Genomic DNA, 72,089 nt, shown 5'->3' on the forward strand with positions numbered 1-72,089 from the left:
GCTGTTTACTATAATCACTATCGCTGTCTCGTGTTACTCTCGCTGTTATTTCACTACTGCTATTGCTATAAAACTGTTACTACTGATAAACTCTTGCGAGCAAGTCTGTTTCCAGGTGCAGCTGAATTGACAACTCCGCTGTTAAGGCTTCCAAGTGTTCTTTGTCTCCCCTTGTGTCGAATCAATAAATTGGGTTTTACTTCCCTCGAAGACTGTTGCGATCCCCTATACTTGTGGGTCATCAAGACTATTTTCTGGCGCCGTTGCCGGGGAGCATAGCTTTATTTGGAAGTTCACTTGGAATAATATTGTTCGCTGCAAATTCTCCATCATGGGTAAACCTCGCGATACTAAGATCGCCATATTGCCATCCACTACAAGAAAAGGTACAATTCTGAATACCTCTGCTGCTCTTGATTCACCATCTATGATTGATAAACTTGTTTCACCGCCGCATGCTTCACATGCGGGTACTTCTGCTGAATCTGAAAACTCTCATAATATTGATAATATTTCTGTTGTGCTTGATGATAGTGGTTCATTGGGATCTTTTCTAGATGCTACAATTGCTAGGTCTAGACAAATTGAAAATACTGAAACTCCTAATGCTACTACACCTGTTAGTTCACCTGAACTTGATTATTTTAGTGATGATCCTGATGAAGATTATGTGGAGCTTAATGATGATTTTATTGAAAAATGCAATGCTACTACTGATGCAAGAAAAATTAAAAAGTTGCTTGCAGAACATGCTGTTAGATATAAACTGTCTCCTGATCCTAAGTTTGCCACATCTCCCATAAACATTAAGGATAAAGATTATGATTTTTCTCTTGATCTATCTCATATAGCTATTGTTGAGAAAACCCCCTTTTGTGGTACTGAAAAAGAAAGTGCTGTTGAACACATGACTGAGTTATCTACTCTAAGTAGCTTGGTTTCTGATGATGTCAAGATGCGTACTTACTTTGTTGCTAAAATCTTTCCATTCTCATTAAAGGATGACGCTAAAACTTGGTATAATAATTTGCCACCTAATTCTATTAAAAGTCCGAAAGAATTGCTTGATGTTTTCTTCCGCAAATACTTTCCTGCTAGTGCTCAACATATTGCTTTGCAGAGAATTTATAATTTTGACCAGGGAGATGAAGAGAAATTGCCTGAGGCTTGGGCGAGATTTTGCTCTCTTATTAGAGCTCGGCCTGACCATGATTTGGAAAAGCATGATTTACTTGATATATTTTATAGTGGACTAACCATTGAGTCTAGGGCATACCTGGATAGTTGTGCTGGTTGTGTTTTCAGGAAAAGAACTCCAGACGACGCTGAAGAATTATTGGCTAAAATAAGCCGGAATCATGATGATTGGACTACGCCTGAACCAACTCCAACGCCAATATTGAAGAAAAGGGGTTTAATTAAATTGAATGATGAAGATATGAGGGAAGCCAAGAAGTCTCTCAAGGAGAAAGGTATTAAATCTGAAGATGTGAAGAATCTACCTCCTATAGAAGATATATGTGAGATAATTCCCCCTTCATCCATGATTGAGGTAAACTCCCTTCAACGCTTTACTAGGGAAGATATTCCGTATTCGAAACCTCCTGCACAATGCTTAGATGAGTTTGATAATTATATTGTTAAGCAAGAAAATTTTAATATGAGAGTAGAGAATCATTTAATGGAAAATTCTCGAGCTATTAGTGAATTGCATGATATTGTGGAGAGAACCTCCAATGATGTTAAGATGCTTGTTAAACATTTTCATATGATTCAAACTCAAATTGATCAACTCACTAAAGTGCAAAATGACTTGTTAGGGAATAATTCTAAAGAGAAACATGCTTATGAAGTAACAACTAGAGGTGGTGTCTCTACCCAGGATCCTCTATATCCTGAAGGGCATCCCAAAAGAATTGAACAAGATTCTCAACACATTGAACCTAGTGCTCCTTCTAAGAAGAAAAAGAAGAAGAAACATAAAAATGTTGTAGAATCCTCTGAACCTGCTAATGATCCTAATAGTATTTCTATTTCTGATGCTGAAACTGAAAGTGGTAATGAACATGATAATAATAATAATAATGATAAGAATGATACTCCTGATAAAGAAGAGGTTGAAGAAGAACACGAAAAGCATGCTAAAAATAAAAAGTATACTAAAGAAGACTTTATTGCTGAGAAACATGGTAATGAAAGAGAACCTTGGGTGCAAAAGCAAATGCCTTTTCCTGCTAAAAAACTAAAATCAAAGGAAGAAGAACACTATAATAAATTTTGCGATTGAATGAAACCTTTATTCTTGCAAATCCCTTTGACTGATGCTATTAAATTGCCTCCTTATTCAAAGTATATGAAAGATATTGTTACTAACAAAAGGAAAATCCCCAATGAGGAAATTTCCACTATGCTTGCTAATTACTCTTTCAATGGCAAAGTTCCAAAGAAGTTGGGCGACCTGTATACCTACTATTCCTTGTTCTATTAAGAATAATTATGTTAAAACTGCTCTATGTGATTTGGGAGCCGGTGTTAGTGTTATGCATTTTTCTCTTTATAAGAGACTTTACCTAGATAAGTTGATACCTACTGATATATCTTTGCAAATGGCTGATAAATCTACTGCTATTCCTGTTGGTATATGTGAGAATGTTCCTGTTCAAGTTACTACTAACTGCTTGATATTAACTGATTTTGTTGTGTTGGAAATGCCGGAAGATGATAATATGTCTATTATTCTTGGGAGACCTTTTCTTAACACCGCAGGGGCTGTTATTGATTGCAATAAAGGAAAGGTTACTTTCAATGTTGATGATAGGGAGCATACCGTTTATTTTCCCAAGAGGATTGAGAAAGCGTGTGGAGTTAATACTATTTCTAATGTGCGAACTATCAAAGTGGGAACTATTGATTGTCCTATATATGAGCCTAAAGAAGAATATCAAACTCTCGTGATTGGATCCATACCAATACAATTCAAGGTAACATGATTGATTTGAGGTTTATTTCTTCTTATGCTATGTAAAATTTATTTGGTGGCAAGACCTGATCAACCTTGTTAACAAATACTTTTTATATGCATAGAGGAGGTAAACAACATCTCTTTCTTCCTCCACTTGCTCTAGTTGCTGTAGCACTTTTAATTTGCAAAGTTCCTTAGTTAATTGGAGATTTCAAAATTTTTCCTGGCCAGTAATAATAAACTAAATACCCAGAAATGTGCATTTTCAAAGTTTTCAAAAATTCACAAAAATTATACCGTTGGTCCTATTTTTCGACGAGGCACCTGGGAGCACCAGAGGATGACCTGTGGGGCACCACAGGGTGCCACACCACAGGCCGGCGTGGCCAAGGAGGGGGGCGCGCCACCCTGTGGTGTGGGCCCCTCCTTGCCCCACCATCTCATCTCTTTCTCCCAGCATCTTCTCTCTCCCGAAAAAACTCGCACCAGGTTCCTCTCACTCGCATTTTTGCTCAAGAGCTCCAGATTTCTCGATCTCTTTGCTCAGCCCAGATTTCTGTCTGAAATTTGGCACATTTGCTCTTCGGTATGTGACTCCTCCGCCTATCCAAGTAGAATTTTGTTTGGTTGAGTATATCTTGAATATTTTGCTGCTGTAGGTAACATGTTTAGTGAGCTTGCATGCTTGTTCTAAGTTGTATAAACTAGTTTTGATGCATGATTAGTACTCTAGCAAGTTCCTATGGTAGTTTCCCTCAATTATATGTCACCAAATCAAATTTTGTATCACTTGTTGAAAATTTCAGAGAAGAGATGAAGAAGTTCAACTTTGGAGAGTTGTTCAAGAAAGGAACAACCAGCACCGGGAGGCCTTCTAGGGCCGCCACCCGGCTTAGGCGATCGTACAATGAGGATATCATCGCGCCTAGCTTCGCGCCCGAAGAGGACAACGGGGCTCCTAATGCTTCGTCTTTTCCATGCTATGATTTTCTGAGGAATGCAGGGATATTAGAGGATTTCTTCACCCTTGTCAACAGGGCGGGCTTAGCCACCTATGTGGGAGATGAAAGGGAGCAATACTACATGCTCACCAAAATCTTCGTCGAGAGCTTCAAGTTCCACAACAAGCAATATGAGCCGACAGTTGCATTCAAGATCTATGGTAATCCTGTTACTATGGGATTGGAAGATTTTTGTCGTGCATTGGATATTGCCCCTGTAGGTACAGCAAGTAGGATTGATGACAACCCCCGGGACTTGTTGGAGCTCTATCGAGGGATTACCGATGATGATTGCCGCACCATTCAGCGTGGCAAGATAAGGAACATTCAACTCCCCGCCATTAAGTATTTTGCATATTACATTGCTACTAGCATTCTTGGTAGGGAGAACACTAGCAATATTTCTAGTTACCATCTTGCTTTCTTGAACATTGCACTTACTGGTCGGACATCTTATCACCTTGGTTCTCTTATTGCTCGCCGCCTGTCTAATAGAGGGCCTATTTTTGGAGGAACTATTGCACTGCGCGTTTTAACATATCTAAGGCTTCCTCTTGATCCTAATGATGTGCCATTGGCCCCTAGGAGACTCGATATTGATGCTATGAAGAGTCATCATTTTGTTACCACTAATTCTACTTTAGATAATATGGTCTATAGAATGTTGTTTGCTAACGGGGATGAGAAGGAAATCCCTCTTCCCCAACCAGGTTTGTTCAGTATTGACAGGCAATCATGGTCGTGCACTAAGGAGGAGGTGGATGAACATATGAAGATACAAGACTTCCACCAGCAGCATGACTCCGAGGACGCCGAGGCCTCCCACGACTACACCGTCACGTATCCGGGTGCTTCTTCTAGCACATGCCCGGAATATGATCCATCTTCGTCGTACTACGGAGATACTACCTCATGGTCTCGTTGGGGTTGAACTCCACTTAGGCCAAAAGCCTAAACTTGGGGGGAGGTATACCGGCATCACTCATTCTTTGCATATTATGATTGCTGGATACTTGTACATATTTGTTTTGTTCGTTTGAGTGGTTTTCTAATGAGAGGGAGATGATATTTGGGGAAGTGCTGCCTGAAAACAGATTCTGGACTGTTACTAGAAAAATTCGTGCGCACAGCCAGAACGTTATTTTGAGCTGCCAATTTTTGTGCAGGTTCCTCAGGTTGTTATCTAACTTTCATTAGTTGAACACTTTTCGAGCTGAGCAACATAAGATTTTTGTAAAAATCGATTTCTGTACTGCTGTCAGGATTTGGCAGATTTCTGCCATCTCGCTTTTCTGTGTTTCTTTTAGTTTGCTATTTCTTGTTTCCGCTTTGTTTCCTTCCCAAAACACAAAAAGACCAAAAATATTTCTTTTGTTTCTCTTCACCATTTGTTTGCTTTGGTTTCTTGCATTTGTTTCGCTTTATTTGCTGTTGCTAGTTTGCTATAAGAAAACCCAAAAAGATTTTGCTTTGTTTGCTTGTTTCCTTTTGTTCTTGTTTGCAATTCGAAAACACCAAAAATATTTGCTGTTCTTCTTTGGTTTGTAAAGTTCTTTATGAGTTCAATGGTCTTCGGTGGCTGGAGCGTGGTTTTCATTTCATATTATCCAAGCTACACAAGTGAAAAGGCAATAATGACGATCTACGACAATCTGATTGTGGTGAGAGGCTGGTATGAACTTTATTTGTTTTCATTTTTGTACATATACTCATCCATGTGAGCATGCTTAGTTGGTTCATGTGAGGTATATGTTATTTGAGAAAGTCTAGTAGTTTATGATCTCTCATGTTTAGCTCCAATTTATTAATATGAGTAGCATGTCATGGATGTTTGCTTGCATTGTTTTATTCATAAGTAGGTATGACATTGTGGTATCCTCCTCTGAATAATTCATTTATATCGACTTGGCACATGCTCACGCATGCATATGACTGAACCAAAGTCAATTAAGCCTCGATGATTTATATTGCTTCAGAGTTCTTGTATCACTTTTATGCCTCCGTTAATTTATTTTGCCGCAAGCATGATTATGACGATTCTGCTCTCTTGATTTGTCGCTCCCTAGTCTATTGCTAGCCTTCACTTGTACTGAGCGGGAATGCTGCTCGTGCTTCCAAACACCTGAAAACCAAGTTGTTCCAAAGTGTCCACCATAAATACCTATGCATGGCATTTCAAACCATTCCAAGTAAATTCTCATGCGTTACCTTTAAAACTTTCAAAATGCTTCTCAATTTGTTTTTATGTTTCATAGCTCATGAGGAAGTATGTGGTGTTTAGCTTTCAACCTTGTCATTTACTTTTGACGGACTCTCATATGGACTAGTGGCACATCCGCTTATCCAATAATTTTGCAAAAAGAGCTGGCAACGGGATTCCCAGTCCCGAATTAATTAACTTAATAGACACTCCTCCATGGTTTGTGATTGTTGGACGGCACCCGAAGGATTCGGTTAGCCATGGCTTGTGTAAGCAAAGGTTGGGGGGAGTGTCATCATCATAATAAAACTAAAATAAAAAAGGGCACTCCTTCATGGTATGAGATTGTTGGCAGGCACCCGAGGATTCGGTTAGCCATGGTTTGTGTAAGAAAGGTTGGAAGGAGTGCCAAATAAATATGCAATAATTCATGGGAGCCACTCCTGGGAGTCCGGTTGGCGAGGTAGTTGGTGTACCCATTACCATTCGTTGACAACAACAAACACCTCTCAAAATAATTTTACTCCTGATTTCAAAAATGAAAAGCTCTAGCGCATGTTAATCCCTGCTTCCCTCTGCGAAGGGTCAATCTTTTACTTTTATGTTGTGTCTCCATTATTTCTTTGAGCACTATCTTGAGAGCACAACTGTCATTCTTAGTATAACATGCTTGTCTCAAAATATGATTGATTGTGGTATAACTTTGATGCTTTTATCTTTGACAATCACTACTTCTAGTCTTTCTATGAACTCCAGAGGTGACTGGGCATTTATGTTTTGCCAATCAAATACAGGCAAGCGAGATACCACTTTATCATACTCTCTTATGAACATTGCAATCCTGCTTATATACATGATTCATGATGCTTATTATTAATTGTTGGTACCTCTCCATGATTGACATAGCTGTTAGATGATCCTATTTGCATATATCTCATTATGAACTGCTTAAGTATTAGCCATAGCATGAGAATATATACATCATATGAGAAAATGTGTACTTGAAAGTTCTTTTATCGTTCAGTTGTTAACTGAATTGCTTGAGGACAAGCAATAAGCTAAGCTTGGGGGGAGTTGATACGTCCAAAACGTATCTACTTTCCCGAACACTTTTGCTATTGTTTTGCCTCTAATTTGTGTATTTTGGATACAACTAACACGGACTAACGCTGTTTTCAGCAGAACTGTTCTGGTGCCTCGTTTTTGTGCAGAAATCCAACTTTCAGGAAAATCCTCGGAATTTATGCAGAAGGCCCTATTTTCCCGTAAAATCGACGGAGCCGTAAGGACAAGTCAGGTGGAGGCCCGAGGGCCCCACACCATAGGGCGGCGCGGCCCAGGGGGGCCCGCGCGGCCATGTGGTGTGGCCCCCTCGGCCGGCCTCCGACGCCCTCCTTCGGACTATTTATCGGCCTCGACCTAAAAACGCACGGAGAGAAGTCGAAGTCGCCAGAAACCCTCCAGAACGCCGCCACATCGCGAAACTCCGTCGCGGGAGCCAGAAGTCTCCGTTCTGGCACTCCGCCGGGATGGGGAATTGGAGGAGATCATCGCCATCATCACCGCCAACGCCTCTACATCAACCAGCCATGTTTCCCCCATCCATGTGTGAGTAATTCCCCTGCTGTAGGCCGAAGGGGATGGTAGGGATTGGATGAGATTGGTCATGTAATAGCATAAGATTGTTAGGGCATAGTGCCTAGTGTCCGTAATTGGTACTTTGATGATATTGTTGCAACTTGTTATGCTTAATGCTTGTCACTAGGGCCCGAGTGCCATGATCTCAGATCTGAACATGTTATTGTTTCATCATGATATTCATTGTTTTATGATCTTACCTGCAAGTTGTATACACATGTCACTGTCCGGAACCGATGGCCCCGAAGTGACAGAAATCGGGACAACCGGAGGGGATGGTAGTGATGTGAGGATCACATGTGTTCACGGAGTGTTAATGCTTTGCTCCGGTACTCTATTAAAAGGAGTACCTTAATATCCAGTAGTTTCCCTTGAGGCCCAGCGGCCACCGGCTGGTAGGACAAAAGATGTTGTGCAAGTTTCTCATTGCGAGCACGTACGACTATAATTGGAACACATGCCTATTGATTGCTTTGTACTTGGACACCGTTTTATTATTATCTGCAAATGCCCTGCTATGATTGTTACATGAGTTTCTCTCATCCATGCAACGCCCGTTCATCCGTCCCCGTGCCTACAGTATTTTAATCCTGCTGTTTACTATAATCACTACTGCTGTCTGTGTTACTCTGCTGCTGTTATTTCACTACTGCTACTGCTATAAAACTGTTACTACTGATAAACTCTTGCGAGCAAGTCTGTTTCCAGGTGCAGCTGAATTGACAACTCCGCTGTTAAGGCTTCCAAGTGTTCTTTGTCTCCCCTTGTGTCGAATCAATAAATTGGGTTTTACTTCCCTCGAAGACTGTTGCGATCCCCTATACTTGTGGGTCATCAGGGGTACACAATCATCATACCAAACTTACATACTAAACTAAGCACACACAAGATTTACACAACTTAAACTAGCATCACACACTACTATTAAGTGGGTGGATGTGTTCCTTTCTTATTTTAAGAAAAATAATTTCCTCTCATACTAACTTAGGTGTTACTTTCAATTACTTAGAGAAATAATTTCCTCTCATTATCTTATTAAGATTTAATTTCTCTCATGAACAATATATGACCTAGGTTGACCAAAATCAACCTCTTCATACTTATCATTTGAGAAAATGATTTAAATGAGGTTCCATACCTCATGCAATTTAATACTAACATGGTAGTGATTTAATGCCACCAAATAACTCAACATGGGATTATATAGACCATGGTTACTACCTCATGTTGAATTACTTGAGAACAAGGTTTAAATGAGAGGAATACCTCTCATATGATTTAACACATAGTTGTAACTAAGTTAAAAATTATTATTAAGGTGACTTAATATTCTCAAGAAGAATCCTATAGGGTCATGAAGACTAATGTCATCACCTCACATTGAATCACTTGGAATACAAATTTAAATGAGATGCTATACCTCATACAATTTAAAAACTATTTTTGAAAAGGTTTAAATGGGCTAGTTATTGACTACATAGCCAATATTTTGCTTCTAGCCCATAATCATACACAGTACCTATATCATATTTTTACATAAACAATTAGAGTTTGTGAAATGTGAATTATGAGAGGTGGAATCACCTCAAAATTCAAAAGGGTTAATTTTTAATAATTTTTCTAAGGCAGAAAAGTCTCTGTCTTGTTTATTTTCCCACTTTAATTCTATAACAGATCTAGGTTTAAATCCAGTGTCATTTGATAGAGAAAACTCTAAGATTTCCAAAAATATAAAGTTTGTAAAATTTGGCCAAGTAGATTGGTCCCTATTGATTTTTGAAGTTGACATCAGATTGCAAAATTTATCTATTCTGGAATTTTTGAATTTAAACTGTGGGCTGGCGGGAAGGCTAAGTGGGCTGCACAGCGAGGGGAAGAGGTGGGCCGGCCCAGCATCTCAGCGGGCTGCCTGACAGTGGCCCCCGCTTGTCAGCGGGTGCTCACAGGCGAATCGGTACGCTGCGCGGAGACTGTAGGATTAAAACATGGATCGACGGCTGACGGCCATCCTCATCCTCGACGAGGCTCGCTAGAGAAGGAACCCTACCGGCGGCCAGACTAGGGGGTCGGGGAGCTACCTGGTGGCGGAAGAGCGTTGGCGAGGTGGGCGGAGGTCGTGGAAGACGGTGGTGAAGCTCCTGGCACCAACAGCGGCTCCAATGGGGGCTCCAGTTGCCGGCGAGGTAGCAGGGGTGCTGGCGGAGCTCCGGCAAGCGATTCGAGGGCTACGGCCTAAATTGGTGGGCGGCGTTGCTCGAGGGGAGGTAGTGAGATGAGGGAGGAAGGTTGGCGTGCTCAATTTGATCAGAGGGCGTCTCTATTTATAGGACGAGGGGGTGCTGCGGCGCTCGGGGCAGGTCGTCGATGGCGTCGGCGTTCCAGGGCGGCGAAGGGGCAAGTGATGGGCTCTGAGCGCGGGCGACGTCAAGGCGAAGCTGACGAGCGTCGTGGCGAGGCAGGGGAAGGAAGGGTCGCGTCGTTCTCTTCCTCGCAGCATGGCAGTACGGTGGTGGGAGTTCGTCGTCCGTGACGATGGCTACAGGGCGAGCGCGTCCACATGGCGTTGTCTGGGAGGTAGACGGGACCGTGGCGACGCGATTGGTGCCTGGGGAGAGCGAGGGGGAGGTCAGGGTCGATGGGGCATGGCGGTGCTCTGACGCGTCCAGAGGCATCCTGGCGCGCGTCCATGCCGATCCTGGCAGGTGCTGGGCGCGTCTGGGCGCGCGTGGCCTGGGCAGTGTGGTGCGTGTCTATGGCGTTGGCGTGTATCAGCGGTTTCAGGGTGACGTAGGGAGCCTCCAGGACAGGGTGTGGCATAGCTGAGGTGAAAGGAGGAGGTGATGGCATGGTGGGTGACAAGGTGGCCGGCATGGTCTTGACATGGTTCATTTCCTGGCTTTGTCTATGGTGCAAGTGGGTGGTGAGGTAGAGGAGAGGTGCAGGGAGGCAGAGGTGGTCAGGTTGGACTTGGTCCAAGTCAAAAAATCCAGCATGGGCTCTAGTTTAGATGCTGCCCACAAGGTGTTTGATGATATGGCCGAAAGAAAAATGTTTTCAAAAATTTGAATGATTTTTGGTGGGTTGCATTCATATATTGTTTGAAGTAGAAAGGTGGTGGTGGTGGTCAATTTGGTGTTGATTTGCAAAGTTTCAAAATGGGGTGAATCTTCTCTCTATTTCAAAGTCTCAACTTGCCTCATTTATTCTGGTCAACCTGGTCAAAGTCAGCACTAGTGGTCAACAGCAAAAAGGTTCACCTTGACATGGTCTTGGATGACATGGCAAGAGTTGGTCAAGGTTAGTTTGGGAAAAGTCAAAACCAGGGGTGCAAAGTGGTGAAGATGTTATAAATGGGCAAAGTGACCATTATCTTATGTGAGTTGAATTTGAATTTCTTTTTGATTTGAATTGAGTTTCTTTGATTCAAATGGGTGTGTTATTGATATATAAGTGTTTTACAAACAATGGCACAAGCCAAAGTGGCCTTGGTTGAAGATTTGCAAAAATGGCTAAATGTGTATGTGAGTGAAAAATGGGATTTTCTCTCTATTTGATTTCTCTCTTTTTGATTTGATTTTTCTTGACTCCAAAGTGATTCTTATTAGTTTAGAAACATTTCCCAACCATTGAAACCAATTCAAATGGTCTTGCTCAAAGATTTGCAAAAATGGCCATAACACATAAGAAGTGATGTGTCATATTTCATTAAACTTGTAGATTGTTGATCTTGCTTTACTTGGACTTGGGTTGAGGTCAATTTAGTGTTATATTAGGTTGAGAGATGGTTTCACATCATGTGGTCAAGGTTTAAAGCCATAGGTCAAAGTTTGGTGAAATGGCTATGTGCCACATATGCTTCTATGCATATGTTGCATTGGAGTTTTAGTTTGACTTGGCTTGACCCAATTGGTGTTGTTGAGTGTTGAAATGGTATATAGGAGTGATCCAACCATTCTCAACATGTCTTAGGGTCAAGCTTCTCAAATTTACAAATTTGCTAAATTACTCTCATATGCCTCTATGGCATTTTTAGTTTCTTTTTATTTTCTTTGGTTTCAACTTTGAAATGATTTGAGAAGTACTATATAAGGTTTATGAAGCTTTTCCAATTCTCTAAATAAAGTGGAAAGGTTTAGGGTAAAGATTTATAAAAATAGCCATAGGCACATATACCTTTTTCTTATTTAATTTCCTTTTATTTTATTTTCACTAGGGTGATGAAAAAGAGGGGTGAGGTTTAGGGTTTAAGATCATTTCCAATACTAATAACAAGCAATCATGGCAATAGCACAAGAATTAAGAAAGATTATTATGGATCAAACTTAATTGAATAAAAGTTTTTGTTGGTTCCAAAATTTGGAACTAGGGAAATTCATTTGTTTTGTTTTGAATTTTTGGGATGTTACACAAGCCCTGGCTGCGCCGGCCTGTAGTGTGGGCCCCTCGTGCCGCCTCCTGACCTGCCCTTCCGCCTACTTAAAGCCTCCGTCGCGAAACCCCCAGTACCGAGAGCCACGATACGGAAAACCTTCCAGAGACGCCGCCGCCAATCCCATCTCGGGGCATTCAGGAGATCGCCTCCGGCACCCTGCCGGAGAGGGTAATCATCTCCCGGAGGACTCTACACCTCCATGGTCGCCTCCGGAGTGATGTGTGAGTAGTCTACCCCTGGACTATGGGTCCATAGCAGTAGCTAGATGGTTGTCTTCTCCCCATTGTGCTTAATTGTCGGGTCTTGTGAGCTGCCTAACATGATCAAGATCATCTATCTGTAATTCTATATGTTGCGTTTGTTGGGATCCGATGAATAGAGAATACTTGTTATGTTGATTATCAAAGTTATGTCTATGTGTTGTTTATGATCTTGCATGCTCTCCGTTACTAGTAGATGCTCTGGCCAAGTAGATGCTTGTAACTCCAAGAGGGAGTATTTATGCTCGATAGTGGGTTCATGTCTCCGTGAATCTGGGGAAGTGACAGAAATCTCTAAGATTATGGATGTGTTGTTGCCACTAGGGATAAAACATTGGTGCTATGTTCAAGGATGTAGTTACTGATTACATTACGCGCAATACTTAATGCAATTGTCTGTTGTTAGCAACTTAATACTGGAGGGGGTTCGGATGATAACCTGAAGGTGGACTTTTTAGGCATAGATGCATGCTGGATAGCGGTCTATGTACTTTGTCGTAATGCCCAATTAAATCTCACTATACTCATCATAATATGTATGTGCATGGTCATGCCCTCTTTATTTGTCAATTGCCCAACTGTAATTTGTTCACCCAACATGCTGTTTATCTTATGGGAGAGACACCTCTAGTGAACTGTGGACCCCGGTCCAATTCTCTATACTGAAATACAATCTCCTGCAATACTTGTTCTACTGTTTTCTGCAAACAATCATCTTCCACACAATACGGTTAATCCTTTGTTACAGCAAGCCGGTGAGATTGACAACCTCACTGTTTCGTTGGGGCAAAGTACTTTGGTTGTGTTGTGCAGGTTCCACGTTGGCGCCGGAATCTCTGGTGTTGCGCCGCACTACATCCCGCCGCCATCAACCTTCAACGTGCTTCTTGACTCCTACTGGTTCGATTAAACCTTGGTTTCTTACTGAGGGAAACTTGCCACTGTGCACATCACACCTTCCTCTTGGGGTTCCCAACGGACGTGTCAACTACACGCATCACGTCGCACTGGTTCATCACCTGTTGAGCCACCAGTTGTGAATCACCGAAATTTTTTAATCGGGTTGCTCCACAAGTCTTCGCCATCTTCATCCCATGTATATGTGCTTCATACTCTGCCTCATTATTGGATGCATTGGGGAACGTCATCCTCATCACATATTTCATCTTTTCTCCTTGAGGTGATATTAGTATCACGCCTGCTCCAGCTCCTTCTAGCCTCTTGGACCCGTCGAAATTCATGGTCTAGGTTCTCGACAAATCTGGGGGTCCCGTATTTTGCAGCTCCATCCACTCTTCGACGAAGTTTGGTAATATCTGCGACATTATTGCTTTTCTTTTCTCGTATGTGATGTCCCGAGGGGAAAGCTCTATTCCCCAAAGGGAGACACGACCCGTAGCCTCTGAGTTGTTTAATATATTTGATAAAGGCGCCTCGTTGACCACTATTATCGGATGCACCGAAAAATACTGTCGCAATTTTCTTGCGGTTGTAAACACTCCATATGCTAACTTCTGATACTGCGGGTACCGCTATTTTGAAGGCGATAAAACTTCACTGATGAAGTATACCGGCCGCTGGACTCCATGAAGTTTTCCTTCTTCTTCTCTTTCAACCACAATTACTGTGATAACCACCTGAGGCGTGGCTGCGATATACAACAGGAGAGGTTCCTTTTCCTTGGGCGCCACCAGTATTGGTGGTGTCGAGATTGTACGCTTGAGGTCCTCAAAAGCTCTGTCTGCTTCGTCGTTCCACTCGAATTTTTCTCCTTGCTTGATCAAGGAGTAAAATGGCAATGCCTTTTCTCCCAGCATGGCGACGAATCTACTTAAAGCCGCGACTCGCCCAGTTAGCTGTTGTATTTCCTTTAGCTTGGTTGGCTTCCGCATTGTTATGATGGCTTTAATTTTCTCTGGATTATAGCCTCGATTCCTCTTGCTGACACCAAAAACCCGAGAAGTTCTCCTGCAGGGACGCCAAAAGAGCACTTCGTCGGGTTCAGCTTGAGGCAGAATTTTTCGAGGTTGTCGAAAGTTTCCTTCAGGTCCTCGATCAAGGTTGATCCCTGCTTTGTTTTTATAACAACATCATCGATATATACTTGAACGTTCTTGCCAATCTGTGTGGCAAGGCACTTCTGCATCATCCGCTGATATGTTGCTCCCGCGTTTTTTAGCCCAAAAGGCATTGTTCTGTAACAAAACACACCATATGGTGTTATGAAAGATGTTTTGACCTCATTCCTCTTCTTTTAGTCGGATCTGGTTGTAACCAGAGTATGCGTCCAGGAAGGAAAGACGTTCACAACCTGTCGTGGAGTCGATAATTTGATCGACCCCCGGGAGGGGGAAGTGATCCTTTGGACAGTGTTTATTGAGACACGTGAAGTCGACGCACATGCGAAGGACCTCTGTGTTTTTCTTCGGGACCAGCACTGGGTTTGCTACCCATGTGGCTTCTGTGTGTAATTCTTTGATGAATCCTGCTTCTCTGAGTCGATTAATTTCTGACAGCATAGCTTTGCGGTTTGGCTCCAAAAAACGCCGCAAGGGTTGCTTGATTGGTCTAGCCATTGGATCCAAGTTAAGGGGGTGCTCGGAAAGTTCCCTGGGTACTCCTGGCATGTCAGTTGGACACCATTCGAAGATTTCCTAGCGCTCACGGAGAAACTCGACGAGCGCGCTTTCCTATGTGAGATCCATATTTGTTGCGATGGCTGTCGTCTTCTTAGGATCTGTCGGGTGGATCTGTACTTCCTTTGAATTTTTGGTGGTATCAAAGGTTGGCTCCTTCAGTGGTCTTCCTCCGTCAGGCAACACATCGTAATCAGTTGTTAGCCTTGACGCCATATATTCTGCTTGCATCTCGAAGGTTTCGGACAGCCGATAAAAATCCTTGTCGCACTTATCAGCTAGCGCAAAACTGCCTTTCAATGTGATTGGGCCCTTGGGTCCAGGGAGTCTCCATAGCAGATACGTGTAGTGTGGTACTGCCATAAACCTGACATAGGCTGGTCGCCCTAACAAAGCATGATACTGAGCCGGGAAATCCACGACTTCAAACTCCAACTTCTCTCTTCTGTAGTTTTCTCGGGTTCCAAACTGAACGTCAAGATTGACCTTTCCTAATGGGTAACTCGGCTTGTCCGGTGTGATGCCATGGAAACACGTGTCAGTTGGTATTAGATTTGCCAAGGATATGTTCATCTTCCTCAATGTATCTGCATACATGAGGTTTAAACTGCTGCCTCCATCTATGAACACTCGCGAAACATCGAATCATGTGATTACCACTGGTAGGATCAAGGCAGACTGCCCTAGTCGTGGAACATGTTGCGGGTGGTCCGCTATGGTGAAGCCGATGTCTTGCCCCGACCAATTCAGGTACTCGATTGTTGGTGGAGGTATCTTTTCTGCCATGAAGACTTGTCGCGAGATTACTTTCTGAGCTCTATTGGAGGGCCTGCCCTTCTGAATCATCGACACCGCACCATTGGTATTGATATAAGGACCATTGCGTGGAGGTGGCGCCAGCAGCAACTGATGTCGTTTTTCGTCCGTTATTGCGGGTGGAAGGTGGAAGGTGAATCTCACTCCTTGGCCCCTGAGGAATCATGTTTGCTGCATGTGCGTTGGCATGCCCTGCGTACCTATGTAGTGCCTGGAAAGTTCGGCAATCCTTCTGCAGATGCCCTGACTGCCTCTTTCCGTTATTGTCGAGAATGAAGTGCATTTAGCCTTGTCCGTTCAAGAGATCTTCGGGTGACACATACGACCTTTGGAGCCTTGGTCCATTATTTTGCCTGTTGGGACGGGGACCATCCTTGTAGTTGTTGCGCTGCTCACCACTCTTTTGATAATCATCCCGACTATTACCTCCGCTATTTTCTCGGAAACCAGCCGATATTTGGCCGAGAGCGTCATAATCTGAGAACTGACGAGAGAATTGTTGTCTATTTTGAATGTTTCGATTGCGCTCATCCTCAGGTGACCTATGCCATTTGTTGTGAACAGAATCTTCTCCATCTTACCAGCGGTTTGCTATTTCCATGAGTGCTGCTATTTTTTTCGGGTTAGTTCTTCCCAAATCTTCGACGAAGTCTTTCCTTCGGATCCCAGCAATAAACGCGTCTATCGCTCTTTCGTCAGATATGTTCTCTGCAGAATTTTTGATAATGTTCCACCTCAGGATGTACGTCCTCATTGACTCATCATACTTCTGTCTGCAAGCCCTTAGCTGCTCTATTGATGCGGGTTTCTTGCATGTGGATAGGAAATTTTTCACAAACATGTCCTCGAAAGTTTCCCAACTGTCGATAGATCCGGGAGGTAACTTTTTAATCCATGATCGCGCTGCTCCACTTAGGTGACCTGGATGCTCTGCATGACGGTTGTTTTGGTTCCACCCGTCAATTTTACTATCTCCAGATAATCGACTAGCCAATCCTCGGGATCTTGCAGGCCATCGAACTTTTTATAGTTGTCAGGCAACTTGAAACCAGATGGGACCCGTGTTTTTCAAACTCTTCGGGTGAAGCAAGGGAGCCCGCACATATCCTCCTCATCGACCTCTGGTGAATGCCGACGTTCTCTCCTTTCTTGTCGCGCCCTGTCGACTCGTGCCTGCGTCGATGTGTCTCTTGCCGCGCTCCTTCTTGGCGGATCCTGTACTACCATTGTGGGTTGTGGACTGTTTTGCCTTGGGGCACCTTCAGGAGGTGTACTTGTGCTTGCGAACGTTGTTCCCATGGCTCCAACTCCTGCTATAGCCATGTTGTACAGTGGCGGAGCCAGAAATTGAACTGAGGGGGGTTGAAACTAAGCTCTAAATTTTTTTTGACAGAAAAGAGCAAATGTATTCAACAAATGAGGTTCAAACAGATTCAATTTGCATATTTCATCAAGTACAACAACAAAATGACTATAAAAACAAGAATACCAAAATAGAGCCACATTTTGATAAGATAGTATCATACCATTAAGTTGTATCTAAGCTTGGAAGAAGAAAGCCCCGCGGAAGATGACCTCTGCGGTTGTTGTAGGAATGGAAATGTAGCATAATCTTCTTGTCATCAATTTTGGCAAATATATCTTTCTCAACATAGCAAATCATCAAATCATTGAGCCAATCATCCCCTATCTTGTTCCGAAGAGATGATTTTATAATATTCATCGCTGAGAAAACCCTCTCAACTGATGCTGTTGCCACAGGCAATGTCAAAGCAAGTGTAATAAGGCGGTAGACCAATGGAAAGGTCTCATGGTATCTCTTCTGAACTAACTTGAGAGCAAGATCACTCAAACTGTCACAAGCTATGAAATCAGGACTTCTCTTCATCACATCAACATATATATCCAGTTCACCAACCAATAGAGAACAATCATGTTAAGAGAAATCAGCAGAGTACATGGTTGCAAGCTCAACTAGCATATCATTATCAAAGTTGTTGAATGAGTCTCTAGGATCAAGGCATGCAGTGCACAATAATAGGCGTGTAGAAGCTTCAGAAAATATATGATTCATCTCAACTATGTTTCTATCAAGCACCTCATTAAAGATTTCTACCTTGTAATGATGCAAGCAAGTAACCATCCTGCGTGAGCTCCTTGGGTAACCCCTAGCTGCAATGTTATCATCCATATTCGGTACTGTAATATTTCTTCCACCACAAAAGTTAGTAGCAGCAAGCAATAGAGGCTCCCATCCATCATCTCTCAATTTCTGCAATGCATTTTTCACTGAGACAATCATATTCATGGCGCTCACTATATTCTGATCTTTGGATTGCAATGCGTTGGACAAACCATTTGTTAAACCAAGCAATCAAATCATCAAATGCAAGATAATAACAAATTCAAAGGTTTCCATGTATATGATATAACCTGAAGCCACACCTTTCTCCTCGGCATCTGTCCCATCATGAGAAACAATGCATAGCGCTTCAATGACTAAATCCCACATTAGTTGAATACGAACTAGAGTTGTATGGTGTGACCCCCAACGAGTATCACCTGGTCTTGTTAAACTTTTCTCCTGATTTTGGCCTCTACCCGATGAGATCTCCCCACTCTCTAGCTGTGCTACCATACGATCATGATGCGCTTGCAACAATGCATCTTTCTTTCTACATGAGGCACTCACCTACAAAATATGTGCATTTAGAATTGATACATACACAAACATTTGAAGACAACTATTTGCAATTGTGTACAAGAACTAACCATAAGAACAATCTTGTTCAAGTGACCAAAGAACTGACCAACTGGCAGAACATTTTTCACAACCGCCACAACAACCAATTGAAGTTGGTGGGCAAAACAATGTACATAAAAAGCATGAGGGTTGTCAGCCAATATCAATGTTTTCAAACCATGTAGCTCACCCCGCATATTAGAGGCACCATCATATCCTTGACCTCTTAATCTCGACATAGACAAATTATGTTTAAGAAACATTGCATCTACATTGCTTTTCAAAGAAGCTGATCTAGTATCAAGAACATGATCAATACCAAGCAATCTTTCCATGATCTCTCCTTTTTGGTTCACAAACCTACAAGCAATAACATATAAGTTCAGTTTGTGAGAGTATGATAATTGAGTATGATAATTGAGTATGATAATTTAGAGAAAACATAATTTCTGAGCTCACCTCACCATCACAGCCATTTGCTCTTTAACCGATACATCACGAGACTCATCAACAAGTAGAGAGAAACTAGAATTTCCGAGCTCACTCATAATGACTTGTGTAATCTCTTCTGCACATGCTTGCACTATATCTTTTTGGATTTCAGGAGATGTCAATTGACAATTGCCAGGAGCATTCTCATTAATCACATCGGCTACATCCTTGCATCTTGCACCATACCAATCCAACAACTCACGGAAATTGCCCTTGTTGAAGGAAGTGCTAGACTCGTCATGCCCACGAAAAGCTAGACCTTGTTCAAGTAGAAATCTGACAACACCCACAACAGCCCTCAAACGAATCTCATACTCAATATGTGATTTTTCTTCATGACGAACAAGAGCATATGCAACACTTTGCTTTTTATTTCTGAAATCTTCACAACTATTTCGTGCATTGTTGTTAAAACTAGTTGGTCCACCCATATGACCTCTGAAATATTCCGATGCTTTCTTCCAATTTGTAAAACCTGACTTTGTGAAAACATCTGATCCATAGTGGTTACCATTGCTTGAAGACTTGAAAAGAAAACAATGAAAACAAAATGCAGCATTCTTCTCCACACTATACTCCAACCAATCAAACTTGTCATACCATGCACTTAGAAATGACCGCTTATCCGGACCTTTGAGAAAATTATGACCATCTAAACGAGTACGGCCTCTCGACAAATATGCCCATCTCATTTTGTCTCGGATTTCAGGGGTACCAAATGACTCAATTGGTCTCCAAATTCCGGGATCGGCAACCACATTTGCTAGATCAAAAATTTCAGCAACATTTGCCTACAACGTTGAAAAGGAACTAAAATTTCAGGAACATTTGCCAACCCTAACCCCTGATTTCTACCTTACTGGATGCAAGCAACTATCAAAATTCAAGAACAGGGGGAAAATCAACCTATAAGCGGACCCTTTTGCGTGATTCATCATCACCGTCCTCCATCCGTCCGTGCAAGCTAGAAGGGGAAAAGGGGGCGGGGCGGGACCTGGCGGGGAGAGGCAGCGGCGGGCCGGGCAAGCAGGGCGGAGCGGCGGGGAGATGCGGCGGTGAGGCGGGCGAGCTGCCGGAGCGGGGCGGGGCTAGGTCTTCCTCCGTCGGCCGTCGCTTCCTGCCTGCCTCCGTCGCTCGACCTGGCTCGGGTTCGCTCGATACCGTTTGGGTCGTGGCCTCCTGGGGGGTCTTTTTTTTTGCCAGATACTGAGGGGGGTCGGCCGACCCGGCTCGACCCGGTGGTGGCTCCGCCCGTGATGTTGTACAACGCTTCTCTTGGATCTCCGGGAGGTGGCCTATTTGCCAGTATAAAAGCCTGAGTCGCCATATATCCAGCTTCCGGTGTTTTGGGAATAATGTTTCCCCTTGTATCTATTGACATAAAGGACATGTCGAGATTTTAGATCAGATTTTCCCTCTAGCCTTCACGTATGTTCTGCAGCCTCGATCTTCCTCTATTACGGGCTGCTCCGTGATTGGATTCTGAAGTCCCTGAATGTCGGCTGAGCTTCGCCCTTCTTCGGCTTGACGCGGAAGCTGCGGCTCTCCTCCTATCAAGCTCGGCTTTCTGTTTTTCGAGTTCTCGTCCAGCACGGGGGAGCCTATATTGGGATGCTTGCAACTCTTCAGCTGTGGCAGTCGTAGTCATCGGCTTCGTGCCATCGATGGCTTTTGCAGCTCTGTCCCAAGCCGCTTGCGGAAGTTGCACCATCTGTCGCGTTGCAGGTCCGACATACTTGGTGCCTAAATCTCGCATAAGATCAGCGGGATCGTTGTATGGATTTCCCGCATCATCGAAAGCCTCTGATGTCTCCTCCTGTGGGCGACTTGTTTCTCCAATTACATAGACTTGATGATATTTTGGAGTTTGATTTTCGTCGGGGTTGGTGACACCGTCGCATAGATCGGCGAAGACCTCCCTAACAGAAGTAGACTTGTCGACGAAGTTGAAGCTGTCGATGTTGTCTGAGTCGCTGCTTATATTGGAGTCCGCAGATGACTCGAAGGACATGCTGCCAAAGATTTTGACGAGTTTTCCGCTTGTCGCAGTCTTGACGAAGCGTGGCGGCGAGATCTCCTCGGCGCCCGTCTCGAACGATGACGAAGATTTCGAAAGATCGGAGTCGGCCGCCGACGATCTCGACGAACCCGGAACCTCGAAACAATGTGATCCTTGTTTTCTGACGCGGAAGTGGAACCTCCCGAACGTCATCTCCATAGGCTCCTCCAGATATGCATATGCATCCATACGGGAGGACGGGTGAGGAACAAAATCGACTAGACCAGTTTCGATTTGTTTACCTCTGTCCAATGCGTTGCTTGCCACCGAAGATGTCGATGATGTTGAGCGTGCCATCGAGATCAGCTCCTTGTCACCTCTAATCCCCACGGTCGGCGCCAATTGACAAGGTATCGACTTGTCAATGCCTACGGATTGTAGAATAGGGTTTTCGTAGGTAGAGGGCAAGTAGATCTCGAGGGTTCAGCCGGAAAAGTACTCGACTACTAGAAAACTAGGGTTGTGTTGATAATGAAATCGATCCTCTCTTTCCCCTTCGACTCTCCCTTATATAGGAGGCGGAGCCGAAGGTTTCGTGATGTACAAGTCACAAAGACCGGGAGACTCTTTGAATTCGTCCCGTAATAGATACAAGTCGTTATTTCTAATATAACTCTATCTTTCCAAACTACCTGGACTTCTGGGCTTCATAAACTTTGGGTCATGGGCCTTCAGTAAACCCTGGATACCATTTTCGGCAGGCCCATTGGAGATGCCTATGTCACCGGGCCTCCAGGAGCTAGGGGCCCTGACCCAAGATTTGTTTGCAAATTTAATACACATATACATATACTCTTTGGGTTGTATAATTTAAAATAATTCTAGAATATATAGGTGTTTTATGATGTAGCATACCGCTTCTCTACTCTGATAATACCAGAAGAATCAACAATTACTCTTTAGGCCATACGGCTTAGAATAATTCTAGAAAATACAAAAGATCCAATCGTACCTCTACTCTGACTCCTTTTACAAAAATAATTTAATACTTCTAAATAATTTTTCCTGGTGACATGATTTCTCTCTAGCCTTTCCAAATATGAACCACAACACCGACTCTCATAAATTTTCTCCGATTAATTTTAGAGATATATATGTATATGTAGCTATGGTAAAAATAAGAATAATGATATATAATTTTCTCGAACAATAGAAATAAATAGTTTCAAAATCTTTACTGAGATTTCAAAGACCATGGATCTTTCAAATGTAAATATTATTTAGTTTGCTATTGCATTAACCGAATATTTCTCTTGTGGAATACTAATAATATTTTTTTAAATTATGCGTAACCAAATGGCGGAACATGACGGAGATTGTTAGGGGTGCCAAGAACACCAATTGTACTTAAAGTGTGAATAAAATGTAAAAAATAGCATAAATATATATATTTAAGGAATTCTCCATAGTAGGAGGCCATGACCCCCTGGCCTAAAAAGATTCGACACTGTAAAGAATGGGCCTTTGGTGCCGTGTTGCCCTAGGGCCCTTGAAATCTATTGACCGGCCCTGTCTTCTTGTTCGCGTCTTATCAGTTTGGCCCATTGTTCTTTCATCTGTGTGGTTTGCCTAGGTAAATCGTGCAAGTACTCAAATGATGGATTGTTCGGTGCCTCCATGTATTTTCTTATATTTCGCCTGTTAATTTGCTTTGAGTGAAGCACCAATGACGTGGTGAGGCTAGAAGAGCACAATCCGGTGGAGACATTGACACCCTTTTTTCCTGTAAATACGCGTAAAGCCACGTTTTGTGGCTTTTCCTGAACACTGTGGAGTTCAAGAGCCTCAGGAGGTCGAGCTTTATCAGAATTATGTGCGTGATATCCTTCGTGTACTCTTGATATTTGTTTGCTTTCAGTTTTACTACTTCGTCCATAAGTTTGTTTTGACATATTCTTACCTAAATATTCCTTGTGTCTCAAGATCAACTTCATCGATCGTGTTCCATACCATTAAACATGAATGAGCATTTGAAGGCAGCAACAATTTTTTAAGAGGAATAGTTAAGATGGCCTATTGATATGAAAATCAAAATGTTGATATAACTAAGCACAGCGTACAAAAATTAAGTTAACCCTGGAAAAGAAACGCTCGCGTAGCGCAGGCAACGCGCTAATATCGAAGGCTGGTGCGGGCAAAGCGCGGTGGGCTCATCTAGCCTCTAACTATATCCCAACTCCATACTCACACCGCCACCATCTCTTTCGGTGTCACCACTAACACCAATGTCGCAATGCAACAAGCTCAGCATCTTCACCACAACAGCGAGGTGCTCTATCATTCTATCAAGCTGTACCGCTGATACCAAGTCATAAGCTCCAACAAGGTCACATGCATGTTACTAGAAAAGAAGAAATAGGTCTACTAGAATTTAGCAAAATCCTCACAACTGTCAAACTAAATAACAATGTTCCCAAAAAGTACTCATCACAACAACAACAAAAGGAGATTTATGCTGAAGACCATTTTAACAGTTTAACTTGTTTAACTTCCCAGTTCCTCGACTTGGTTAAAGGAGCTTGGAAGCAGTAATTTAGTCCATGATAGCATAAGGTCATAACCAGCTTTATTTTCCAGTGTTAAATTTGTTCTTGGTAATATTCAACAACAGTAGAACAAGAAAAACTGTAAAAGGCAAATAGAAGAGAAAATAAACTAAGAGAATGTGTAAAGGAGCCAAAACAGCTACTGATTACGTGAGAAAATTGTCAGTGTACAACTACAATGTAATCTCCTCCTACAGTATGCTGCAATAATTCCAAAATGAATTAACTTGAAAGCCACTATAAATGGAAGCTGCATTTCATCTGCCTCTAGTGGCTTCTCTTTAGAGCTGAAAGGAAGCCGGACTTTGTTTTCTGGCGACCATCACCATCGGCTCTCACCTGTTTTGATTTTAAGTGAGATCATAATAAACAGTAAAGAACAATAGAACAAACTGTGTGATTCATTTTGATAGTATTTCCAGCAAGACGAAGATATACGAGGGCTGACCTCTTTGGAGAGTCTTTCGAGAATCTCCAGTATCTGGGAGAAGTCGGGCCTCTCGGCTGAATCTCTATGCCAACATTTTTGGAGCAGCTCGGTTAGCTTGGGGTGGGTATCTTTTGGAACTGTTGGCCTGATTCCCTGCAGAAATGCGCATGGGGATGATTAACATCTCTAGCAAATGAACATGCAAAATCTAGAATATTCTGCAACTTGATACAGTGGGTTCCATCAAGTTCTTGACAAGAAAAAAGAACAGTCCCATCACGTATACCCAGTTATCCAGTACAGTTTATCACATGTAACTGCAGATCCAAACAGAGGAGATGTAAATGCATGTTTACCTTCTGAACAACACCTATTGCTGCTTGGAGTGGTGTTAGGTAATCATAAGGGATCTGGGGAAATCAAAAGGGTATGACAATCAAATTAATTCTACAAACAAATATTAACTACTTAAAACAAGAATGAACAGAACAGAAGTCTATTCGTGTGCAAAACAATAATTATTGGAGTTACCTTGCCAGTCAGCAACTCCCACACAACAATACCAAAGCTGAAAATATCTGCTTTGTGATCATACGGTTTGTGCTCTATGACCTGAAATTACGATGATACTAGTGTTACAATAGACAAGAGAGAACAGTTTTGTTCTGACATGTATGAGACTATGAGTAAGATGACAAACCTCAGGTGCCATCCAACGGTAAGTTCCAGTCTCTGCAGTCATCACTCCAGATTGATCTTTCACACGTGCAACACCAAAATCAGCAACCTTGACAACCTGGAAAGGGTGTTCTTGTCCATTTTCAGAGTTTAACAACATATAAAGAAACACGATGCGAACTTTCTGATCAAATGAGTAACATCATTTTGGAGAAACAACAACCTTATTTTCATCCATGAGAAGATTTGCAGTCTTGAGATCTCGGTGAATTATGTTGTTCTGATGCAGGTAATTCATTCCTTTAGCAATGTCCGTTGCCATTTTGAGAATTTCTGGAAGCTTGAAAGAACTGTTCTTTTTGTGGAGGTAATCGTACACACTCCCTCCTGACATGAAATCTGAAACATGCACACATGCAAAATAAAGGGAAATGCTATTAGCAACCTACCTTATGATAATGATAAACACTATAAACATCAACCCCATTGAATATACCTGTTATAATATATAAGTTGGGCTGTCTTGTACATGCGCCAATAAACTGCACAACATTCTTGTGACGAACCTTTCTGCAAGGATGGATTTACCAATAAACTACTTGTGTATAGTTATTAAAATCTATATGCACATAAGTAATTTGAGGATTTGACATCTTGAATACTGGCGAATGTGCAACCCAATAGGAGTTGCAGTTTATAAATGGATGCTTAGAACTAACCTCATAATGTATACTTCCTGCGCAAAATCTCGGTACATATCTGCGCTGATGCGCTCTGGTCTCACTACTTTAATGGCAACATCCTGACTGCAGTATGATCCACGGTAGCTGAGAAAGCAAAGTATCAAATGACATCCGGTGAGATTTGAAAGGTTCTATGGTTTTCAATTTACTGTACCAACAAATAATGGAACTTACAGGTCGCCGTTAGATCCAGAAGCAACCTTGTTCCCAAACTTGAGCAGCTTCAGGTCTATTTCCCAAACATCTCCACCATCTGTTGGTATTTTCACACTAGTAGATGGCACATTCTCTCCAACTTGCAGACCTTCTAGTGATGGTGGTGATGAGCTTGAAACCGGCCAAGCTTGTGCCTGTACAACCAAATTTTATAATGCCAAACATATGTTAGTTATTTGAGAAAATCAGAACACAAGATTGTGCAATCACTAATATCAATTTTTAATGTTTACTTTTTTTTTGCATATCGCACTTCGCATTTCCAGGTAAAATATTAATGGTTTGTGTCTTATATTCTGGTAAATTGGCAATTGTCCTGAAACCAAGCGTGAGATTGCATTTCGTATAGTTGGAAGTTTCCAACTTCACAAGGTCAGAGAGAATCTTGTACCTCAATACTGCGAAATTTCTCCAGTAACTTTTCTTGCAGCTGCTTAGTACCCTGGAAATGACAGCATATCAGTATGAAAAATGAGAACCAAAATGCCTACTAAAACTAATAACTGATTGCAATAACATTAAGGAAAGAAAAACTATCTCTGATATGCTGGAAAGATAGCTATTGCATACCCCAAGACGCCAACCAGTGACAACGAACACATCCAATGAGTATCCATCAATAGTCGAAAATGCGTGTGCTTCTTGGATGTCAAGACCGAGCTCACCAAGCAAACAAGTCAGCTGTAAATGCACAAATGGAAGTGTAAGTAATCACTGAGCAGAAGTGCTGGTCTGAAAGTGGTTTACTGTACAGTTCAAGTGATTTTGTTACAGCCTGCTGATTTCTTATTTCAATACATCTTTTTTTTTTTGAAACTTTTCAATACATCTTGTTAGTTTTCAACTGAGTTTCTATATATAAAACTATTCTTCCATTCATTTATGACTGCGTCTCTGTTCTTAGTGGCTACTTGCCTCTTCTGCATTTACTGAATTACTGCATGTTGGTTGACTCTGTAAGTGCAATTACAATGCATTGGAAGCACAATTCCATTTAGATAGGGTTTATGCTTTTCTCGACAAGTACATTTACCTGACTTAGGAGCTTTGGCTTATCAGTTGTTGCAAAGGCTATCTCATGCATTGGCCTGAAAGATTCAGAACATAGGGATAACTAATTAACTACACAGAAAATATAAAGGCATCCATTCATCCCTCCAACAAAATCCAAAGTCATTTGAAGAAATAACTAAACTGATCATGTTAAAGAAAGTTTAATTTCCTAGTTTCCTATTATCTTAAACAATTCTAGGAGCAGATATGCAACTAACTACCAGTGTTTTTACTTTTTTTTAATCATAGATCATATAAATCCTTTCACCAGAAGAGGAAATTCTGGCACAATGCGATCATATCTCAACTTGTATAACTATAACGATATCACCAAATATCATTTTCATACCGTTTGGCAGGGGAAAGCTAGATTTATTTTCAAGACCTATGTTCTTTAAGAATTTAAGATATAAATAGTACACCGCCAAAAAAAGGCACATCCCAAGAGTTCTACATTACCAAAAGAAATGTGCTCCCTCCGTCCCACCAAAAGTGTCTCAACTTTGTCAAATTTTGGATGTATCTAGACACTATCTAGTAGAGATACATCCAAATTTTAACAAAGTTGAGACACTTTTGCTGGGATGGAGGAGTAATTTTATTAAGTTATTTTAATGGAATATGAAGTTTGCATACAGCAACTATTATTGCACATATGTGTAAAAATCTCAAAACCCAAAGCCCAAATGAGCGTGAACAGAAAAAGGGAAACTATGTACCTGACAACAAGATGAACACTGTTATCATCGTTGACATTGGTGCTGCAAGCATCAGACTCGTTTGCGTCAAGCACTAGCGCCTCTAGATTGGAGGAAGAACCGAATGCCGGAGGTGGATGGACCCTGAAGAATAGACATGCATCCACGCCAAAATTAGCATACATGCAAGACGGAGAAACAAAGCAGAGACCAGTCATAGGACCCCGAAACAGATTCAGAGATTGCACTCACATTTGGCTAGCCAAGCGGTCGGATGCAGCCATCTCCACCTTGGGATCGAAGGAATCATCCACATCACCGTCGATAATCCTAGACACCTGAAGAATAAGAATCAAACCCAGACTCTTGCTTGGGAAACCATGGAGAATCGCATGCAGAGATACCATATTTGGAGAACAAGAATCCCTTATATGGGCTTAAAGCCAAACAGGTTCAGTGCAACTTCACGGGATCTGCTCTGCCGGAATATGTTTGTTACCTGAACGACGCGCACCGCAAGGGCGGGCCGGCGCTGCGGGTCGCGCGCCTCCTCGAGCAGCCGCTGGTGCGTCACCACGTCCTCCGCCCTCTCCGCGTTCACGTCCAGCGCGTACCTGCACGGGCGACGAACATGCATGAGCGGCGGCGGCGGCGCCGGCAACTGGTGGGTAGTGCCGACCAGTTTGGGGTGGGCGCGCGGAGGAACTCACCTGGCGGGGAGACGGTGAAAGTGCGCCCAGAGCGCGTCCTGGAAGGCGGGGGATATCTCATCCGCGCCGGCGGCGTCGGCGCGAAGGCGGGCGAGCACCTCGTTGTACACCTCAAGGCGGCGGCCCTGCTTGTCCGTACGCCGCCCCCCAGCGCCGATTTCCGGCTGCAGCGGCGGCGACGGCGATTCATCCACGGCCATATCAAGGACCGATCGATCGATCCAGCAAGAAATCTGGGGGCGGGCGGCGCTCACGGGACGGCAGTGCTACTCCTACCGAGCTGCTTGCATGGGGCGCGCGGTGGCGACTGCTCGCACGTGAAGAGGCGCGCGGCGAGAAGAAAAAGGCGAGAGCTTTATAGCGGTAGCCGATCGAGACGGACGGCCAACTCAGATCAGAGAAAGAAGAAACTAAGACGGGAAGCAAATTAGCAATGTACTACTGCCTGCTATATTAGATTAGCAAATTAGCAATACTTCTTTTGGGATCCAATTGATTTGATTTGTGTTAGGAAAGGAAAGAAATTGAGAGATTTGGTTTGTGTTCGGAAGGAAAGCAAAGATAGTAGTGGGATGTGATTTGATTTTGCGTGCCCCTGATTTGCGCCGTGTTTATTATATTGATTGATTTAACAGGATTTGGTGACATGGAGGATGGGTGATGGTAAAAGAATGGGGAGGGGAAGTCAGATGTGTGCACACTATAAAGTTATTTCTTGACCGAGAATTCTCAAAAACAAATATTTCTTGGCTAACAATTTACAAAGTTTCTATAAAAAACAATTTACAAAGTTAAAAAAAATCAATATTATGAAAACTTGATCTTCATACTACAAAATTATTAATGTGCAAATAAATCGACTTACTCGACAAAATTACAACTCTATGAGCTTCTCAGCATCTACGGGGTAGTAATCTCGAATTGATTACCGGATTGTTGTGGAACCTAGAAGATGTGGCCCGCATAGCATCGACTATGGTAGTGTATCGCTCTTTTTTTTAACTTTGTCTCGAGCCGGTTGGTGCCGCATTGAAATGTGAATATGGTCCTAAGATGGCTTATGTGCGAGGTGAAACAATAATGTAAAAATCCATACCGGTGAATGTGGTGGTTCGACGGTTGTTGGATTTCCATGACACATTTTAACTACTTTTCATCATAAAATATTTTTTTATAAATAAGTTCTCCAATGTACGACAACACCTCCTAGTAAATTGGTTTGTAATTCAACCAGGCATACATCACGCTCGAATTCAAGGTTTGAATCATGTCGAACACAATAAGTTTATTCTGAAGCCTCACGATACAGAGTCTTGGGACCTAGTCAGGTAAATTGGAGTATGAGTCGATGGATAATTCATATGCCTAGTGGGCTTTGGATTTTGGGGGCCCTAAGGAGTCGATGGATAATTCATTTGCGCCGTGTTTATTATATAGTATTGATTTAACAGGATTTGGTGGCATGGAGGATGGGTGATGATAAAATAATGGGGAGGGGGAGTCAGATGTGATGCGGAGAATGGAGGATGGGTGCATTACATGAACACTGTAAAGTTATTTCTTGACCGACAATTCTCAAAAATAATTCCTTGGATAACAATTTACAAAGTTAAAAAATCAATAATATGAAAACTTGATCTTTATGACCATATGATACCCTAGGGAGCCATTTTGTCTCTTACTGTAAATCGAACTACTTTCATCCCATATGACCATATGATACCCTAGCTAGGGAGCCATTTCGTCTATCTCTCCGCAAAGCCACACAATGCACTATGGAGCATGAATACCATTTAGAAAAGGTAAATGGCATTAACACCCACCCTAAATAGACAAAAGCTTTTAATGTCGTCAAACCCTAACCCCTTATTCCCTATGTCCATGTCATGTCTCTGCCTGATGCTCGAGAGCCATTTCGCATCTCACTGTAAATTGAACTGTGCCCTCGGGAGCCATTTCGCCTATCTCCTCGTAAAGCCAACTAGTTTCATCCCCAAACACTTACTCCCACTATGTTCATCCAATCTAGACACATAGTAGTTCAATCCTCTCTACATTAGGTAGCTTTGTTCTGATCACTAATCCACGGTACTGACATCAAATTTTGAACCTAGATGCTGTCCACAGCATGATAAGCTAAACTAGTCTAATATGGGCCGATGGGATATCCTAAACAATCGAAGGAAGCAATTGAAAAACAAGAGCATCCCGCTGTTGCCATTTTAGGCTACTCCCCGTATAGAGTACTTGCCATTTTGCTGCTACAGGTAGTAGAGTTTGACTTTGGGTGAGACATTGGAACTAGCGGAGCTGAGACGTGGAAACCCGCATGCGTGCGCGACTCGGTAGCCGTTGTCGATCCGCCGCGTCACATACACGTGGACCGGATTAGCTCTATGTGGAATATGCTTTCCCTCACTCCTTAGATTAACCCATCCAAGAAGATGTGTCGGAACGAGGCAGGACGATTCCAGCTAGCGGTAGCCAGCCTCCAACAGCAACTAGCTACTTGCCGCTAGTTTATCATTGACCGGGACGAGCGATCGGCAGTACTTAGGCCCGCTGGTTAATTAATATGCTTATTAGGGTTTATGCCAAAGGTTTGTACGGTTATTGGAGAAGGCATATCCTATTGGCCGGCGTAGATACTCTCTAAGTTCAGTGTATTAGTTCATCGTGGATTTGGACCGTCTTCGCCGTGTAGTTTGGTTATCATACTTTTCACGACACGCATATACTTCTATTGTTCGACTACGTCCTATGTCTCAGTCAAATTAATAACTTGTTAATAGCCCTCGATCAAATTAGACCATGGTGCTTGAATAACTTGTTAGATACTACCTCCACCCCAAAACTTAAGGATTATATTTTTTAAGTCAAACCAAGTAAAGTTTGACCAAACTTTTAGAATAATCTATTAATAAATATAATATTTTGTAGATATCATACGAAAAAATATAGTTTATTATGTATTTAATAATATTGATTTTTTTATTTTGCATGCTAATGATTTTTGGTAAAAGCTTAGTCAAACTTTACACAGTTTGACTTTCTAAAAATAATATAACTCTTAGGCTTTGAGATGGAGATATTATATATTACGTCATTTTTAACTAGCTAGCATTGTATTCACTTTTTTTAAAGAACACATATAAGACATGCGTGTCCACGCACACACCCTTGGCCCTAGCAACAGCTCACTCAATCTCTTCTAATGATCCACAAAATTTCACTCTCTTCCACCGCTCAAACTCCACTCTACCCTTGCGGCATACCTCTGAGGGCATCGAGGCAAACTTATCAAACACTCAGCTATTTCTCTCCGGCCAAAGATAGCATGTCACTTTTTTTCAAAAAAATAGTACTAGCATAAATAATATAACAAATAACTTTTTTTGCTGGGAAATATAACAAACAACTTAAATCTTAATTAACCAAATTGATAGTCGATAAAGCGTAAAATACGAGTGACCCTTATAACCTGGCGCGGAGGACTGCGGACAAATGGTTCCTAAGCTCAATTTTTACTTAACTATTCGCTATATATACTTTGGTCTGCACTTTTGTTATTTTGATTTTGTGTAGCATAAAATATATTGTATTTTTCATACTTATATTATACATCATTCACTACCTCCAGATTTAGTTGTTTTTTATCTTGTTTGATATGATTTCGAACATCTAAACATAAAAGCTTATGTGAGCTTGGAGCATCTCCAGTCGCGTCCCCCAAAGCGTCCCCCAAACCGCGACGGATTGAGGGTTTGGGGGACGTGTTTTGTTTGTGCCATGTTTGGGGAACGTCACTCCCCAGCCGCGTCCCCCAAACGCCGCCCCCAAACATTTTTTAAAGCTTTTTTAACACACAATCATTTATCAAATATAACATAGGAATAAATATGTTTGCAGAGATAGTTTTTAAATTAAAATACAACAAACAATACAACAACGAAAAAATGTAATAAATAGGGCTAGATCAAGGTGCCGCGGCATTTCCTTTGATCCTCCACAAATGCTCAACGAGATCAGCTTGAAATTGATCATGAACATTGCTGTCACGGATCTCTGCGTGCATGGCGAGGAAATCAGCAAAATCTGCAGGCAACTCATGATCAACCTCCACAAGAGGGCCCTCACACTCATAGGAACCAACATGTGTCCTGGCATGATTCTTGCGGTCATCCTCGATGATCATGTTGTGCATGATCACAATAGCTTGCATCACCTCCCACATTTGGTTGTGAGACCAGCTTAGAGCAGGGTACCGGACAATGGTAAATTGTGCTTGAAGCACACCAAATGCCCGCTCGACATCCTTCTGCAAGCCTCCTGTCGCGTAGCAAAGTGGAAATTCTTCAGACCTGATGGATTCGAGATTGTTTTGACAAAAGTGGCCCATTTTGGATATATATACCATCGGCAAGATAATAGCCTTTGGTATATTGGTGGCCATTGACCTCATAGTTGCATGGTGGAGCATGCTCTTCCACTAGTCTGCTGAACACCGGAGACTGCTGCAACACGTTGATGTTATTGTGTGATCCCGCCATGCCAAAGAAAAAATTCCAAATCCATAGGTCATAATTTGCCACAGCTTCAAGCACCACACTGCAATATCCACGACGCCCTTTGTATATATCTTGCCAAACAAACTGGCAGTTCTTTCTTGACCAGTGCATGCAATCGATGCTTCCAAGCATTCCAGGAAATCCTCTGGCAGCATTTTATGCCATGATCCTTGCAGTCTCTTCCTCTGTTGGCCCTCTCAAGTAGTATTTGCCAAACTTCCCTACCACAGCCCTGCAAAACTTGTACATGCACTCAATGACAGTAGACTCACTCATGCGAAGGTAGTCGTCCTGTGTATCGGCAGGTGCTTTGTATGCAAGCATCGTCATGGCGGCGGTGCACTTCTGAATCGACGAGAACCCGACAACGCCTACAGCGTCGAGCTTGAGCTTGAAGTAGGGGTCGAACTCTCGAACGCCGTGGGGGATATTCATGAACAGACCCTTGCTCATCCTGTACCGGCGCCAAAAATCGTCTTCATGTGTTGCACCATCTTCAAAGTAGTCGTTGTGCAGCATGGTATGCCCCTCCATCCTCTGTCGGGGCTTGGACTTCTTTCTCCCCGGTCTTGATCCTCCGTGACGCGGTCTCTTCCTCTTCTCTGCCTCGGCGTCAACCATGTCCTGGAGGGACGCGATGATCAGCAAATGCTCCCGGAGGTCGTCGTCGAAGGCTTGCTCGTCCTCCAGCAGCAGGGCAAGCATCTCATCGTCGCTATCCATGTCTAAAGCAAAATCAATGGTTAAAATTGCGCCGAGGTAGACGACGCAACGAACAGCGGCCAATCGCGCCTACCTAGCAAGTCGTCGAGCTCCTTGTGTGCGCGAAGGTGGAGCGGATTTGACGCCGCGTTCAGGGATGCGATGGCGAAGCGGCGGCGGCGGAACGACCGGCGGGAGCGCCAGCCGCGACGACGGTGCTGACTCTTAGAAGATCAGACGCCGAAACGGCTGGCAAATCCAGCGGCGGCGGAGGGGTGGGAGGCGCGGGAAGGAAGGAGCGACAAGAAAAAAATGCGCGAATCAACGGTTTATGCAAATACTCGCCGACATGTGGGAGCCCGCCTCGCTTTTCGTTGTGTCCGGCGTGCCCGGAGCGTCCCCTGTGGGACGGGGACGGGGACGGGTTCGGGGCGCCGGACACCGTATCGGGGCGCGCCGGACAAAAAACGGGTTTAGGGACATGGCTGGAAGCTTTTTTATCCAGCGCGTCCCAAATGGCTTTGGGGAACGTTTTAGGGATGCGACTGGAGATGCTCTTGGACTCCATTTCCAGTTTCCATCCGGAAGAGCTACTAGTTTCAATCTACTCGTCCGTTCCTTTGACAGGGAGAGAGAGAGCAAGTAGTGCAACAAGAGCGAAAGCGTGCCGACATGGGTCTGTTTTGGCTCGCGGTGGTTATCCAGGGTAGAATAGATGGTGACTACACAGGTGTGGCAACCGTGCGCGTCTGCATGCAAGGCTAGACTCTCGTTCTAAAGTACGTATCTGGTGGCGGCAGCTCTCAGTAGTGACTGCGCATCTTCCAGGGGAGGTCACTCCTCCATCAAAGCTTGCTCTGCTCACTCCACCTGGAATGCGATCGATCCAGTACGACCGAGAGAAAACAAGCTAGTCCGGTCGTCATCGCTGAAGCAAAATTATTCCATCCATCCCAGCACAAAAGCAGCCCCAACTTAAGCATTGTGAGGCATCGTACGACGCTGACACACACACACGCACACACCACCCTCATTCCGTCATGGCATGGAATTGAGAAAGCACCAGCTTCTCCTTTTCTTTTTAAAGGGAAATCGACGATGCACAAGTTTTTTCTGATTTTTTTTTGGTTTTGTGATCTCTCACTACATTGAGCTCGACATAGGCGAATAGTACTATAAAAAAAAAAGAGCTCGATGTAAAGGAGACATGCATTACTGGGCCAGGTCTTGTCCAGGAGCTCTCACCGGGCCTCCCATAAGATAAGTATTGTATGGCAATCAGGTTCTAGCCCAATACTAGGTATGTTAGGCTTGGGCCGATTGATGGAAAGCTACGGATCATTTTCATCTATATAAACTTCATTGATCTGTAAAAAAAGCACAATTCATCTAAAAAATAGTTATATACACTTTATCAATGGGTGTCCAAATGGGATAGAAAATAAATAGAGGCAACTTCTTTCATCAGGTGATCGGTCTCCATATTTTCAATTGGTTCATGAGATAAGAAATTTAGCTAATCAAATAAGTGAGTGTGTGTTTGTAAAGGTGGAACGAATTTAGGTTAGGGTTAGTGATTCTCTTGCGAATCTTGCGAGAGTTCAGCGCCACTCTATGACTTGGTTGGGTTCTGGACCTGAAGATGCTCTTCGGTTGCTAGAACTCGATCGCTCTGTAACCCCGCCTGTTTAATAAAGTTCCTATTTTACCCGCAAAAAAAAAACTTCTTTCATCAAGTACAAAATAAGTTCTTACAAAATCCATGGATTAATTGTTTGACACACAGCCCTCGTAAGGCACTACAGGAACATATGTCATATCCCGACAGAATTTTTCAACATCGTATTCTAAATGTACAAGTTTTCTTCCCAATCGATCAACCTATCACGGCGACTAAGGGCATGCCCAATGCACTGCCCTAGAGCTACTACCTCACACCTTTAACTAGGTTCGGGTGGTCCAAAGTAGGTTCGGATGAGGATGTAGCCTCCTCTTCAGGAAGTGGGATCTTAAGCCTTAAAAGCATGCTTTTTGGAGAGAGAAAGAGATACATAGTGTCATATTTGTAGGGCCCCTTCTCTTTTTTTTAAACTAAAGTTGTAGCTTTCATTGGAGATATAAAATTGATCATGTTGCTTCTGACAACTTTTTTACATGGAGCAGCTAGATATGTATGCCACCATTGCTCATGCCCTAACTAGGATGCTAACATGTATGCGTCATGGCAGAATGCATAACGGAATATATATAATGGCGTCATAGTAGGTTGTGAGCATGACCGGAAAATTGGAATGTCGCAGTAGAGGATCGGAGGGAGATATATATTAGTGTTTCTTCGTGGATTGTACGCAATGTTTACATTGGGTTCTACACTAACAAATGGTCAAACATCGTTGTGTTGACTTGTCAGGCGCATCTCACTAGCTGGAGTAACCCACCACTGGCAAGTCATTTCACTAGGACTATACACCACCCACTACTCAATCTCAATGTCGTGCGGCCTTCCTTTCGATTATTGGGCGGGTCGCGGGCTTCGGCGGTGGTGATCTCACGATGATGCAGATCGATAATTAAAGTGAATGTGGCAGCTGCACTTGCATGTTATCTTCAACCTTTCTTCAAATGGTTTTTTGAAGTCTCCTGCGGTAAGTGTTGGAATTTTTGGTATCACTTGTTGTTTTTCTCAAGCCCCTGCAGTTTGTAGTTTTTCTACAACGTTGACGTGGACATGAATACCTCGGATACGACTAAATACATCATATGTGGATATCTTTATCAGGTGATTTCTAGTCGTGACTCTAAAATATATTATTTAATTATTAAAAATAAATTTACTACATATCCATATATTATATGCAGATATACTCAAGGTCTACATATAATACGAGTTAAAATACAGGAACGAGACAAAGTTTACTTAAGGAGAAGTGTGTTCCAAGGTCGGTACGGATCTGGCCACTCATATCCGCTATACTATCCTTCTTTTAGAAAAAGCACCAACAAAGAAACAAATGTGTCATTGATCAACGAGATCCATTTTGAGATTCTGACATCTACAAGTTTTGGGAACGCATAAAAAGAAATTAAGAGAACAAAAGGTAGAATAGAAGCATTCATCGTGGTCATAACCCTAGTTACATTGATTTCTGTAATTCATGCAGTAAATTAAACATACATACAACACATGGTGTCAACTAAACAAATAATGTTATTTATGAACTATAAAAACTAATTGGCACCAAAGTATTATATCTCATATTATATTGCAAGTGTCAATTGCCCTTAGTCAATGGTTGTCTTATCATCATCTTGTGATTCAGGAAAAGGGGAAATATTTTATTACTCCAAGAAAAAAAAATGAGTCCAAGGACTGGTCCTAAAGGTAATAGGTTGTGTTTTAGAAAAAAGGTTGTAAAGTGATAGATAAACTTATTTATAACTCGTATCCCTTGTTTAAGAGTGAGATGTGAGATTTAACTATCTTATGAACCATCTGATCATGACAAACATTAAAAACACATTAGAACCACATGAACCAATAAATCCGCACTTCCACAATTTTGGTGACAATTATGTGTACACACATCATACACTCTAGAACATTCTAATTACATATGCCTAAGTAAAAAAAAATGATCTAGAATTCATTATTTAACTATGCGTAAGATAAGCCAACCTACAGTCAAGATCATCTATTCAATATTTGTTACACGGTAGACTTAGGAGCCCGGTTCAAATATTTAAGGGATGCTAAGTGAACCACAATATATACAATAAGTTCATCATAGTGTCACAGATTGACATGCTAAGGAATCCAATTAGTTATATTCCTAGACTTGAAGGAACTTGGTTATATGGAAAGCCTTCATAAGAGAAAATATGTTGAAAGGGAGACAACTTTTGTACATTTCATTGCAAGTTACTATTTAAATTAAATGGAAGTATATTTTCTATCAAAAGATTTAGTTGTAGCAAAATATAATATAATATATTAGCGTTTAACAATATTTTTATTTATTTAATTTTGTTACATTACTTAGTTTAAGATCACCACATTGCTGTCTTACTTGTGCACTAATGATGTTGATTTCTGAAATATACCAATTTTCCTTACATTTCTTTCGAAAATGAATCACTCTAAACAAAGATACTAGTCATTTGTATTACTATAAAACCGAGGAGATGTTATTGCGGAGGTGCACTTAAACATAGTGGCTCACTACTTTTTTACTATGTACTCTGAGGAGTATGTTTATTCAATATGTTTTTCCATTAATAATCACTAAAATCAAAATACATATATGGCATGTTGTAGAGATAATTTTAAAAAATCTAATGCTTGAGTGATTTTTTTAGCACCCTTAGATTCCCATAGTATTCATGTTCTCCCTAACATCAAAGCCAAATATGAAGTATCATAGGGCTAATGCATTTTTCTTCAATGACGTGAATGTAGCGTAAGTAGAGACGTAGAGTGCTCACTCATTTAGCAAACATCTCTTTTTTTTCTCTCCTTATTTCCAGTTGTGCAATAAAATCAATATGTGCAGCACATCACTGAGTTGATTTGTTTAAATGATTCTGATTTTTAGAGCCCTAAATCGGGCCTAATCGAAGTGTCGAGTGCAAACATATGTATTTGACTTACTCCCCACGATTTGTATCATTTGCTTGCTGGTAGCAGAGAGATGCTACACCTACGTAAATTCTTTTACGGGATCACCTTACCGGATGACGTGGGGGAAGGAGGCTGGTACAGTTCAGATTTCCTTCCGTCATTATAGGATCTTGATCCACTCAGGCACCACCAAATCATCCCGTAACTTTCAGCCCGTAGGAAACATCCCGTAGGTGTAGGTTTATTGCTGGTAGCATGCATCAAAGATGCACAAACTCATCCTTCTCAATTGTTCGAGTCATAAAATTTCATTAGCCATTAATTTGTTTACATGGACAGCTCAATCAAAGGGACGAGTAGGTAGTCATATAGAAGGCGGCAGAATAATGCTACATCTACATGGTGAGGTGATCGGGGAGCTTGTTGGTGGAGCCGAGGACCTTGCCGCCGACGTCGGGGAAGAACTCGTGTCCCGGCAGCGACCCGACCTTGCCGTCGGCGCTCACCTCCACCGGGTACCTCATAAGGTACCCCCGCATCTGCATCTTCTCCACCTCCTCCCCCTCGTACACGTATCTTTCCCAGTTCTGCCGCGCCACCCGGTTCACCAGCCGCACGCACTCCGGCGACTCCGGCGTCTCCATCTCCGGCAGAGCCAGCCCGCCCAGGTGCTCCTCCCATAGCGACATCCTGTACGAATGCACCTGCCCATGCGGCCGCTGGCCCCCACCCCCAGCGCCGGTGTGGTGCGGCTGGTGTGCGCCGACGGCGATCTCGGTGTCACGGGAGCCGGAGAGGGACCTCTGGTTGACGTTGGCGGAGCCGAGGAGCACGTATTCGTCGTCGACGATCATCCCCTTGGAGTGCACGTACACCATGAACCGCCCGTGCCTCCGCGCCAGCGCCGCCGCCGTCTCCGACGTCCATCCGTGCAACGGCGGCGGTGCCGGCTCGCGGTTGCCGAGGCAGTAGAAGTTGAGGTAGTCCTGCGGGTGCGCTGTGCCACCGAGCCCCGCCGCAGTGACCGCCTCCTCGACCACCTCGTACATCATCCGCATCGTTTGTGCCTGCCAGAAGAGGGCCTCTTGCGCCGGCGCCGACCCCGGCGGGCCCTCTGCTGCCGGCCACATCGGCAGCACCACGTACGCAGCGAACGCCTCGCCGGCGCTGATCTTGCTCGCCGCCTTCAACGCGATCTCCATCGGCACCAGGTTGCCAGCGCCCGGGTGCCGGCACGACGGCGGCCACGCGTACGACGACCCGACAAACCGCTCGGTCTCGAGATACACGAACCGGTCGGCGGCGCGGATCGCTGCCACGTACGCCGTGTGGATGCTCTGCTCCACCGCCAGGCTCTTGTCGCAGAGCAGGTGCCGTGCCGCCATGTCCTCTGTCTCCCAGGAACGCGGAAACCCCTTCACCGACCCGGAGTCTACCGAGCGGAACACCTGCGCGTGCCAGCACCGGTGGTCATCCTCCGGCAGGACGCGCAGCTCGTCGGCAGCGGCTCCGCCGGCGGGGCTGAGGATCCAGGGGATGCGTTTCAGCTTTATCAGGGTGTCGTCCTTCCAATGATTGTGCTTGGCGGTCGCCTTCCGCCACCGCTGCTCGAAGTTCTCCAGGACATCGTACGCGGCGGCACCGTCGATCCGACAGTGCATGTCATGCCATGGCTGCCGGGGTCCGTCGTTCGCATCGGTGTCACCGAGGGTGGGGTTGTGGAGGTCACCGCGGAAGACGGTGTCCAGGTCGCCGAAGAGCCTGTGGGACGGGGTGTCGTAGCAGCCGGCAGCCAGGTCGAGGCCGCCTAGGAAGGCCGTGATCCGACGGGTGGCCTCGGACGCCGGCGTGTCGACGAGGATGCACTTCTGGTTGTGCGCGTATGGCGTGCCCACCACCTGCACGCTGGAGACGACTACTGATCAGGAATGCATCTACTAATTTATACTCCCTGTGCTCATTAATATGAGACGTTTTAGATATTTTAAAACAAATTAGATACTGAATCTACACACTAAAAGTAACTTAGATACGTATTATAATAGATAAATCTACAAAAAAAGCTTAAACATTTTATATTAGTGAATGGAGGCAGTAGTTTTCGTTTAAATTCTTTTTCGAATTTGCTAAAGTCAGATGTCTGGTTTTTATTATGTCTCTATCTACTGTTTAGTCATTAGATTTGCCTCGTGATTCGTGTTGATATGAAAGTTGCAGCTGAGATTTTTCTAGTTGCATGTGAGTTGTAGCTGAAATTTTTCTAGCTACAGGTGAGTTGCAACTGATATTTTTTCTAGTTGCAAGTGGGTTGTAACTGAGATTTTTATAGTTGCAAGTAGCTACAATCGAAATTTTCCGAGTTGCTCCTAGGTTATAACTGAGAAAAAAAATTCCGCACCGTTAAATTTCTTTCAAGATCATGCTAGCATATGAGTTGCACATGACTTACAACTAGATTGTAAACGAGACTTCAAACCCGTCATGTGACTGAGATTTAGTTAAGTCTAAGTCACTTGAAATCTAGAAGTGTACTTTTTACATGAACAAGGGGCGGCTTTATATATTTTGACACATGATTCTATTTTTTTACTGAGGTATAATTGATCTCAGTTAGTCATTTGTCCTAAAGATGACATTAAATAAGTAAGAAAAGATAGAAAAAGAGAGACAAAACTCGAAAAATTCCCGGAAGATGAAACAGTTAGTATATAGTGTGTATTAATTAACAAATATAGGAAAAGGTTAAAATGAAAATACATGATTTATCACAATTAGAAAAAATTATAATGATAATACAATCGTTTGCCTATGCATGATACTGAAATTGAATTATTCGGTAATGCGAGAAGAAGCAAAAGAAAGATCCAACGCTATGTTGAGAAATGGACAAAGATTAAAACAAGCAACATCTTTAGAATAATAAAAAAGATAAACAACAACAAAGTAAATGTATATTAGTGCTACCCTATAAACCCAAAAAGTTTGAATGAGCAAAGTAAGGGCCTGCACAAGAGTATGTGGCCATATTTATTTTCTAAATATCAAACAGGTCTTTCATCTACTGAATTTAAATTCAAATCTTCTCTCATCTTTTTTTCCGCTAAGTTTCACTTGGGTTTCTTCTCCAACTCAAAACTATGAACATGGGCTGTAGGGGAAACCATCCATCCAAAATTAACTATCGAAATGTTCCATATGACCATGTGGTATAGTTGGTAAGACCAAAAAGTATTATTATTTTTATGAATGAAGGTTTTGCTATAATTTTGTACCAGTGAATAATCATCTTCTCAGTTAAGAATCAAGTTTTTTTTGTTCCATCATGCAAGAAACTTTGCGGATAATAGGACCCACTGAATGATTTCATGGCGAATGAGGAAGCTGCTAAGGGGGTCCCAACCTGCAGTCACACAGCTAGGATAGGCCTTGACTGGTGTCAAAAGACCAAAATTAGTATTAGTTCGGTCAAAAGGTGTGTATGCATAGCTAGTGTAATGATGCTAACCAAACTTATGTGATGTTAACTGAAGTGAACCACACGCCTAATGGATACTTGTGACTTATCAATGCGTTGACTATGTTGATCTCACCTATATGCATGCATGGAGTTTCAGGAATATTGAATCATTATTTTATATTCTGATTTCTATTTAATTAACATCAAGTCTCTTGGCACTATGAAGCCATATAAACTTTTTTAGTAGCATTCTAGATCTCTTTTAAATCCCTTTTATATAATTTTGAAATATATAAACCATGTAGAATTTACTATTTATTTATAACTCACATACACAACCCTGCTGTCTAGAAACATCTAATAACATATTTGGATCCAGAAATTAGACGATGCTACAAAAGAGGAGAGCATATACACTATAATTTAAATTAATATCTAGAGTGATGCGATTTGTTTTACTTTGGTGAGATCCAAGAGGGCGTGATTTAGTGGAAAGTTTTTAAGAGGCGGCGTACTGAATGAGAAACAATCAATGTAACATGTGATGTAGGATGTTATTAAACTTTTGTATAAAAATGTATTGGCGACGAGCAGCTTCAAACATGTATCCCAAATAAATTTATTTTAATATATTGTAACGAAAATATTAATTTATTATAATTATTTAAGTGTAATAGAAAATTTAATAGCAATGACCAGTGGTGATTGAGTTCCTAAAGTGGTGCCTGCATTAGCAACAATGCGGCCTTTTTTCCCCTAGTGAATAAACACAAACACATATCCTAAACTAATAAAGTAAGATCATGCGGAGTGGATCTCATAAAAATGGGAAACATCGGCCCAAGTTCTATCCACTAACCCTCTCACCCCGATGGGCCGGGTCTTCTTCATCCGTCCTTCTATACATAGAGAGAGAAGATAGAGGTGCATAAAGAAATAGGAAGCCCATGAAAATGACACAAATAGAAAAAAGGGACTGGATATGCCACATTGCATTTGTTGAGGTGGGATCATGTTGGATTTACCGTTTAACAAGATAGTGTTATGTGCATTTTACGAAAATTGATGTCTCAAGAAATTATTATGTAGTTCATAATAAAATAAAAATAATATTAGGAGCATAAGAGAACATATGGTATCTTAGCTTGCCTTGTGCTTCGCCATGTTGAGCTTGCCTTTAGGGTAGCGATGTGAGAGAATGCAAATCACCGAAGAGTGCTTGAAGAACTTCTTCGTGTCTTCGCCACTAGTTTGCATCAGACTTCCCTATATAACATGAATACATCAAAACAAGAACACGATCATGCAGGTCGTATTCAATGCGGTCATGCACTATTCAATTGTACTTTCATGTGCTATATCCAAACTTCAATTCATATCATATTTGCAGGTGGTTTCGTGTTAATATCTTTGTAATTACATTTCTGTTATTTAGAATATACCCAAAAATGCTAACTCAAGGTATTTTCGTTTACATACAAAGGTGGCGTATATATTAAACTGATTTTACCGAGTTATACCTACAGTCAACACACAAGTAGTAATTGTGTTCCCAAAATTTTGTATGGGAAACTGTTCGGACACCACTGAAATTAATGACCAGTAATTTCAGAAATTAAGGTCTTTAGTTTAGCAAATGTCACAAAATTCCACTTGAATTCGACTAAAATCCACTACAGATTTGTATAAATTTGGCAAAGGTTTGAATTACGATTGAACTAGCGCCAGTTGATGATGTGTCACTGAGATAATCTGACGGAGATCCAATTTTCTCGGCGTGTGAGATGTGTGGAACTTTACGAAATATCGTTGGAAACAAGAATTACGTACGTGTGTGAGTAGAGTATATACCGTGCTTAGGAATAAGCTGTGATGTGGAGCGCTGTGGTGTTCGGAAACGAGGAGGCAGACGCGAACGCCCTCCTGCGACTTGTACTTGAGCAGCTCTCCCAGCGTCATGGCATCCACCGTCACGCCGGCCAGCGCCCTGACCTCGGCCGCCTTCTCCGCCATGGCCGGCGACATGTCCTCCCGCAACAGCCTGACCTTGGCGCACACGGCCCACCCTGCGACGTACACCAGCTTCTGAGCCCCCAGCACCGCCATGCACACGTCCTCCCAGCACCGCGCACGCTCGTACGAGGACGGCACATCGACGGCTGACACGTGCGCATCCTGGTACAACTTGACCTCGCACCCGCGCCGCTCCGGGAAGTACGCGGGCACGCCGTGGTGCCGACGGGAGTACATGGTCGCTGGGGTGAAGGTGGCGGAGACGCGGATGGCGGACCCGGGCTTGGGCGGGCCGCGGCCGTCGGGGCGGAGCAGCTCGAGCCACTCGCCGACGATGGGCTCGCCGTCGAGAAGGTCGGCGGCGGGGATGTGGGCGGCGCCCATGAGGTCGGAGCCGAAGGGGTCGGAGTCCCTGACCTGGAACACGAGCCGCGAGGCGACGTGCGCGAGCGCGACGCGGATGCGCGCCGACCATTCGGGCGCCTCGGAGTTGCGGAAGACGTGGGTGCGGGCGAGCGTGGTGTCCGGCGGCGACACCGCGACGACGGCGTAGGGGTCGGAGGTGGGGAGGATGCGGTGGCCGTGTGGCTGGCGTCGGTGGAGCGGGCTGTCGGCGTCGGTTTCGACGTCGCCGGGCACGGAGCGCGTGGCGAGACGGCGGCGGCTACGGCGGATGCAGAGGCGGCGGAGGAGGGTGGAGAGGACGTCCATGTTGGGGAGGCCGCGCGCCTCGTGGATGGTCAGGTCCAGGTCGCCGTGAAGGAGGACGAGCGGCTCGTCGTCGCCGACCGTTGACGACATGGCCGGTCGGCGCGCGTACGTCTGCGTCCGATCGTCCGGGCCGCTCGGCTCGGTTACGCTCAGGGTGCTTTATGAGCCAGGCAGAGTTTGCCGTGCGTGGATCCCATTCGTCAGTGACTAAGCACTGTGGGCAAGCAAGGTTGATTAGGCCCATACGTACGCATGCTGATGCATGTGTGATGTGTGTGCAGAGGCGGGAATACGATTCTTGGCTTGAATTAAGGTTGATGCTAGTAATGTTCATGTACTCCACCTCCACGTCCCCACGGACCAACCACGGGAATCGGTAACAAGCCAACTTTATCTGGTTCTATCAATTTCACCAAAAAAATATAGTCTCTTCGATTCATATTTTTTAAACATTAATACAGATTATCTACATATATTATAATTGCATATACATTAATTTTATCTACCTGGTTGAGGGACTATTTCTTTTTATCTATCTGGGTTGATGCCTGGCAAGAGCCTCTTTGGAGAATTAGATATTCTCTCCGTGCACTAATGTAAAATGTTTTAGATATTTTTGAAATAGACTAGATACCAATTAAAAGAAATGCACATACTCACTAAAAGTAGACTAGATACACACAAAAATGAGTGAATCTATAAAAGAGCTAAGATGTCTTACATTTATGCCTGGCCAGAGCCTCCGCTTTTTCCTAATCCGTTTGCGACGGGCGGGAGAGGGGGGGGGGGGGGGGGGGGATTGCGATAAGGAGGCATGTCGCAAACGGTATTTTGTACTCTACCGTGTGTGTTTCTGACAATCAAAAACAGTGATATTTATGCGAATTGTCTGCTTTCTGCTTTCTGGAAATATCGCAAATAATTTAGTAATCACCTGGTAGTTCTACATGCATATCCGACTGCATCAGTACCTCATGCAACATTTCATTGAAACACATTATCAAAATTTCATTATACTTTTTTTTGCGAGGGCAAAGAAATTGTATTAATGATATATAGGTGTGTTACAATCCCTTAGAAGGGATCCCGGGATAGACTCTGGCCCTGACCCTAACCATACCTCAGTAAACCAGCTAACAAATGGCTTACTACATTTTGACTATGAGGTAGTTTACTAATGCCCACGCTCTTTGGGTCTTTACTTCAGCCACCAGGTGACCTAAAGGTGACAAATCTCGTGCATTATTCTTTTGCATCTGCACTACTTCAGCACTGTCAGACTTGATGACGAAATGTTGTTGGTTGTGCTCCATGCCAAAGCAATACCCTACATAAGTGTGCATACCTCCGACTATTGTGTTGAACTACATTGCAACATCGATCTACACACAGAGAAGATAATTTCTCCATCATGTGATTGCAAAATCATGCCAGCTCATGCAGTTCCATCCGCAGCCATAAACGAGCCATCAACATTCAGTTTGAGCTTCGCTCGGTCTCTTCCATGGTGTACTAGGGGAAACCACAAATTTGCTCGGGTGTGCTACCGCCACTGGCTGATAGACTGACCTCTTCCCTTTTATGATCTCTTCAGTGGAACTTAAGCCCACGTTCGTAAGGGATGCTACGTAGCTGCATATGAACCGCCTAGATCCCTCCACCGATGGCATTGGTTTATTGTGTGTTATCTCATTTTTCAAAAACCATATTCTCTAACATATCATTAGTACTTTGACACAAGCTTCTCCTCAAACCAAATCTCCCGCGGCGCAGGTAGATTATCTATCCCTGGGATCCTCCATACTTCACGCATAGATACAACACTTGCATACATGCAATGTTCAAGAAATCGTTAATCGTTAACTTCTCGGTGGGCTTCAAAATGGAGATTAATCGCCTATCAGCCGATTTATCGATTTTATCAGTCAGTCATTTATCAACTTATTTTTTGATAAATCTTAATTTTTGGCACTAAATTTTCTATAATATGTTGCGGAAAAATAATATGGGAGCATTGAATAACATTTGAATCAATAAAATTGGAAAATTTGAGCTAATGCACAATTCTACAAGACTATAGGACAAAAATATCGACCGTTAGACCAAATTTCAGAAAAATTTCTTTGAAAAACCGTCGAAATATCGGCCCACCAACTGAAAATCGGGAGAAATATCGGCTACCAGGGTAAAAATTGGCCAAAATATCGGTGGCGGAAATCGTATCGATTACCACCCGATTCACGATAAATCGGTATCTCTCGGCCGATTTTTTGAACAGTGCATACATGCATTATGACATACTTTTGATTGCTAGCTATACAATGAGTCATTTTTGGTTACGTCTTTGCCTTCTAGACAGGTTCTCCTTGAAAAGATCTGCCAAAGTCTACCCAAGACTTTGGTTTGTAGTCTTTGTTGAACCTTGTCCGCGGTTTTCGTGCTTGTTCGTTACTTGGGAGGTGGTTCCATAACCACACGACAGCCCTCGCGATCATGCCATAATATACTAGCAGATGCACCACGTCACACACCTTCCCTCTTGGTTGCGTCTAGGTCTATGTGATCTTAGCATATCCATCACGACATAATATCGGTAATCAAGTCTTCTTATATAGTGTTCCCATAATTCTATCACTATAATAAAATGTCAACGTAGAGTCAACTATATGAAACATTTAGCAAAAATTGTTCTAATATAAACAGATTTGTACATTTAGACTAGCTAGAGATACACATAATGTCAATATAACACATAATATCAATATAACACAATATTAGTATATCTATAGTAAACATTAGCCAGAGATAACAGATCTGTGCTAATATAACTGTACTGCCTCTAATCTATTTTAATCAACGCACTGAACTACCTACCTGTGTGTCATGGGTACGTTAACTAGGTATACCACTGCAGGACCCCATTTCCGGCAAGCCCAGTTACCGGAGGAATCAAGTGGAGGAGTCCAACCGGGTTAGTGGGTGTACATGACCATATATTATCTATTATTGAAAACAATGGCATGAAAAAACAACCGTTGATCCCTAACAACTGGCTTACAGAAAAACATGTGGCTATCCGTATAAGGTACATTCATATAGATTTTAGGTTGGTTTGCTTAATGCAACTTTATGAAGATGTTGTTCTTTGACACACACTTGCCTCTGGTCGGTGAGCATGCGGTGGAACACTCGCTAGTGAACTTATCCAGTTGCCCATGTAGGCCTCTTTGGCACTAGTAGAAAATAGGCCTTTTGTCCCGATTCAGGATAGGCTTTAGTCTCGGTTCGCTATCCGGGACTATGAAAGTGGGACTAAAAGTTCCTTTTTTAGTTCTGGACGTGTTACAAACCGTAACTAAAGGTCCCCCACGTGGCCACGATGGAACGCTCGGGATGGAGAACCTTACATCCATTATCGGCTCATCTGCATTAGATAATTAAATTTATCAAAAACCATTACAGAACATCATAAATATACAGAAACGTGATGTACATCGATACATGCATTTTTTATCAATGATAGATGAAAGGTTAAAGTTAGTAACCTCGATTGAGGAGGAAAAAAAGAGAAGTTCTTAATTATGGCTCGAGCACTTTATATCATGTTTATTTTGTGTAACTAAAGTGGCATCAGGCATTTCATCAAGCACTGATACATGCACTGGGGGAGCTACTCAGGGGGCGAACTGGGCCATGGCCCGCCCAGGATTTATGCAAAAGTGCCTATACCTAAGCATCCTTGGCCCAATCCATTAGCGCTAGCATAGCAAGGTCAGCTAATGACCAACCAAACTGGCACCCTCGCAGCGAGCAGGAGAGATCATGGGTAGGGAGAAGAAACTGCAACAAAAATATAACCCAAATAATAGCACGCTGCTTTGCCTTGTCGTTGTTTTTTTCTCAAAATACGGAATAGAAAATTTGTCGTTGGTGGCTAGTAGCTAACTTTGTTCGTCAGTTCAAAAGATAATGCATCTTGGCTAGCACGTATATATTTTTCCCCTCCAAATTCTTAGCTAGCTATTACCTATGTTCCAAAATATAAGATTTTTTTAAAAGATGTAGGAAATGCTGGCTTTCGATATGTTAGCGGAGGAAAATCGTATAACAACTTGTACTACATAAGTAGTCCATCCGTCGTCGCTTCTGCCGTAGTGTTGTCCTAACAGCCACCAGGACCATCGGAATAACCGCCCTAGAAGCCTGGGGCCACCGCCCGGCACCCTTGTTCCACCGCAGGCAACACTCTGTCCAAGGCACCACGCCGCTGCAACAAGACACCCCCGTATGTGAAGGATGTGGGGCTCGCGAGCGCAGTTGATCACCCGTGTCACCCCTGAGCGACCAAATATAATACTTTTTGATAGGCTATTTTGACCAACACGTTGGTTAAAATAGCCTGTCTAAAAGACTTATATTTTCAGTTAATCTAAAAAAATCATTTTCTGTAAAAACGGGTGTAGTTTTGTTAGCATGACTGCTATTTTCACTTAATTTTTCTCCAAGATTCTTAGCTAGTCAATAAAAAAATATGAGCTCTCTTTTAGTTGGCCCGCCCAGTTATTTCTTTGTAGCTCCGCCACTAGATACATGCATTTTGCATCATCATTATTTCCACATATATGTTTAATTTTCATTGTTATTTGCCATCATACATTATTATCTATGCATTTTTAGTCGATTTTCAGGATTTTCCTACAAAGTCCACTTCATTGGTATATAATTTCTAGGAGGAAAAAAACCTCGTTTTTTGTATTTTATTTGTTTCAGGATTTTCTGGATCACTAGAAATCGAGGGAAAATACCTGATCAGTTTTTCACCCGGAGAATGATAGTGAGCGAAAGAACCACGCGAGAGGGGCCATGACGGCCAAACGAGCACAGGTGGCGCGCCCTACCTGGTTGGGCGCGCCATCCACACTCGTTTGCGCCTCGAGCATCGCCTCGCCCCCCCCCCCCTTTATAACAGAACCGCCGTTTCACCCAAATTTCTAAGCCATATTTTTCCGAAATTTATTGTGGCAACAACAGAGGAAGTCATCTCCTACTCCGGGAGAGGGCAGATCCTGTTGCACCGGTGCCTCCGGTGAAGGGGAAATCGACGCCATCGACATTCCCACTCCTCCTTGGCTTGGGAGGAGGCATCTCCATCAACATCTCTGAAAGGACGAGATGTCGCCTAGAGAGGGGTGAATAGGCTTTTTAGAAACTCTTACGTATTTAGCTTGTAAGAATTCAGAATTAAACTAACGTTTATTTTACAAGCACAAACCCTAAATATGCTAGGCTCAACTAAGTGCAATAACAACAACTAGAGCTAAGCAAGATAGGCACAATATATATATAAACACCAAGTGATAGCAAGATATAAAAAGTACTTCAAGCTCGATGGCTATCACAAAGGAAAGTAAACTCGGGTATAGAACTAACTGAAGCAGGCGGAGACAAAGATGTATTCCCGTGTTCCTGATGTCTACGCACGCTTCTATTCTTGTAGACATTGTTGGGCCTCCAAGTGCAGAGGTTTTTAGAATATCAACAAGTTTTTCTTAAGTGGATCACCCAAGGTTTATCGAACTCAGGAAGGTAGAGGTCAAAGATATCCCTCTCAAGCAACCCTGCAATTACGATACAAGAAGTCTCTTGTGTCCCCAGCACACCCAATACACTTGTCAGGTGTATATGTGCACTAGTTCGCCGAAGAGATAGTGAAATACAAGTAGTATGGATGATTATGAGTGGTAATTGCAATCTGAAAATAAAAATGGCAGCAAGCAAACATGTAGTAGAACTGGTTGTAAACGGCGTTTCAATCGTTGGAAACAAGGCCTAGGGATCATACTTTCACTAGTGGACACTCTCAACAATGATGTCATAATTGAATACATAAATATTATCTCTTCACTATGCTACTCTGAACCACTCTTCAGTTGGATAACAAACACAAATTCACCGCGTAGGGCTGCATAAGCACTCCTTAAAGTTCGTGTTCCCAATCTATATATGGATGCCCCACGCTATCACTTTGAGCATACAAAGATAGTACTAACAAGACACTACCATTCATAAGTATTTCTGTAAATTAAGCTTAAGACACACACACGGTATGCACACTATCACCTTCACACCGTGGGACAAGGTGTCTCCGGAGATCCCATAATAAAACCACATGAGTAGCATAATAGTTGAAGAATAACATCTACTTATTCAACTAGATTACAAAGCTCATGATCACATAAAGATCATGTCATGGGAGAGAGATAAATCACATAGCTACCGGTAAAGCCCTCAGCCTTGGGGGAGAACTACTCCCTCCTCATCATGGGAGTCAGCAACAGTGATGAATATGGCGGTGGAGTCGATGGAGATGGATCCGGGGGCAATTCCCCGTACGTCTCGACAGGGTGCCGGAACAGAGACTTCTGTCCCCCAAAACATGTCTTCGATGGTGGGGGAGCTACGGAACTTTTCATGGATGGAGGCTGATTGATTTAGGGTTTACACGTCAGAAGGGAATTTATAGGCGAAAGGGCGAGGTCGATGGGCGCCTGGGGGCCCCACACCACCCCTAGGCGCGGCCAGGGGCGCACCCAGGGCATGTGTGGCCGCCTCCTGGCGCCCCTTCGTCTCTCTTCTAGACTCCGTGTTCGTTTCGGTAAAATAGGAACTTCGGTTTTTGTTTCGTCCAATTCCGAGAATATTTCCTGTACAACTTTTCTGAAATACAAAACAACAGAACAGGGAACTAGCACTGTGGCATCTTGTTAATAGGTTAGTTTCAGAAAATGCATAAAAGTGTCATAAAGTGTAAACAAAACATATAGCAATTGATGTAAAGCAAGCATGGAGCATCAAAAATTATAGATACGTTTGCAACGTATCACAATTTACCCTTACAATCTCCATCAGCACCATCATCACCACCATCTCCATCTAAGAGATCGACATCATCCCCCTTGTAGTTTGTGTTGAATTGAACCGTGGATATTTTTTCTAATGCTATTGCATGTTTGTAATTGGTACTTTGTCATTATTTGGTGGGGAAATTATATATTCAGATTGTGTTGTAATCACTATGCTCCATATCATGTTTGACACTTGTGAGTAGCTTCTCACGTTCTTGGGGGCATAGAATAATCTGGCTATGATTCTATATGATGTGCAATGAGTATTTAGTCAAGTTTCTATCTTTTATGTTGTTCTATGATGGTTTTATGCGAACGATGACTGCATATTACATCACCTATATGGACTCACAGGGCTGCACTTTAGTGTAATGCATTAGTGTTGGAAGGGACGGACTACCAGAAACGGTTTTCCATTACTATTTGTTGCATTAGAGGGGTTTATGTCGGGGACCAATGATCTTATTGCTATGGTGGGAAATTTATGTCTTAATGATTCCGATACTTGCACATAAAAATGACTCTATGACCCATCATAAGGGGTGTGTTTGAACATATCCACAGTTGCACCTAATTTAGGCTCTGCCCCTAATTGAATAAAGCCTGATAAAATATTTACGATATTGTGTAGAACTCAGATGCTAGTAAATCCATGCCGCCCTCGAAAACTTTAGTCTCATATAAACACACACACACACACACTTGAGCTTGTTCTCTTAATGCATATAGGATTGGGCTTTTCTCTCATCGAGAGCATTTACTTATTTGCTATTTACTTTCTACACTTTATTTTTATTACTGCTTTCTTATCGATTATGCTAATCAATACCTTCGGATCCTCGTGGGTTGAACAACATTTCTTATTGAAAAGTACTACAATTGATCTCCTGCACTTGGGAGCCATCAAACACCTCTTGTGTATAAGAAGGGAAACCAGATGAACCTACACCTCTCAAAGCTAAGAAAGTTAAGTGTGGCTCTCACAGAAGCTTGGGCCACACCGTGATATATATAGAAGGAAACTTTAGTCCTAGTTTGTGTACCCAACTCGAACTAAGGATGGACCTTTAGTCCCGGTTAGAGAAACAAACCGGGACTAATGGGGCTCGCGCTTGTCGCCACCCGCCGTAACCCCTTTAGTATTGGTTGATGTCTCCAAACGGGACTAGGGACTAATGCTGGCCGTGCCCGTGCGGCATCCGAGCCGTTGGAACCGGGACTTATAGTCACGTTAGTCCCGGTTTCAAATGCAGTCGGGACAAATGCTCCAGGCAGCTCTGAACATTAGACTTGTTTTCTACTAGTGTGGGTTGCAGAATATTGACAAGTAGTATTAGAAAAAAAACAGATGATTGAGGTGCCATGTACTTTGAATTCCTACCGAATTTTAAAAACCATGCAGTTTCTAAGAAATGTTTTTGGATGGTGCATAAGATACAAACACAAGAACTTTGTAGACTGGAGAGAGAGAGAGAGAGAGTGCAAGGTCACTAGACTTTTAAAGTTTTAAAAAGAAAATAAAACGAAGTAAGAGTTCTAGGAATGCATATGGGATGGAATTCTCTAAATTAAAATTCCTATCAAATTCCCTGAATCCAAAGAAGCCGTATTTCCTTTCTCTTTTCCTTTTGTAACCATTGTTGAATTACTTAGAAATTTTGGCTTCTTTTCAATTAGATTCAGGTGGTGCGTGATTCTCACCTTGGGGTCACCATTAAAAAAAAATTATATTCCCTCATTTTTATTTCTAATTAAGTTTTTTTAGTAGTAAGTAGTAAATAAAAAAGGTCCCTTGCATCACCTAGGATATTTTTGTGAATAGACGCATGTGAGGCGGAAATTCAATTCGGCTCTTGATGCGCGTGGTTGACGTATTGTCTTTCCGTTCGACACGCGTCCGTTGGGAACCCCAAGAGGAAGGTGTGATGCGCACAGCGGCAAATTTCTCTCAGTAAGAAACCAAGGTTTATCGAACCAGTAGGAGTCAAGAAGCACGTGAAGGTTGATGGCGGCGAGATGTAGTGCGGCGCAACACCAGGGATTCCGGCGCCAACGTGGAACCTGCACAACACAAACCAAGTACTGCCCCAACGAAACAGCGAGGTTGTCAATCTCACCGGCTTGCTGTAACAAAGGATTGGATGTATAGTGTGGAAGATGATTGTTTGCAGAAAACAGTAGAACAAGTATTGCAGTAGATTGTATTTCGGTATAGAGAATTGGACCGGGGTCCACAGTTCACTAGAGGTGTCTCTCCCATAAGATAAATAGCATGTTGGGTGAATAAATTACAGTTGGGCAATTGACAAATAGAGAGGGCATGACCATGCACATACATATTATGATGAGTATTGTGAGATTTAATTGGGCATTACGACAAAGTACATAGACCGCTATCCAGCATGCATCTATGCCTAAAAAGTCCACCTTCAGGTTATCATCCGAACCCCTTGTAATAACCCAGAACATAGGAACAACGAAGGGTAGATTTAGAAATGGGATGTGCATTTCATCGCAAAACGGGGGAAATTTTCGCGCCTTATTGCAACTAAACCTAAGAGGGATCGAGGTTCTCTCTCATTTTGCACTTAGGGTTAGGCAATGTGAGTTAGGGAAATTTCGACATGATCTCTTTTGTATCTTGCTTGATTTGGGGAATTGATTTCATTTGACAAGTGTCAATACATTAAACAATAAACAATGAACAATATAAATGGAATTCATAATTCAAACAACTTATGAATTCAAACAACTTTGAATTTCAAAGTGAATCACAAATACAATATTTATTCTAGAATATAAATATCACATAATCAAAAGCTCATAAACAAAAACTTGGGCTTTATTGATATCACAACACAAATTACATTGTCTTTACAAAATTCTTGATACAAGAATTAATGAATAATAAACAGAAATAAAAAGGAAGATTACAATTTGATTCCTAAACTAAAACTTAGACTAATGACTTGGAGAATGTCTTCTGGCTATATCCATCTTCATAAACCTGCAAAACAAAGAATCAAGCACCAACACTAGCCAGAATATAAGTGTTAGCTCAATATTCAGTTTAGACAGTTAGCAAGTGACACAATATTCAGTTTGGACAGAACCAAGTCACAGCACACTTGTGCTTGTCCAAAGCCAAGGACAGCACAAGATAGGATCAGCAGACTCAAAACTCCGAGCAGCATTGCAAAGAGGCTCAAGTTTCAGCATATGAGAGCACACAGCTCAAGTGTCTTTGGGCAACAAACAAGGCAATGCAAGGGATGAGTCACAAAGTGACCAGGCCTTGTGTGTCATGGTCGAGTAAAAGAAGAGATGGTATAAAAGGATCACAAACCCTAGAACCAAGGTGCACGATCGACCGCATAAGAATCACCAGGTAAGGGTGAAGTTTGAGCAACACATAGTTCATCCTGTTCTTGCTTAAGAACAGCACAAACACACAAAACCTCAGCCATCGTAAATCATGGTGACACGAGAAGATCATCCAAGATCTGGAGGTGAAGGGCTTTGCACAAACCACAAGATCGCATCAACAAAGCATTACTTTCTAGGAGCCGGAACAAGGTATACCTAGTTCCCTGGAAGAGATCCAATGGATCTAATCCATCATATGCATAAGCATGGGATGAGCAGATGCTCATATGGGTAGATCATCACTTGGTTTTCACCAAGGATTCTTTGCGATCAAAGGCTACTAAGATAGACACTATCCAGATACATGCATCATGTGCACAGAGGCTAGAAAGCATGAACAGATGCACACTAGCAAGATCACATGCACAGATAGCACCGGTAGATAGCATAGATTAGCGGCTAAGACTACACAGAAGATCCTAAGCAAGCAACCATCGAAACCCTAGATTTCTTCACGAGCAAGCATATTGGCATTCATACTTAATATGATCCCCAAATATGCAAGCAAAGTGAGTAGCCAACAAGATCAAATCAATCATGTGAGCAACCAATCGGTAGCAAGCTACCGAGGTCACATCACACTTAGCACCAATTAAAGAAAGCCAAATAGATCACATCACTATCCAGAAATGGATTCAGATTTTAATCGCTTGTAAAAGAATCATGAACAGCAAACTCATATACAAGCGGGACATTTACATCATCACCGCATAAGCGGTTCATCATAATTAAATAATCCAAGCATGAATTTATTACAGATCCATGCTAAACATGACAGCAAGATACATCGTTAAGCAAGACAACTTAATTCATAGCCACTAGAGCAACTCTAGATAGCTAGAGATAAGCAACAAGACAAGTAAGCAACCACACAAAGTGATGCTTGAGCATCAAGCATCACTAGATAATTGATTCATATAGCCACAGATTAGCCAAGCAAGCAATCATCGACAAGCTATTGATCAAATTGATCAATCATAGCAAGCCAAGCTACACAGAGGATTAGCCAACAAGCAAGAAATGATCCAATGGATCATTGGCTTGCAGAATTAGTACCGAATTATATCACGGGCACCTCTCGCACACACACAAGTGTCACGTATGCATCACAAGTGCACCTAGACAAGCAAGTATGAATAAACCAAGAAGCATAGCAAGCCTATAAGCATGAACAGCAGGGTATATCAAGCCATAAGCAAGCACAAGCATAGCATGGCAAGTATAGAGCAAGCTAGGAGTAGCAAGAGAAGCAAGCATAACATGAACAGCAAGCAAATCGACATGTGCCAGTACCAATAATCGGTAATCGACCATAAGCTTGCGATGAACCGAAGCACAAGAAGATTGCGCAAAGAAGAGCATGACTCTAGATGATCACAAGATCACCAGAGAGTAACATAGCATGAGGAGGAAGAAGCACAAGGTAACAAGGGGAGGCGCACGGAGGAGTAGGAGGAGGAACAGAGAACCTTACCCGCGCTCGGGAGGCGAAGCTATGGCATGGCGAGGCGTGCCCGCGCGGCCATAGCAAATGCAAAGCCAGGGTAGTCGCCGGCGTTACGCCGACGAACACCACCACAGCAGACAAAGACGGAGACGACGGCACAGCGCTGCGAGCGGCACCCGCGCCAGTCGGTCTCGGAGGCGCTCACGTCGATGGCGAGGGCGAGAGCTCGTCGGAGCTTCACAATCGCCCGAGGCGATTCTCCAGTGGATCCAGATCGAGGCGATCCGCCAGGAGAAGACGAAGAGGGGAAAACTGCTCGGACAGATCGATAGATCTGCTCGAGGCGGTTCTAGATCGGTAGGTGGCTACGGCGGAGGAGGCCGGTGATGGCCGGAGCAGAGCGGCGGCCATGGCGGCGACGCCATCGCCACGGGATCGCCAGAGGCTAGGGTTAGACGAGTGAGGAGAGGGCCGAGTGAGAGTGAGTGAGGTGGGCCGCTTTGGCGCCACCGAACCCAAAAGGGGGCCAGCCTATTTGGGCCGTCCCTGGGTTAGTTTAATTGGGCTGGGCCCAATAAGGGTCCAGGGGGTATTTTGGTCATTTTACAATTAATAAAAGACCAAAACTTTACCAAATTTTTATAAATCATAAACAACTCTAGAAATCCAATAAAAATTGGATTTATAAATGAAAAATAAATCTTAACCAGAATAAAATATGAAATGAAATTATGGAACAAATTCAAAATTATGAATTTTTAGAATTTAAATAATAACTTGGAATTTTAAATTATTATTTCCTTGTATTTAAAATTCAAGGAAAAATCTCAAATAAGTTCAAATACTTATTTTCCAACATTTCAAAATGGGATTCTATTATTCCAAGTCATTTCATTTGAACAAGGGAATTTTTCCCAGAAAACTACTATATTTCTTTTTATTCCAAAAACTATAGAGGTAACTCTATAATTTCAAATTATTTTGGAATGACTAAGGTAATTATCAAGTAAAATCATTTTACTTTGAAAATTGTTGTACTTTGTGTGAATTACCATGATTACCACTTTTAAATCAATTGTAAATTACCGTCAAAGACATAAATCTTAAATACAACCCTAACTTGTAATAACTCAATGGGGTAAAGTGATTCAACATAAAATAATACATCCATGATTGCATTATTTGAATTTTTATAACATTGTCCTTACCGGACAATGATGCTTCTTACAGAACCCGAGGTCCAGGTTCCATCAACTGCATTGAACTGCACTATCTCGCAGTCCACAGGCAAGTTCACCCTTGCTCATGTCAACTTGATTATTTTCTATTACTTTAATGCAAAACTATATACTTATCATTCCTGCATCGCAAATGAAATGTTATTTTCCAACTATGAATATGACTATGTGGATGGCAATGGAACCATGGTGTGTGTTGATATGGTGGAGGTTCCATTGCAATGGGTTATATCACCCTAGGATTAAATTACCAATGCCGTCCAGTGATTCTAGCGCCGTACAAACCGCGTTGACCATGAGATCTATAATGGCTCTGGAAAAGCCAGCTGTATCTTTTCCCTTCTGCACGCCAACGGATCGGAGAGACGGTGGGGTGCTGGAGGCACTGCCACAATAGGTTGGGAAATCCTTTTAAATCCCCATCCATTGGTGATGTTAATCTCTTCCGATCTATGAAGGATTGTCCAAAGTACACCATGAGTAAAGCCGTATTATCGGGGGAAAGTCTACTGGAGGTGTGCGGGTGGACAAAAGGGTGGGTTTGCAGTCGCGGAGAAGGCGGTGTGGGCTTGGATCTTTATACCTGGCCTCACACCAAAGGAAGTGTGAACGGGGCAAGTCCTCGCGGATGGCAAAAAGGGTGAGATCTCTTGTGGGAAAAGTAACGCACCTCTGCAGAGTGTATCAAATTGTGGCTGTCACTCCTTGTTCCGGAAGGAACTGCGAACGCGGCAGGAAAGGAACTCCACGAAGTTCTAGTCAACCTGTGAAGACTGACGGGCATAGTTTTCATAATAAAAGCAACCTTTTGAAGAAATGTTTTCAAAACATGCATTGACCTGCGATTTCCTGATCAATGGTCGTAGCTAGTGCATCAAACACCTTTTATTCTTTTAGAACTTGCTGAGTACCTCTGTACTCACTTTCTTTCGACACCCTTGCTAGACTGTGATCCTGAAGTGGAGGCTATCAACGATGAAGCACCAGAAGGAAGCTACGAGCTGGTCTACGATGAACCTGATCTTACCGGCGGAGTGGAAGGCGTAGACTATGGGATAGTCTACGGACCAGATGACACGGAGGTGGAGGAGTAGTGACATACCCTAGTACCATAGAGCCGAGCAACGTAGAACTTACCTAAATAAGTTGTTGAGCTCTTTTCATCTTTAGTATGAGTTGTAATTGTACTTTAGTAGTATCTTAGGGTGTTCTCATAGGACCTGTGAGAATATCAACTTGTTAAGAAAATGTTTGTAATAAAGTATGGAGTGTTATGACCTGCAATGTTTCTGTTGTACCACTCGAGGGATATGGCAAATTGTGAGGAAGCCCCTTCACAAAGATCATATCAACGACTTGTATACTACAACATGCAGTGGTATGCTGGGTCACCGCAGCTGGTATCAGAGCAAATGTTGCGACCTTAGGTTGGAAAAACCTAGTATAGGGAAGGAACCTGTAGGAGTCTAGTAGAAATAGTAAAGGATTCTCTAGAAGTATGGTGATTATTCACTTGAGAATAGCAAAACCATATATTTTAGTGCGATAATTCTTTATTATAGCTATTATGATGCATTATCATCACTAATATTCTGCTTTTGTATACAGCCATAATGGCGAACACTTTTCCTAAGAGGACTTTGAGGAAAGTTGAGGGTTGGCTCGGTGATTATGATGGACCAATAACAGCTCTCCCGTGTGGGATGTCAAGGAACTTCATTGCGATCCACGGATACCGTTATCAAGTATACTTACTATGATGGGGAAATCCTAGCCAAGTGCAGAGTATCGGTCCAACTACGGAAAAAGCTGCTGATGAGTCGTATAATGCCATACGGAGAAGCAAAAACTATCACCACAAACTACCATATGGGTCTATTCAAGGCAATCCTTGAGATAAGGCAGCACAAGTCGAGAGAATCGCTATGTTCGTAGTTTTCTCATATACCTCATGCCGAGGAAGATGAGGATCCCACTGAATCATTTGGTGTTAGCACACAAGTCCTGAAGCTGCAGCACAAAGACATGGATAGTTGTAAGTCTTTATTGACCACGATGTACCTTTTACACATGAAGATGAGAGGTGAGATTGACCACATGCTAGCTGAGTTCACGGACCCTGATAAAGTCCAAACTCGGATGCGTGATTTGAGGGCACAACCACAACATACTACACCCTTCTTTAACTTGAGATAGTGATGTAGATTTGAGTGACCGGTGGTTCAAGAGAAATCTACCTACAAGAGATCCACTTACACCTAACTTTGTCCCGCACTATCCACACGTGTCAGCATCATATGATACTGGATATGGGGAAGACCACTCATGGAACATAAATTGCTCGGAGTCACCGATTGAAAACTCGACGGGTTGGCGTTTCGGGGAACCTTTCGGTGATGAGGAGGAGCCAATTCCATGTGATACCGGAGATGAGAGTGATGCGGTTAACCCGAATGTTAACCAAAGCTTTGAGCAGAAAGAGAAAGACACCAACTCCATTTCTTTGGATTTGGAGATGGGATTACCCAAAACATCCCAGTACGTTGTAGGTGAGAGTTCTGGAACCAAGAAAAAGAAGAAGAAGAAGATGAGGGGTCAAGTTAATAGGAATCCTCCATGGATGACTGGGGAAGAGGAGATGTATTCCACTGGGGATATGTACGAGTCTTTATCTAGTTACTTTGGCATGACGGATCTCTGTCTCGGCACTTCGTCCGATTCAGACTACATACCTACGGGAAGAACTTTCATTCCGGACGGTCTTCGGAGGACAGACCGCATCGGATGGACCCCAGGGATGTACGCGGAGGCGAATGAAGACGATGAGGAGTAGAGTTCCAATGAAGAATAAAGTAATCTAGGTGGTATTGTAATAGAACATATTTTAAATTTCCGTTGGCTTGGGCTTTGAGCCAAATAAGTGGTTTATATTTACCACATGTAATATAAGTTTGTGAGTGTGTTATGTATTATATGGTGTATATACATAATAAATGTTTGTTTTGGATTTGCTTCTTGATTTCATTGTGTGACTAGTTCTGGGCATTGAGTTGAGCTCAGAAAGCATTTGCATGGTGTAATTATGAGTAATCGCTCTTTGTCACAGGACTAGGGGGAAATGGCGTTAGTAGAAATCAAGAGGCTCGCAGAGCGGGAAGCCAGAGAGAAAGAGGAAGCAGCTGCGCAGCCTAGAGCAGAAAACGCACCACCACCACCACACCCAATGTTGCACCCAGATTTCCAACAATATATGAGGTCAATGGAGGAAGATATGAGGCGTTACCAGGAAAGCCAGAGCAAGAATATGCAGGATTTCTTTACCCATGTCATTAATGATAGGGGTAATGAAGGCAAGGGAGTAACACTATCGGACTTCCAAAATGCAAGACCATTACCATTTACATCAGCTCCAGAACCAATGGACGCTGAAGATTGGCTCATGGATACGGAACGGAAGTTGAAGACTGTTGGATGCAACGATGAGGAGAAGATTAGATACACCACGTATCTGTTGTCAGGACCAGCAGCATCATGGTGGGAGAACCTTGTAGCAGTACACCCTCCGGATAAGGTATTCACCTGGGAGGAGTTCAAGAAGAAGTTTCGGGATGCTCATGTTCCGGACAGCGTGGTGGAGTTGAAGAAGAGGGAATTTGAAGAACTGAGACAGAATACTGCACCAATCATGCAGTATGTTCGGGATTTCAATAGGTTATCCAGGTATGCACCTGAGGATGTGGATACAGAGGAGAAGCGGAAGAAGCGGTTCATGAAAGGCATGAATCCATACATGAAGATGCAACTGAGGTTGGCACGGATCGCCGAATTCCGAGAACCGATTGACTCGGCAATCACTTTCGAGGATGACTACGGGCAAGTCCAGGAGGACAGGAGGAAGAGAGCTCGTATAGAGCCAAGGAAGTACCCAATCGCAAACCATTACCTGATCGGAGTTTCAAACCTCGATACATGACCTACTACCGGTAATCAATACAACCGGGGAGGTCAGAGTCGTAACCCAATTAACCGAGATCATCTCGCAACAGCTTGTGGCTCGAGAGGGCATTTGCAGAAGGACTGTCAGAAACCCAGAATCATCTGCTATGGTTGTGGGAAGGAAGGACACATCAAGCCGGAGTGTCCAAACAAGTCATCTTGGAGCGGACAGAGCTCTGGAGGACGAGGTGGAAACAACAACAACAACAACCGCAACAACAACAACAACAACCGCAACTACAACTACAACAACAAGAAGGGAAAGCCTTATGGAAAGCTGAATTGCACATCTTTGGAACAAGCGGAAGAGTCGGATCAAACAGTCTTAGGTACGCTAAGCATTCTTACTCATCCTGGCAAAGTATTATTTGATACTGGAGCAACCACATCATTTCTTGCATTGGAGTTTGTGGAAAAATTCGGGCTTAGATGTTCTAAGTTAGAAACCCCTATAACTGTCCTATCCGCGGGGGGAACGATCTTAGTAACCCACGTGAAAGAAGCACAAGTCCTAACCATATGTGACTGTGTGTATTTCGCGGACCTATTCATCATACCCATGAAAGACATATCAGTCATCTTAGGGATGGATTGGTTGACAGAAAATGGAGCGGTGATTAACTGTGGAGACAAAACAGTGTCACTTCGCAACTCCATCGGAGGTAGAATAGTGTTCCAAGGCGATAGGTACCGTGAGTTGGAGATTGGATTGGAACTCAACAGCCTGAAGGAAGTGAGAATTGAAGATATTCCTGTAGTAAATAAGTTTAAGGATGTATTTCCTAAGGAACTACCGGGGATGCCACCCGATAGAGAGATAGAATTCACAATCGATCTGATTCCAGGCACAGCACCAATAGCACAACCACCATATAAGATGGGGCCAAAGGAGTTAGTGGAACTAAAAGCTCAGATAGATGAACTGGAACAGAAGGGATTTATTCAAGAAAGTGTGTCACCATGGGGTACACCAGTTATTTTTGTGGATAAAAGAGATGGAGGAAAGAGAATGTGTGGAGATTACAGAAATTTGAACAATGTAACTATCAAGAACAAGTATCCTTTACCTAGAATTCAAGATCTTTTTGATCAAGTTCAAGGAGCAGGAGTCTTCTCAAAGATAGATTTAAGGTCAGGATACCATCAAATCAAGATCAAGAAGGAAGATGTACCAAAAACAGCATTCGTATCAAGGTATGGACACCATGAATACTTGGTTGTACCATTTGGACTAACAAATGCACCAGCAATTTTCATGAATTTGATGAACAAGATATTCATGAAGTACTTGGACAAGTTTGTGATAGTGTTCATAGATGATATTCTAATCTATTCCAAAGATAAAGAAGAACATGCCAAACATTTGAAGATAGTTCTCAAACTTTGAGGGAACATCAGCTATATGCGAAGTTCAGCAAGTGCAAGTTTTGGTTAGATAGTGTTGAATTTCTTGGACATGTGATAACCAAAGAAGGCATAGCGGTGAATCCAAATAAGGTACAGTCCGTATTGGAATGGAAATCACCTAAAGATGCGAAGGAGATACGAGGATTTCTTGGTATGGCAGGCTACTATAGAAGATTCATAGAGGGATTTTCGAAGATTGGGACCAATGACCAAGTTACTCAAGAAAAATGCTCCATTTGTGTGGACTGATGAGAGTGAAGCCAGCTTCCAAACACTCAAAGATAAGTTAACCACAGCACCAGTATTGGCAGTTCCTGAACCTGGAAAGGATTATACGGTGTATTGTGATGCTTCCAAGAATGGACTTGGATGTGTTCTTATGCAAGATCTAAGGTAATAGCCTATGGATCAAGACAGTTGAAACCACATGAACACAACTACCCAGTACATGATCTCGAGTTAGCGGCAGTTGTGTATGCTTTGAAAAGTTGGAGACAATTTCTATATGGATCCAAGTGTGAGTTATACACCGATCACAAGAGTTTGAAATATTTCTTCACTCGTAAAGAATTAAACATGAGACGAGAAGAGATGGTTGGAGTTGATTAAGGATTACGACCTTAAGATCAACTATACCCCAGGCAAAGCTAATGTAGTAGCAGATGCTTTAAGTAGGAAGAGTACGGAGAATCAACCTACGGAATGGGAAATTCCAAAGGAACTTCGGAAAGAGTTAGAAGATGCTCAGATCTTGTTTATTCAAGGTGATGTCAAAGGAAGTTTAGCAACCATGAGGATAATGGATGAGATGTACTCAGACTTGAAATATGAGATTATCCGAAAGCAAGCGGATGATTTGTTCATCCAAGAGGAGATAAAAAGGATTGGCGAAGGAAGACCATCGAATTCCATCTAGGGATTTTGATTCATTATACTTCCGTAAAAGGATCTGTGTACCCTGATGATCAAGAAGTGAAGTCAATCATATTAAAAGAAGCACATGAAACCCCTTATTCCATACACCCGGGAAGTACGAAGATGTATATGGATTTGAAGGAGATGTTCTGGTGGAACAACATGAAGAGAGAAATAGCACAATATGTCTCGGAATGTCATACATGTCAACGAGTGAAGGCAGAGCATCGCAGTCCTCGCGGATTACTCAAACCACTAGAGATACCGGAATGGAAATGGGATGAAATAGGAATGGATTTTGTTACTGGTTTACCAATGACTAATAAGAAGAAGGATATGATATGGGTAATAGTGGATAGACTCACCAAGAGTGCTCATTTCATAGCCGTAAACACAAAAGATAATGCAGAAAAGCTTGTGGATATATATGTAAAGGAAATTGTGAGTAAGCATGGAGTACCAAAGAAGATAGTCTCAGATAGAGGTTCGATTTTCACATCAGCATTCTGGAAACAACTACAAGAATCTTTGGGATCCAAGTTGGATTTCAAAGACAAAGATATCATCCACAAACCGGAGGACAAACCGAAAGAACCAATCAGATACTTGAGGACATGCTTAGAGCTTGTGCTCTGAACTTTGGAGGCTCATGGGAAGATCATTTACCTTTAGCGGAGTTCTCATATAACAATAGTTATCAGAGTAGCATTCAGATGGCACCGTACGAAGCAGCATGCGGAAGGAAGTGTAGATCACCAATTTGTTGGTTTGAAACCGGAGAAAACAAGGAGTTTACACCAGACTACATCAAGGAGAGACAAGACGTCATCGAGGTGATCCGGGATAGACTCAAGATAGCTCAGAGTCGTCAGAAGAGTTACGCCGACTTAAAGAGAAGAGATTGGGAACCAAAAGTGGGAGACATGGTATATTTAAAGGTTAGCCCAATGAAAGGACTTAAGAGGTTCGGAGTGAAAGGAAAGTTAAGCCCTCGATATATTGGACCATTTAAGATAATCAGTCAGAATCGAGGAACAGCTTTTGAGTTGGAATTACCGGTACAACTAAGTCAAATTCATAATGTATTTCATGTATCACAACTCAGAAAGTGTTTGAAGGCACCTGATGATCCTATCACATATGAAGAAATTGAATTGCAATCTGATCTAACCTATGTGGAAAGGCCTGAGAAGATCTTAGAAGTACAATGGAAGAAGTTAAGAAACAGGGCAATCAAATATTGTAAAGTGCAATGGCAACATCACCCTGAGCGAGAAGCCACTTGGGAGACGGAAGAAGAACTCAGGAAGTCTTACCCCGAGATGTTCAGGTACCAATCTTAACTTCGGGACGAAGTTTCTGTTAAGGGGGAGAGGCTGTAATAACCCAGAACATAGGAACAACGAAGGGTAGATTTAGAAATGGGATGTGCATTTCATCGCAAAACGGGGGAAATTTTCGCGCCTTATTGCAACTAAACCTAAGAGGGATCGAGGTTCTCTCTCATTTTGCACTTAGGGTTAGGCAATGTGAGTTAGGGAAATTTCGACATGATCTCTTTTGTATCTTGCTTGATTTGGGGAATTGATTTCATTTGACAAGTGTCAATACATTAAACAATAAACAATGAACAATATAAATGGAATTCATAATTCAAACAACTTATGAATTCAAACAACTTTGAATTTCAAAGTGAATCACAAATACAATATTTATTCTAGAATATAAATATCACATAATCAAAAGCTCATAAACAAAAACTTGGGCTTTATTGATATCACAACACAAATTACATTGTCTTTACAAAATTCTTGATACAAGAATTAATGAATAATAAACAGAAATAAAAAGGAAGATTACAATTTGATTCCTAAACTAAAACTTAGACTAATGACTTGGAGAATGTCTTCTGGCTATATCCATCTTCATAAACCTGCAAAACAAAGAATCAAGCACCAACACTAGCCAGAATATAAGTGTTAGCTCAATATTCAGTTTAGACAGTTAGCAAGTGACACAATATTCAGTTTGGATAGAACCAAGTCACAGCACACTTGTGCTTGTCCAAAGCCAAGGACAGCACAAGATAGGATCAGGCAGACCAAAATTGAGCAGCTGCAGTAGGCTCAAGTTTCAGCATATGAGAGCACACAGCTCAAGTGTGCTGGGCAGCAACAGCAAGGCAATGCAAGGGATGAGTCACAAAGTGACCAGGCCTTGTGTGTCATGGTCAGAGTAAAAGAAGAGATGGTATAAAAGGATCACAAACCCTAGAACAAGTGCACAGTCGACCAGATAAGAATCACCAGGTAAGGGTGAAGTTTGAGCAACACATAGTTCATCCTGTTCTTGCTTAAGAACAGCACAAACACACAAAACCTCAGCCATCAGAAATCATGGTGACCTGAGAAGATCATCCAAGATCTGGAGGTGAAGGGCTTTGCACAAACCACAAGACTGCATCAACAAAGCATTACTTTCTAGGAGCTGGAACAAGGTATACCTAGTTCCTGGAAGAGATCCAATGGATCTAATCCATCATATGCATAAGCATGGGATGAGCAGATGCTCATATGGGTAGATCATCACTTGGTTTTCACCAAGGATTACTGCCAGTCAAAGGCTACTAAGATAGACACTATCCAGATACAGATCATGTGCACAGAGGCTAGAAAGCATGAACAGATGCACACTAGCAAGATCACATGCACAGATAGCACCAGTAGATAGCATAGATTAGCAGCTAAGACTACACAGAAGATCCTAAGCAACCAACCATCCGAAACCCTCGATTTCCTCACAGGCAAGCATCATGGCATTCAGACTGAATATGAGCCCCAAATATGCAAGCAACGTGAGTAGCCAACAAGATCAAATCAATCATGTGAGCAACCAATCAGTAGCAAGCTACCGAGGTCACATCACACTTAGCACCAATTAAAAGAAAGCCAAATAGATCACATCACTATCCAGAAATGGATTCAGATTTTAACTCGCTTGTAAAAGAATCATGAACAAAGAAACTCATATACAAGCAGGACATTTACATCATCACCGCATAAGCAGTTCATCATAATTAAATAATCCAAGCATGAATTTATTACAGATCCATGCTAAACATGACAAGAAAGATACCTGTTAAGCAAGACAACTTAATTCATAGCCACTAGAGCAACTCTAGATAGCTAGAGATAAGCAACAAGCACAAGTAAGCAACCACACAGTGATGCTTGAGCATCAGCATCACTAGATAATTGATTCATATAGCCACGAATTAGCCAAGAAGCAATCATCGACAAGCTATTGATCAAATTGATCAATCATAGCAAGCCAAGCTACATAGAGGGATTAGCCAACAAGCAAGAAATGATCCAATGGATCATTGGCTTGCAGAATTAGTACTGAATTATATCACAGGCACCTCTGGCACACACACAAGTGTCACAGATGCATCACAAGTGCACCTAGACAAGCAAGTATGAATAAACCAAGAAGCATAGCAAGCCTATAAGCATGAACGGCAGGGTATATCAAGCCATAAGCAAGCACAAGATAGCATGGCAAGTATAGAGCAAGCTAGGAGTAGCAGAGAAGCAAGCATAACATGAACAGAAGCAAATCGACATGTGCCGCACCAATAAGCGGTAATCGACCATAAGCTTGCAAGAAACCGAAGCACAAAGCAAGATTGCGCAGAAGAGCATGACTCTAGATGATCACAAGATCACCGAGAGAGTAACATAGCATGAGGAGGAAGAAGCACGGTAACAAGGGGAGGCGCACAGAGGAGTAGGAGGAGGAACAGAGAACCTTACCCGCGCCTGGAGGCAGAAGCTATGGCATGGCGAGGCAGTGCCCGCGCGGCCATAGCAGCTGCAAAGCCAGGGTAGTCGCCGGCGTTACGCCGACGAACACCACCATAGCAGACAAAGCACGGAGACGATGGCACGGGCGCCAGTGCGCACCCGCGCCAGGTCGGTCTCGGAGGCGCTCACGTCGATGGCGAGGGCGAGAGCTCGTCGGAGCTTCACAATCGCCTGAGGCGATTCTCCAGTGGATCCAGATCGAGGCGATCCGCCAGGAGAAGACGAAGAGGGGAAAACTGCTCGGACAGATCGATAGATCTCGCTCAAGGCGGTTCTAGATCGGTAGGTGGCTACGGCGGGAGGAGGCCGGTGATGGCCGGAGCAGAGCGGCGGCCATGGCGGCGACGCCATCGCCACGGATCGCCGCAGGCTAGGGTTAGACGAGTGAGGAGAGGGCCGAGTGAGAGTGAGTGAGGTGGGCCGCTCGGCGCCACCGGAACCCAAAAGGGGGCCAGCCTATTTGGGCCGTCCCTGGGTTAGTTTAATTGGGCTGGGCCCAATAAGGGTCCAGGGGGTATTTTGGTCATTTTACAATTAATAAAAGACCAAAACTTTACCAAATTTTTATAAATCATAAACAACTCTAGAAATCCAATAAAAATTGGATTTATAAATGAAAAATAAATCTTAACTTAATAAAATATGAAATGAAATTATGGAACAAATTCAAAATTATGAATTTTTAGAATTTAAATAATAACTTGGAATTTTAAATTATTATTTCCTTGTATTTAAAATTCAAGGAAAAATCTCAAATAAGTTCAAATACTTATTTTCCAACATTTCAAAATGGGATTCTATTATTCCAAGTCATTTCATTTGAACAAGGGAATTTTTCCTTAAAACTACTATATTTCTTTTTATTCCAAAAACTATAGAGGTAACTCTATAATTTCAAATTATTTTGGAATGACTAAGGTAATTATCAAGTAAAATCATTTTACTTTGAAAATTGGTGTACTTTGTGTGAATTACCATGATTACCACTTTTAAATCAATTGTAAATTACCGTCAAAGACATAAATCTTAAATACAACCCTAACTTGTAATAACTCAATGGGGTAAAGGGATTCAACATAAAATAATACATCCATGATTGCATTATTTGGATTTTTATAACATTGTCCTTACCGGACAATGATGCTTCTTACGTAACCCGAGGTCCAGGTTCCATCAACCGCATTGAACCGCACTATCTCGCGGTCCACGAGGCAAGTTCACCCTTGCTCATGTCAACTTGATTATTTTCTATTACTTTAATGCAAAACTATATACTTATCATTCCTGCATCGCAAATGAAATGTTATTTTCCAACTATGAATATGACTATGTGGATGGCAATGGAACCATGGTGTGTGTTGATATGGTGGAGGTTCCATTGCAATGGGTTATATCACCCTAGGATTAAATTACCAATGCCGTCCAGTGATTCTAGCGCCGTACAAACCGCGTTGACCATGAGATCTATAATGGCTCTGGAAAAGCCAGCTGTATCTTTTCCCTTCTGCACGCCAACGGATCGGAGAGACGGTGGGGTCTTTGAAGGCACTGCCACAATAGGTTGGGAAATCCTTTTAAATCCCCATCCATTGGTGATGTTAATCTCTTCCGATCTATGAAGGATTGTCCAAAGTACACCATGAGTAAAGCCGTATTATCGGGGAAAGTCTACCGGAGGTGTGCGGGTGGACAAAAGGGTGGGTTTGCGATCGCGGAGAAGGCGGTGTGGGCTTGGATCTTTATACCTGGCCTCACACCAAAGGAAGTGTGAACGGGGGCAAGTCCCTGCGGATGGCAAAAAGGGTGAGATCTCTTGTGGGAAAAGTAACGCACCTCTGCAGAGTGTATCAAATTGTGGCTGTCACTCCTTGTTCCGGAAGGGAATCGCGAACGCGGCAGAAAGGAACTCCACGAAGTTCTAGTCAACCTGTGAAGACTGACGGGCATAGTTTTCATAATAAAAGCAACCTTTTGAAGAAATGTTTTCAAAACATGCATTGACCTGCGATTTCCTGATCAATGGTCGTAGCTAGTGCATCAAACACCTTTTATTCTTTTAGAACTTGCTGAGTACCTCTGTACTCACTTTCTTTCGACACCCTTGCTAGACTGTGATCCTGAAGTGGAGGCTATCAACGATGAAGCACCAGAAGGAAGCTACGAGCTGGTCTACGATGAACCTGATCTTACCGGCGGAGAGGAAGGCGTAGACTATGGGATAGTCTACGGACCAGATGACACGGAGGTGGAGGAGTAGTGACATACCCTAGTACCATAGAGCCGAGCAACGTAGAACTTACCTAAATAAGTTGTTGAGCTCTTTTCATCTTTAATATGAGTTGTAATTGTACTTTAGTAGTATCTTAGGGTGTTCTCATAGGACCTGTGAGAATATCAACTTGTTAAGAAAATGTTTGTAATAAAGTATGGAGTGTTATGACCTGCAATGTTTCTGTTGTACCACTCTGAGGGATATGGCAAATTGTGAGGAAGCCCCTTCACAAAGATCATATCAACGACTTGTATACTACAACATGCAGTGGTATGCTGGGTCACCGCACCCCTTCCAGTATTAAGTTGCTAACAACAGACAATTGCATTAAGTATTGCGCGTAATGTAATCAATAACTACATCCTCGGATATAGCATCAATGTTTTATCCCTAGTGGCAACAGCACATCCATAACCTTAGAGGTTTCTGTCACTCCCCCAGATTCACGGAGACATGAACCCACTATCGAGCATAAATACCCCCTCTTGGAGTTACTAGCAAAAACTTGGCCAGAGCCTCTACTAATAACTGAGAGCATGCAAGATCATAAACAACACATAGACATGAATTGATAATCAACATAACATAGTATTCTCTATCCATCGGATCCCAACAAACACAACATATAGCATTACAGATAGATGATCTTGATCATGTTCGGCAGCTCACAAGATCCGACAATGAAGCATAATGAGGAGAAGACAACCATCTAGCTACTGCTATGGACCCATAGTCCAGGGGTGAACTACTCACACATCACTCCGGAGGCGACCATGGCGGCGTAGAGTCCTCCGGGAGATGAATCCCCTCTCCGGCAGGGTGCCGGAGGCGATCTCCTGAATCCCCCGAGATGGGATTGGCGGCGGCGGCGTCTGATACGTCTCCGACGTATCGATAATTTCTTATGTTCCATGCCACATTATTGATGATATCTACATGTTTTATGCACACTTTATGTCATATTCGTGCATTTTCTGGAACTAACCTATTAACAAGATGCCGAAGTGCCGATTCTTTGTTTTCTGCTGTTTTTGGTTTCAGAAATCCTAGTAAGGAAATATTCTCGGAATTGGACGAAATCAACGCCCAGGGTCCTATTTTGCCACGAAGCTTCCAGAAGACCGAAGAGGAGACGAAGTGGGGCCACGAGGTGGCCAGACTATAGGGCGGCGCGGCCCAAGCCCTGGCCGCGCCGACCTATGGTGTGGGCCCCTCGTGACGCCCCTTGACCTGCCCTTCCGCCTACAAATAGCCTTCGTCGCGAAACCCCCAGTACCGAGAGCCACGATACGGAAAACCTTCCAGAGACGCCGCCGCCGCCAATCCCATCTCGGGGGATTCAGGAGATCGCCTCCGGCACCCTGCCGGAGAGGGGAATCATCTCCCGGAGGACTCTACGCCGCCATGGTCGCCTCCGGAGTGATGCGTGAGTAGTCTACCCCTGGACTATGGGTCCATAGCAGTAGCTAGATGGTTGTCTTCTCCCCATTGTGCTTAATTGTCGGGTCTTGTGAGCTGCCTAACATGATCAAGATCATCTATCTGTAATTCTATATGTTGCGTTTGTTGGGATCCGATGAATAGAGAATACTTATTATGTTGATTATCAAAGCTATGTCTATGTGTTGTTTATGATCTTGCATGCTCTCCGTTATTAGTAGATGCTCTGGCCAAGTTGATGCTAGTAACTCCAAGAGGGAGTATTTATGCTCGATAGTGGGTTCATGTCTCCGTGAATCTGGGGGAGTGAGAGAAACCTCTAAGATTATGGATGTGCTGTTGCCACTAGGGATAAAACATTGGTGCTATGTTCGAGGATGTAGTCACTGATTACATTACGCGCAATACTTAATGCAATTGTCTGTTGTTAGCAACTTAATACTGGAGGGGGTTCGGATGATAACCTGAAGGTGGACTTTTTAGGCATAGATGCATGCTGGATAGCGGTCTATGTACTTTGTCGTAATGCCCAATTAAATCTCACAATATTCATCATAATATGTATGTGCATGGTCATGCCCTCTTTATTTGTCAATTGCCCAACTGTAATTTGTTCACCCAACATGTTGTTTATCTTATGGGAGAGACACCTCTAGTGAACTGTGGACCCCGGTCCAATTCTCTATACTGAAATACAATCTACTGCAATACTGTTCTACTATTTTCTGCAAACAATCATCATCCACACTATACATCTAATCCTTTATTACAGCAAGCCGGTGAGATTGACAACCT

The 72,089-nt window shown here is 42.8% G+C and overlaps 2 protein-coding genes across 2 annotated transcripts; both read right to left on the bottom strand.

Annotated features, from left to right (window-relative positions):
* Positions 1–23,783: 23,783 nt before the first annotated feature.
* LOC127308709 (serine/threonine-protein kinase STY46) lies at positions 23,784–28,732 on the bottom strand. The gene is made up of 16 exons (XM_051339613.1): positions 28,314–28,732; positions 28,103–28,217; positions 27,856–27,941; positions 27,625–27,747; positions 26,886–26,940; positions 26,423–26,533; positions 26,244–26,294; positions 25,811–25,986; positions 25,613–25,720; positions 25,390–25,463; positions 25,117–25,292; positions 24,916–25,011; positions 24,747–24,827; positions 24,572–24,625; positions 24,234–24,368; positions 23,784–24,124 (listed from the first exon to the last, which is right to left on the bottom strand). The coding sequence occupies exons 1-16, from the start codon at positions 28,511–28,513 to the stop codon at positions 24,053–24,055; spliced, it is 1,713 nt and encodes a 570-aa protein (XP_051195573.1). The 5' UTR covers positions 28,514–28,732; the 3' UTR covers positions 23,784–24,052.
* A 9,807-nt stretch (positions 28,733–38,539) lies between these two features.
* LOC127308708 (phospholipase D delta-like) lies at positions 38,540–44,490 on the bottom strand. The gene is made up of 3 exons (XM_051339612.2): positions 43,510–44,490; positions 42,808–42,924; positions 38,540–40,099 (listed from the first exon to the last, which is right to left on the bottom strand). Exons 1-3 carry the CDS (start codon positions 44,470–44,472, stop codon positions 38,597–38,599), a joined length of 2,583 nt encoding a protein of 860 aa, XP_051195572.1. The 5' UTR covers positions 44,473–44,490; the 3' UTR covers positions 38,540–38,596.
* Positions 44,491–72,089: the final 27,599 nt, after the last annotated feature.

The sequence above is a fragment of the Lolium perenne genome, chromosome 6 (assembly GCF_019359855.2).
Source record: "Lolium perenne isolate Kyuss_39 chromosome 6, Kyuss_2.0, whole genome shotgun sequence".
Lineage (NCBI taxonomy): Eukaryota > Viridiplantae > Streptophyta > Magnoliopsida > Poales > Poaceae > Lolium > Lolium perenne.

Bases quoted from the DNA above. Each gene is read 5' to 3' on its own strand.
- LOC127308708 (XM_051339612.2), bottom strand. From the start codon at position 44,472: ATGTCGTCAACGGTCGGCGACGACGAGCCGCTCGTCCTCCTTCACGGC. The intron at 42,925-43,509 runs GTATATACTCTA...CATGTTATATAG, and splicing joins ACAGCTTATTCCTAAGCACG to GGAAGTCTGATGCAAACTAG. The intron at 40,100-42,807 runs GCAAGCTAAGAT...TCCAGCGTGCAG, and splicing joins TCAACATGGCGAAGCACAAG to GTGGTGGGCACGCCATACGC.
- LOC127308709 (XM_051339613.1), bottom strand. From the start codon at position 28,513: ATGGCCGTGGATGAATCGCCGTCGCCGCCGCTGCAGCCGGAAATCGGC. The intron at 27,748-27,855 runs GTGAGTGCAATC...TCTATTCTTCAG, and splicing joins GACCGCTTGGCTAGCCAAAT to GGTCCATCCACCTCCGGCAT. The intron at 24,369-24,571 runs GTAAACATGCAT...GCATTTCTGCAG, and splicing joins CAATAGGTGTTGTTCAGAAG to GGAATCAGGCCAACAGTTCC.